This window comes from Pleurodeles waltl, chromosome 4_1 (assembly GCF_031143425.1).
Source record: "Pleurodeles waltl isolate 20211129_DDA chromosome 4_1, aPleWal1.hap1.20221129, whole genome shotgun sequence".
NCBI classification, from domain to species: Eukaryota; Metazoa; Chordata; class Amphibia; order Caudata; family Salamandridae; genus Pleurodeles; species Pleurodeles waltl.
This window is the reverse complement of record NC_090442.1, coordinates 899,681,128-899,753,216: the sequence shown is the minus strand read 5'-3', so window position 1 is coordinate 899,753,216 and position 72,089 is coordinate 899,681,128.

Sequence of the window (72,089 nt, the reverse complement as noted above, 5' to 3'; positions counted from 1 at the left end):
TCTTCAGGGTTTTTTTCAATAAACAGGGCTGACCCTCTGTTTATATCAGGTCAACATACAGGTATAGTTACAACATACAGTGTGGGTAAGCTGTGCCAGCAATGGGTGCAAACAAACACGTTAACAGCGGTTAAGAAACACCTGAACACTCTTTCTGACAGTATAGACTTACAGGATTTTCTGCTAGGTCCTAGAAAACAGCGCGCAAAATGGTTTTTCTATGCTATGTACAATTAAATTTGGAAACTTTCCCAGATTGAGGCTGCTGCGCATTTAAGGCAACTAGATAAGGAAAATTTGGAAAAAACATTAGCTGTTGTCGACAATGGCATGAACACGCTGTCCAACAGGATTTATTCACTATCGAATATAGTGTCGTCTGCTATTGATATCACTCAGACAGACTTGTCCCGGTTATATCATGGGCAAACACAGCTACGTTACATCATGCAGCTGGGTTGGACCTTACAGACACTAAGAAGTGGCCACATTCTATGGAGGTATATTAATGGGAGTGAATTCTTCACTGCCTTTAATTTTTCCAGGGAACAAGAGACAATGGCTAAAAGGGAGGCTAGTTTCACCCTGCTTCAAGTAGAGAAATTAGATAAGTTGCCCTTCACGGTAGCAGAGAGTCCTTCAACTATCTGGCTCTTACACGGCATTATTAATTTACCGATTACGACCTTTAGTTTCTCGAGCTGCCTGAAACATCTTGCAGTGGGACGATATGAGCAGCTAGGAGATGGCTTTAATAAGGAAAAGTGGGAGTTGCCCTTTGACTATAGATTTCTGAACGGTGAAAGAGAGGTCTTTCTTAGCGGAAGTGAATGTGAGACTGCTGTTTGTCATTCTATGATATGCAAACAGGTGTCTCTTCACGGTCTTTGCAATGCGGGGGTGGCGAATTTGGCCTGTTTTCTGAAGGGTACTCCCGTCCCCTTGATTCGTCCAGTGTTTCATGTACTTTCCAATGGAAGTTATGTGGTACTGAACGATCAAAGCTGTTGCGGCATGCGACCTGGAATTGCCTACTCAATCTCGGTCACGAAGGTCGTTACGTGTTGTGGACATGTTTTGTTTCCCCCCACATGAGAGATAAAAGTATCTGACATGTGGCCCCTCACAGATACTATTAATGTGAACTATGACAAGCTGAGTAGGCTAAATGCGCTATTGTTTCAGAAACAGGTCGCCTTGACATCCGCAAAAGAGCCGTATGCTCTCCAGATTGCGAGATCATCAGCCGAGATACAATCCCTTTTAAATACCAATTTCCCCAAACACTTTGGAGAGCTGGTATCCAGAATATTCAATGCTTCAAGCACCACTGGGATTGTTCATTTCTTTAAGGCTGTCGGGTCTGGTTTCGTGTCCATCTTCCAGACTGTCTTCGGAGTCATCCCATCAGCCATCCATTCTCTCTTTTCAAGTGTGTTTGGTGGCTTTCCAATTATTTTGGCTTTAATTGGCAGACTACTACTGCTATTTCTTCTGATTTGCTGTGGTTGTTTCTTTCCAGCAACACAGAGCAATGGAGCCGCTCCCACCAACTCCACTGTGCCGTGAGCGCATGGTTCGGATCTTCGGTGCACCTTTGCTGGTGGAACTGGAGCTTGACTGGTCGTTGTCATTTCGGCCACTTCTCTGGTGTGTACAACCAGTCTTCCGCTGCATATGGTGTCTCTTTTAACATCTGCCTATGGTCTGTCTTGCTGTTGCACCGACATCTCCTGTGGACCACGAACTGCTGATGTCCCCGATGAGGGTTTATACACGGTCATGCCCCTTGAGACTGAGGTTGCTCCGCGAGGCCACCTATGAGGATTATATTTCGGAACACCGAATTAAAAACAACTACTAACCTTAACAACGAGGTCGGAACACCGACCTCGTCCTTACTACTAATGATTTTACCGCGAATGCCTTAACAACGATATTTCGTTGTAAAGGCATTCCTGATAAAATCATTAGCAATAGGCACCATTCACCCTACATCCCTCACCCCACCCCCCCAACCCCACCCCAAAACCTAAAACCCCCTGACCCCCCACCCACTCCCCAAAACCAAAAACGCCCCACCCCCCCAACCCCACCCCAAAACCTAAACCCCCTGACCCCCACACACTCCGCAAAACCAAAAACGCCCCACCCCCCAACCCCACCCTAAAACCTAAAACCCCCTGACCCCCACCCACTCCCCAAAACCAAAAACGCCCCAGCCCCCCAATCCCACCCCAAAACCTAAAATCCCCTGACCCCCCACCCACTCCCCAAAACCAAAAACGCCCCACCCCCCCAACCCCACCCCAAAACCTAAAACCCCCTAACCCCCCACCCACTCCCCAAAACCAAAAACGCCCCACCCCCCCAACCCCACCTCAAAACCTAAAACCCCCTAACCCCCACCCCCTCCCCAAAACCAAAAACGCCCCACCCCCCCAACCCCACCTCAAAACCTAAAACCCCCTGACCCACCACCCCCTCCCCAAAACCAAAAACGCCCCACCCCCCAACCCCACCCCAAAACCTAAACCCACCACTTACCTTCGCCAACTCCCTTCTTTGTACCTTAACCACGCATGTTCGTTGTTCAGAACATACGTAGTTAAGGCACAAAAATACGAAGTTGTGGTTAAAAAAAGCGTTGTTACGCTTTCGTTAACCACGACTTTCATAATAAAAAAGTCGTAAAAAAGGATGTTTACCCCTATGAGCCTTCCGTTGTGAGATCTACCATGGATGAGGACACTGCAACGAGTATCAATGCATCAGGAAATACGGCTCACTTCTGCTCTGTGGATCCGTTTATCCGCCCAGCACTGGACTTAACTTTGGACGATGGTGACTAATTTTTTAGATCTTTGACTGGTGACTTCGATGACATTCTTCAAGATCATGCGTATAACACATAATTTGATGAATTGACTTGCCATTCCTGATTCCAAATTATGCAATTGAATAGACATTTGCTGTTGCACGCTGTACTTGTCATAGTTGACATTAACATCTCTGTATGTATTTTTAAACAGATTTGTTATAACATATTTTTAATACATGTGAATGCTTTTTTGCCTTGTTTTAGCATTTAGCTTTTAGTTCAGGAGCAATTTTTTTGCTTTTGGGTTCCTGTACCTTCATCATACCTGTTACAGCAATGGGGAGGGTGTAGTGAATCCTAGTTCGTTTTAATGGGATAGCAGGAGTTAGCTTAGCCTTTGGCTTGTAGACTCGTGCCCCCGTCACCTGGTGACTTTTAACCTACTTAGCTTGTCTGTCTTAGCCAATTTAATTATTTGTTTCTTCTAAGATGGCTGCCTTGTTTATAGTTAGGCCACTTGTTATGAGTTACATTATCAGTGTCACCGTGCCAAGGCGTCAAGATCAAGCACCAAAGACAAACAAACAGTAGGTGTTCACACTTAGGGATTTTCCCTCTCTATACTTTTGAGGGATTGTTGATATTAATTGCCGTCCCAAGCATGCCTGTTATCTATTGTTTAGGAATACACCTACGTCAGTGGACCTTGTAGATCTGTATAAATACATCACACTTTAGACAGATAATCAGAAGGATTCCGACCAGAGGGCATCGCCACCATTGCTGATACCGATGCTGCAGTCGTCTTGATGCTGACCCAGTCTTCGTGTCCCTGCGGAGTCTGAGATAGAGACCTCATTCCAAGGTAACGAGGGTTGGGGGCTCCTCTCATGGACACAGCATTGGCAGATTAGGTTTAACAAACCCAGCTCTCCTTTAAGTAGGAGGTTAGGCCTTTTTCTTAGGATAGTAGGGAATCTTACATCTCATATATCTTTTCTATGTATTGCAAAATGGTGGGGGTCTTCGTAACAATGACTCTTCTCTTCACAATACTGTTACTTGCTATATTCATTATCCTACTCATTGCAGTTCATGCAACTTATCGCAAATTGCAGTTATGTTAAATAAAAAGCTATTATAACTTTACTGCATCTGTGTCATTGCCTGTGTTTGTGTGAGACATAATATATCTGTGAGAAAAGGCTAAACTCCGTTTACCCACGACACTCCCTGAGATGTCTTATTTTTGAGTCCATGTGTAAACGGCTGCCATAAATCACCTTTTACTATTGTGTTTCTGGTGAGGTGCTGCTAGTGAGCCGGTAAGGTTGAGATAACAGTTGCGACTTGTTGTAGGAAAGACGCAGTCGCCTACAAACAAAAGTACTGTCATCCTTAAACCAGCAGTCTTGCCCAGAGCAAGAGTCCAAACTACGACAAGGTGCTGGGCTGGGTTCTGGATACCCTGGCCCTAAGTGAAGGACGGGGGTAGGGGTAGGGAATAGGTCATGGGTGGCGAAGAAAAGCTTCTTAGGGAGACTGGGGGGGGAAGACGGTGAAGGATTGGGAGTGGAGGAAGAGGGGTGGTTGTAGGAGGTGTCAGTCTGCTGTGTTTGGGTGCAGGTGCATGGACTGCATGCTGTTGTGAGGTGGATGGCTGTTGGGTGTCTGTGTGTTTGCGTTTGTGTACTTTGGGAGGCGGGGTCACAGACACAGTGGGAGAGGACACAGGGGACGTGTGCATTGATGTGGGGGTGGTGACTGCCAGCGAGGCACCCCTTCCCCTTTGGGAGGCCAACCCCAGGTGGCCCTCCACCATCTTCCTTGCCCAGCGGTGCAGGTCCTCCCACCATTTACGGCAGTGGGTGCTCCGCTTGTCAAAGACCCCCAGGGTCCGCATCTCCTAGGCGATGGCATGCCAAATACACTTTTTCTGATGGTCGCTGACCTTCAGAAAAAAACCAGCAGAAAAGATATTAGTCATACCGTCCGGACTGTTATACTCATGGCCCAACATATCCCCCATCCCCTTATGCACATACATTGCCCACAGTACATGCATCACTCTGCCCAGGACCCCTCAGACCCCCCCTACACGAGGCTTACAAACACAGCAATCCATACATTCATGGCCCACGCATCATGCTCACAGTATACTCACCTGTTTGTCTGGAGGACCATAGAGTAAAATGTACTGGGGTAGGTCCCCATCCAACAGTCTCTCCAACTCCTCCGAAGTGAAGGCAGGGGCCCTTTCCCCAGACACTCGAGTAATTTTTGCTTCCAGACACAGGTCACAGCAGCACTTGCAGTGTAGGTCCTCTCCTGTTGAAGGTCAGGTAGCAAGTGAGTGAACAGATAGGAAATGGCAGTCACGTCCGCGATGGTGCATACCGTCACCGCCGGCGTACATCGACATTGGCTCCTGGAACCCATAGAGCCCAATGATAACCAATGCAGTGTTGTGCGGTGGTCATTGACCGCCGACCTCAACGGCGCACAACGCCAGTGGAATTTCCTCATTTCCACTTGTCCCACCTCACAGGCCAAGCAGCCACCATTTCAGGGGGGCACAGGCCATGTCACCTAACTGTGTCACAGCAGACATTGGCACATCAACTGACTTACGACTGCACATACTGTTTCTGTAAAGCAAAAATTGCATATTAATGTTGGAATATGTGTGAATATGACCTTCTGCTCACTGTTTTTCAGCCTAGAGTTCAACCACTGAGGATGAATAGGAGATGGAGAAACTCCCCGGTGTACAGACCTCTGGTGGACCTGGTGACAATGGAGGGCAGGCACATTATCCTGACCTACAGACTTGATAGGGCCACAATCCAAGAACTGTGTGCCCAATTGGAGCCAGAACTGATCTCAGCTATTCCCCACCCCACAGGTATCATCCCTCCAGTGCAGGTCCGTCAGTGCTCCATTTCCTGGCAAGTGGTTCCTTCCAAGCAACAGTGGCCATGACATCAGGGATGTCACAGCCTATGTTCTCAAATCTGCTGACCAGAGTGTTGTCTGCCCTGCTGATCTCATGCGCAGCTACATCGTATTCCCCCAGGTGGAGGATTTGGCCACAGTGAAGGCTGGCTTCTATGCACTAGGACATATCCCCAACATCATTGTTGCCATTGATGGTACACATATTGCATTTGTCCCCTCCCTCCCGGAGAAATGAACAAGTGTTTAGAAATAGAAAAAGCTTTCACTCTCTGAATGTGCAGATGTTGTGTTTGGCGGACCAGTACATCTTCCATGGAATGCCAAATATCCTGGGTCTGTGCATGATGCCTATATCCTGAGGAATAGCAGCATCCCATATGTGATGGCTCAACTCCAGAGGCACCGGGTGTGGCTAATAGGTGAGCCCATGGTCCCAACCCAGTCGATGTAGGTATATGGGTGTGGGTTTGGCCCTAAGGGTGAGTGTGTGGCGAACAGGTATCCCTCAATATTTGCAGGTGACTCTGGTTACCCCAACCTCTCATGGCTACTGACCCCAGTGAGGAATGCCAGGACAAGGGCAGAGGAACGTTACAATGAGGCAAATGTGCGAACAAGGAGGATCATTGAGCAAACCTTTGGCCTCTTGAAGACCAGATTCCGGTGCTTCCATCTGACAGGTGGATCCCTGTTCTACTCACCCAAGAAGGTGTGCCAGATCATCGTTGCATGTTGCACAACCTAGCCTTGAGATGCCAGGTGCCTTTTCTGCTGGAGGATGAGCCTGGGGATGGCTATGTGGCAGCGGTGGGGCCTGTGGACAGTGATGAAGAGGAGGCAGAGGAATAAGATGTGAACAACAGAACTACACTAATTCAACAGTACTTCCAGTGACACACAGGTAAGACAATGTAACTACACTTTCCATTGCAGTTTTGTGTTTGCAGCCTGAATTCCCTATTTCTATGGCCACTTACTGTACTCTCTATTTTCAGATCTCTGTGCTCCGCTCTGGCTCCTGGTGTGTTTACTGCTGCCCACTACAGGTCATACCTATGTACATTTTACAGTGCATTTGAATTGCAATGTTTAAAGTTTGCGAAACTAATACATTTGTCAAACAAATGACAGACTCCGTATTTGATTTTCTTCCAAGGGTGTTTATGTTGGTGCTAATAAGTGGAGAGGGTATTGCAATGGGCTGGGTTGCTGATGAAGGAAAGTCCAGGGGAGAGTCCAGTCTATTTGTATCAGAGGTACATTGTCCAAGGGGGCATAGGAAGGGGAGAAATGGCAGGTCAAGGTTGACAGGGTGACAGAGTGGGACACAAGGGTGACAATCAGGAGAGTCTCATTTCATGGCGGGGGTCTTGGCAATGCTCTCTGGCTTCTACCTGGATCACAGGGATTGTGGTGGTTCTCTTTCTGCAGTGGGAGGGGTGCTGGTGGCTTGTTGTTCCTGCGGGCGCCTCCTGTCCACTAGTGTTGGCGGAGGTGGAGGCTAGTTTCAGGTGCCGTTGGTGTGCCACTGCCTCCCTCATGGTGTTGGCCATGTCTGCCAGCAGCCCTGCAAGGGTGACCAGGGTGGTGTGGATGTCCCTCAGGTCCTCCCTGATCCCCAGGTACTGTCCCTCCTGCAGCCGCTGGGTCTCCTGCAACTTGGCCAGTATCTGGCCCATGGTCTCCGGGGAATGGTGGTATGCTCCCAGGATGTTGATGAGTGCCTCATGGAGAGTTGATTCCCTGGGCCTGTCCTCCCCCTGTTACACAGCAATCCTCCCAGCTTCCCTATTGTCCTGTGCCTCTGTCCCCTGAACCGGGTGCCTACTGCCACTGACCCGAGGTCCCTGATTGTCCTGTGTTTGTGGGGTTGCCTGGGGTCCCTGTAGTGGTGGACACACTGCTGATTGACGTGTCCTGGGGACAGAGGTATGGGCCCTCTGGGTGTGTGCTTTGGTGGTGTTTCCTGAGGGGGAGGCTCTGTGGTGGGTTGGTAATGTGCCTGGGTCATCGACTGTCCAGAGGTCCCTGATGGGCCAGGTTAGTCATCGTGATCCAGGCATGCAGAGCTGCTGTCATCCCTGTGGGCCTCTTCTGGGGGGGGACTGGATGTTGCTGGCACCTCCTCTCCAGTGACGTTGAGTGGGGGTCCTGTGGGGATGTAAATGCAGTGTTATAGCATCTGCATGTGCCATCTTGGGCATGGATATGTTTCCCTCTCTGGTTGTTATTAGCAAGGCAGCTTAGACTTGTGTGAGTTGTCATTGGTTTGGCTAAGTGATTGTCACTAGTGTGCATGCTGTGGTGATGGGGGACCTTGCCGGTCTGTTATGGGGGTCCATGCATTGTTGTTGCATGCAGGGCTTGGTATTGGGATGGGTGGGTTGTGATGGTGGGGTATGTGTGAGGTGGTGGGGTGATGAGGGTGAGGGTAGGGGTTGTTGTTTGTGATGGTATGCAGGTGGGGGGTGAAAGTATTAAAGATTTGACTTACCAGAGTCCAGTCATCCTGCTATTCCTGCCAGGCCCTCAGGATGCATGATCACCAAGACTTGCTCCTCCCATGTTGTTAGTTGTGGGGGAGGAGGTGTGGGTCCACCGCCAGTCCTCTGTACAGCTATCTGTTGTCTTGCAACCAAGGAAAGCACCTTCCCCCATAGGTCGTTCCACCTCTTCCTGAGGTTATCCCTTGTTCTAGGGTGCTGTCCTACGCCGTTGACCCTGTCCACGACTTCCCCAAAGCTCCATCTTCCTTTCGATGGATGTCTGCTGCACCTGTGATCCTAATAGCTGTGGCTCTACCCAGATGATTTCCTTCACCATGACCCTTAGCTCCTCCTCTGAGAACCTGGGGTGTCTTTGTGGTGACATGGGTGTAATGTGAGTGGTATGTGTGAGGGTGTGTGTGTGCTGTGAGGTGCGTGTATGGTGTATGGGTGATGGTGTTTTGTAGCTCAGATTCCGTGGGTGCTCCTGGCTTGTCTCTCTCTCACTTGTCAAAATCTTTGGTTCGTAAAGGGCTGTGGGTAGTGTGGGTGTGTGTTGTATAGTGTTGTCAGTGTATGGTGTGTGTTATGTGTGTGTATTTTGAATTGTGTGGTGTTGTATTGTTAGTGTGCGTGTATTTTGAGTGAGGCGGTGTGTACAGCCAATGGTTTACCGTGGTGAATGACCGCCGCAGTGATTCGTTGGTCATGATACTGTGGCTGTATTCCTGTTGGTGTAACAGTGTAGGTTTTGGTACCGTCATTTTATCACTAACTTTTGGGCTGGCGGACTTGTGTGTGTGTCTGTATAGTGGTGGATTTCTATGTGAGGGTCATAATAAAGGTATCGGTATACCGCTGTGGTCGCGGTATGTTGGCAGCAGTCAGCATGGGGATAAGCGGCACTTAACGCCAATGTTGTAATGAGGGCCTATGTCTTGAAACACATGTTGGTTGCTTCTAATCAAGTGACAACAAATATTGGAGAATGAAAGAAAGAAGTTTAGAACAATGCACTTGTGCTTCAATTCAGTTGGTCTGAACGTTTGGCTTTGACCTGTTCCAGCACAACCGGATAGCGTCAGTGGGCAGATTGTGCTTTTAGGCACTATTTTACACTTTATTCTTTAAAAATTCATAACTCCAGATATACAGTTTCAATTTTTGGCATTTTAGTTATATTTTATTTATTAAATTCTGCCCTTTTTTCTAACCTAGTGTGGGATCTTTTTGTCTGATGTTTTCAGTGTTTTCCTGTTTGAAGAGTTGCACAAAAACTTTACACATTTCCTCTAAGTTGCTCTGTGCCCAGCTCCCAGGAGGTAGAGAAGAGGTTAATTTGGGATTTGCTTGTGTCTTAACTTCCCAAGAATTTGGGTTGCTGCTTGATCAGGGCTCACACCCTAGTCAACCAACACCCCAATTTCTCACAAGAACCTTATGCTATCATTACTTAATGCCTTTTGGGACCTATGACATTGGGAATATTATTCCAAAAGCAGTGCTACTAAAGTGAGCCTCATAGAGAAGCCTTCAATTGAGAGCGTTTGTAAAGAGGGCAATGTTCTACAAATTTGACCTCAAATTTTCCAACAGTAATACATGTACACATAACACACCAGGTGGTTACTGGTTGTGGTACTAGCTCTTCCCATGCTATTTTCAAAGGAACCAGTGACAAATTATGTTGGACTTGGTCCTCTCTGCAGGGTCACACTAAAATGTTTGCCTTCACCCCTCCTGTATTCTGAACCTACTTTCTTTGCTTTTTAGGAGTCTGATTGCTTTACCAATGCTAACCAGTGCTAAAGTACTTGCGTTGTCTCCTTCAAACATGGTAAAATTGGCTTACACCATTTGGCACATCAAATTTAATTGTATGTACCTAATAAAGTGGTACCACATGTACTATGGCCCTGTAAATTAAATACATTTAAGCTTTATAGCTTCTGATAGTGAAAAATCCTTAATTAGTGTTTTCACGTATGTAGGATAGGTTTATTGCATTTAAGAAAAGCTAACATTTGAGTGGGAATAGGTAGAAATGTCATGTTTGGATTCAAATGTATTGTAATTTAAATCCTCTTTAATGATAAAGTTAGATTTCAGATTACAATTTTGAAAATGCCAGTTTTTGAAAGTTGTTATTTTCATACCTTAAACTTCCAGAGGCCTTTCATGAGTTCCACCTGCCTGGGCCTGTTAATTTCTCCTCCATCAGGAGTGCGTACTGGGCCCAGACAGTAAACAATAGACCTGGGTGTAACTGAGAGAGGACTGCCCTGCCAGAATGAGAGTGGAGGAGTTGTTCCCTGCCCAGTTACATTCAAAAGAGCTTCCTCAGCATACTCACAAAGAACTTTCATCACCCCACACACCAGACATTTGTCACCTCAGACATCTTGGGACCTGGGCAGGGAGGAAGGAAATTCAAGAACCATCTGGGGGGGGGGGAACTCCAGAAGTTTCTTCTACTTCAAAGTTGGTACCTGGTAAAAACAGACCTGGGTGTAACTGAGAGAGGACTGCCCTGCCAGAATGAGAGTGGAGGAGCTGTTCCCTGCCCCAGTTACATTCAAAAGAGGTTCCTCAGCATACTCACAAAGAACTTTCATCACCCCACACACCAGACATTTGTCACCTCAGACATCTTGGGACCTGGGCAGGGAGGAATTCAAGAACCATCTGTGGGGGGGGGGGGCGGGGGAGAACTCCAGAAGTTTCTTCTACTTCAAAGTTGGTACCTGGTAAAAACCAACTTTTCAGGTCACTTCTGGACCTGCAAAAGCCTACAAAAGGATGGCCTTATTCTAGAAGATTGCCCTGCTTTTTTAGGCTGCCTTGTTTCTCGGAGGACTGCCCTGCTGCGACCAACCAACTGATCTGCTGCTTGAAGCCTGCTTTGTTCTTCAGAGGACTGCTCTGCTCCTTGAGGCCTACGTTGTTCTTCAGAGGATAGCCCTTACTGCTTGATGCCTGTTTTACTGCTTGAAGGAGAGAGGACCATTCTCTTGAACTCAGAACTACCAAAGTGCCCCAATGGGTTGGTTTGCTTACCTCCTATTCTGAATCCTACAGGGACACAACAAGCTCCAGATGCTTCCCTGCAATTGTCCAGATGACTTTCTGCAATTGGACCTGTCTGAGCCCTGCTGGCCTGTGCTAGAGTAAGTTCCTGACCCCCCAAGATGTACTTTTCAGGCCTTGGACCCTGGGATGGCATCAGTTGAGCTGCCCCTGTGAAATACTGAAACCCTGAACACTGCGTGCCGAACACTAAGAAGGTTTCTTTTTCAGCAGCACTACCCTAGTCCCTGTATCCGGCTGTACTCCATTGCGGTAGGCCTGAAATTATGATTTTGTCTTGGTTTTGCATGACCAAATACCGACAGTTAAGCTTTTTGCTTCATGGCACTATTTTTACTTAAAACTTTAAAATTATATACCTCTGGTTCTACTGGATTTGTGTCATTTTGGTCACATTTTATACATTAAATGTTACTCTATTTTTGGAATTTAGTCTGGGATGTCTCCGGTGTTGTCGTTCAAATGTATTACTGTTTGTGTGCTGAATAAATACTTTACACATAGCCTATAACTGAAGTCTTATTGTGTTGTTATCAAGCTATCAGAGGGTTAAGCATAGCTTAATATAGTGACTTTTGTGGTTCAACATGACAAGAACTAGGGTTGTTTCTTGACAAGGGTTGTCACCCCCTCCTCAAACAAAACCCCCAATTTCTTACAGATCATAACTCCATTTTCCAGATTCTTTAGGAAATTCTGGAACCTTAGTAAAAAAGGCCTAAGCATCTATCTTGCATGCTGATAAGTAGCATTAAATAAAAATAGTATTGTTCATTTTTAGATCTATAACTCGTAAAAGGAGTTTTAGCTAAATGTACCCTAACATCTCAGTATTATCTGAATAACAGCAAGCACAATGATTTTAGTCCGTGGTCAAATGACTTAAGTAAGTGATGAGAGTATAAGTCACAACTCATTGACTCATATTTAAAAGGCAGGCTTCGGCAAGGAAGAAGGGGAGGTGGCCTGAGCAAGTTGGCATATCAGTAACAAGAGAAAAGAGCTTCAGATCCACAGGGGATTACCTGTGGGCAAGTAAGGAACAATTGGTGCATCTTGCACCCTCACCATGTAGCATATTCCACCGGTATGTAGGTAGAAGGCTGGAGCTGGAGCTAGAAAGGGTTTACAGTAATCATTTGAATGCATTCCTGTTATCTTTATTGTTACATAATTGTCTTTCAAAGGGAAAGAAAATAATAACAACAACACTATGGTGTGAGGTTATGACATAGATCTGCGTACCTCATTGCACTGCATTTACCATTCTTTTAGCCTTTGGCATTTGTTCATTATTTAGTGTAACTCATCAACCTAAATTGGCCTTGCTTGGCCCAATCCTATAAAAAAGAGTCAGAGAACAAGAGAATGCTCTACAGGTAAGGCAAAGGGTTCTCTTCATTAATCTTACTCCTTATGGTCAAGAAAGAGTCTAGCACCATGAGAAACAAGGGATTCAAACTAGACTCAGTCCACTGGCTACGTATTTCAGACTGATCGCAAGTCAATTTAGGTGCCATTTCTCCATGAAACAAGGATCTCCCCATTAGTAGCTTCAACTTGGAATTATTTTTCAAAGCTATTCAAACGTTCTCGGTTTAGCCTTGAGCTGATTGAAGCAGGAGATCTCATAGGAATTTGAGAGATAACTCAATTAATTTGTTAGATCAGGAACCTCTAGGAATTTGGCTGATCAATTCTGTGCCGAAATAGATTGGTAGAATCACAATTCTCTGCATAATTTGAGAAAGGGGAGCTCGCCTTTTCTTCCCCTTTGTCTTATAAATTTGACCTGTGAAATGACCTCTCAACAGTTTAGGTGTTGTGTGATAACTCAGAGCAGGCCCCAGGTACTCAATTTCACATAAAACACCTGGACCTGATGATGGTGGAATTGAAAATGAAAAAGACTCATTTTCAGCAGCAAGTCTTACTGTAACGTCATATACCTGCATCATCTATGGTTGACACTGATTCAAGTAAAATTATAAACTCCACTGACTCATTATCAAAATTCAGAATACAAAGTTGGACCTTCCAAACGCAATCATTTTAGAACTAAGACAAGTTTATTGCTTTATGCCACCCATATTAAAGCCAGCTTCAGGTTTCAAACTCTAGCAATCTCTTAGGTACTGTCATATGTGAACAAGATAAAGCTTATTGAAGACCTAGGTCTTCTGTATTTATTTCTTGATAGCAAATGATAGGTAAATGATAGTTAAAAAGAAATTTATTTGTCTTGGTTATATTTCCTCCCAGCTCTGCACACTTTAATATTTAAACAAATAAAAATATCATAACAATGAAAGAAAACTTAACCCAACAGAAAAAATATTTTAGAAGTTACTTCAAATTGCCTTTGCTACAGTGCAACAAATCCCTCTGAACTTGCGGATAGATAATCTTTGGAAGAAAAAACTATTTGGAAATAGAGGGCACCAAAAAAGTAATAAACCACTTTGAGCCTCTCAAGCACCAAAATCCAAGGGCATCAAAAACAAAGTGATGGATGGAATACTTAAATTAATCTCAGCTACTGGTAATCACGCAGGGCTTCATTTCAATCCATTGTGTTTCACCTTGTTTTAGATTAAATTAATTCAAGCATTCCATCCATCACCTTGCTGTTTTTGTATTTGACGCTGTAAGTACACCTTGTATGCCCAGATGTGGGTCCTGGACTCACTTTGCCAATGAAACCAAACTATACTTCACAGAAGAGCCCTAATTTCGGGGAAACCTGTCCTGGGATGCTTGTGCTCCAGTTCAGGGAGGACCTGGCATCGCGATTGGGCAAGGTGGTCTGACTCCTGTCATTGCTAAGACAGGAGTCATTTCAATGGGGGTTGTGCATCATAAAATGGCGCAAGTCCGGTTTGAAGCATGATTTTTGCCTCAAACCTGACTTGCACCATTTTTTGACGCACAACCCCCATTTTCCCCTACGCCTCCGCTGCCTGGTTTGAGTCATTTTTTTTTACTAAGTACAGTCTGCAGCGCCGGCTAACGTCATTCCTTAAATAAGGCGCCCGCATTGGGCGTAGGAATGGCATTAGCCGGCGGTAAAGATTTTGACGCAAACCAGCGCCGGCACTAGTTTGTGTCAAAAAGTATAAATATGGGCCAAAATATTGTGCACGGTTGCGCCAAATGTGCGTAAAACTTTTGAACGCACATTTAGCGCAAACAGAGTATAAATTTGCCCCCAAGACTTCTAGAATTATATTTTGATGTGAGAAACAACATTTCTGTCTGCTGATATTTTTGCTAGCATTATTCTGATATACAGTTAGATGTGTATATGGACAATGTGAAAGACACTAAGGCCCTCACTACAACCCTGGTGGTAAATGCTGCTTACCGCCCTGCAGAAGACCGCCAACATACCGCTGCGGAATTCCGCTACAGCTATTATGCCCCACAGCTCAGAATCCGCCATAATCCAGACACCCACACAAGTCCACCACACCAAAGGTCAGTGATAAACTGGCGATAACAAAACCTCCACCGTCACGCCAACAGCAATACGCCCACACTATCACAACCCACGATTCCACGCAGCGGTCTTCCAACTGCGGTATTCCATTGGCAGTACACACCGCCACGCTCAAAATAGACACACATTTACAAAACACAATCCAATATAAAGCACACACCCACATCACCCACAAACCCTTACTACCAGAATTCTGAAACCATGCCAGAGAGAGACACCACCATAAACAACACCAGCATCCAAAGACACACAACACCATCACTTACACAGCATCCACGCACCTCAAACAACACACACCAACACATCCCCTCACACACCACAATACACACCACCTCACACATCACCCACCCCACATCATGGCACCTCAACGACACCCCAGGTTCTCTGAGGAGGAGCTCAAGGTCATGGTAAAGGAAATCGTCCGGGTAGAGCCACAGCTATTCGGATCACAGGTGCAGCACACCTCCATTGCAAGGAAGATGGAGTTATGGCACTGAATTGTCGACAGGGTCAACGCAGTGGGACAGCATCCAAGAACTAGGGATGACATCAGGAAGAGGCGGAACGACCTACGGGGGAAGGTGTGTTCCGTGGTCTCCAGACACCAGATTGCAGTACAGAGGACTGGCGGTGGACCCCCACCTCCCCCCCCACAACTAACAACATGGGAGGAGCAGGTCTTGGCAATACTGCATCCTGAGGGCCTCACAGGAGAAGCAGGAGGACTGGACTCTCGTAAGTCAAATCTTTACTACTTCATCCCCCCACCCTCCCTGCATGCCATCACATATTCCCACCCTCACCCACACCCCATCACTCCAACACCTCACATATGCCCCACTATCACAAACCACCCATCCCAATACCAAGCCCTGCATGCAACACCAAAGCATGGACATCCAACACCAAAGCATGTCCAGTACAGATACCCACACAGGTCCCAAACCAAATATCACACAAGGACCAAGACAAGAATGCAAGCACTGGAGTAGAGGGTCTCTCACCCATTGCACATGATGGCACACACATATGCAATAATCATGCCTTTACACCCCTGCAGGACCCCAACCCAACGTCACCGGACAGGAGGTACCAGACATATCCAGTCCCCCCACAGAATAGACCCACAGTGTTGACAGCAGCTCTGCACAACTGGATCAAGATGACCAGCCCGGCCCATCAGGGACCTCGGGACAGTCGGTTCCCCTGACACTGTCACAAGCCACCACAGAGCCTCTACCCTCAGGAAACACCAGCACAGCACCCATCCCTCTGTCCCCAGGACACGTTAATCAGCAGTGTGTCCACCACTACAGGGAACCCAGGCAAACCCACAAACCCAAGAAAATCAGGGACCTGGGGGCAGTGGCAGTGGGCACACTGTTCAAGGGACAGAGGCACAGGATAACAGGGAAACTGGAAGGACTGCTGTGCGACAGGGGAAGGACAGGCCCAGGGAACCCACTCTCCACGAGGCCCTCTCCAACATCATGAGAGCTTACCATCATTCCCAGGAGACAATGGCAATGGTACTGGCCAAGTTTCAGGAGACCCAGCGGCTGCAGGATGAACACTATCTGGGGATCAGGGAGGACCTGAAGTCCATAAACAACACCCTGGTCACCATTGCAGGGGTGCTGCAAGGCCGTGTCAACACCAGGAGGGACACTGTGGCACAACAAGGGGCCCCTGACACTAGCCTGGACGATGAACAGCCCTCCACCTCCGCCGGCGCTAGTGGACAGGAGGCACCGCCACAGGAACACAACACCAGCACCTCACCCCCTGCAGATGGAGAACCACCCCGTAAACGGTCCCTGAGATCCAGGAACAAGACAGAGAACATTGCCAAGACCCCCACCAGGAAATAAGACCCCCCTGAATGTCACCCTTCTGTCCCACTTTGTCACCCTGTCCATCCTTCAACTGCCATTGCTCCACTTCCTATGCCCCTTTGGACAATGCACCTGTGTAACAAATAGACTGGACTCTGCTATGGACATTCCTCCACCCCTCTCCTCCCCCCTGCCCATTTTACAACCCCCTCCACTTATTTGCACAGAAATAAACACACTTCTATCACAAAACATTCTGGAGTCAATTTACTTGTGCACATACCAATGTAACACAGCTGAAGGCCAGGAGGAAATATAGCAGAGGGCACAAAGTGGGACCCACATCTGTGAAATGGAAATGCAAAGTGACAAGTCAGGGTCCATTCACTCAGTGAAAATGACACACTTATGCTAGCTCCAATAATAGTATTAGATGTCGGGGCAGTGACATCTTCTTACCTGTGTCTCACTGGAAGTATTGCATGATTATGTTGTTCCTGTTGTCGATATCCTCTTCTTCTGCCTCCTCTTCTTCACTGTCCACAGGCTCCACAGCTGCCACAAGACCAGCAGCTGGCCCATCCTCCTGCAGAAAAGGCACCTGGCGTCGCAAAGCCAGGTTGTGCAGCATACAGCAGGCCACGATGAACTGACACACCTTCTTTGGTGAGTAGTAGAGAGAACCACCTGTCATATGGAGGCACCGAAATCTGGCCTTCAGGAGGCCCAAGGTGCGTTCAATCACCGTCCTAGTTCGCCCATGTGCCTCATTGTAGCGTTCCTCTGCCCTTGTCCTGGGATTCCTCACTGTAGTAGCCATGACAGGTTGGGGTAACCAGAGTCACCTGCAAATATGGAGGGGACAACTGTTAGACACACACTAACCCGTAGGGACAACCCCATACCCAGACACCTATTCACACTGTATAGGGTCCTTGTCCTCACCTATTAGCCACACACTGTGCCTCTGGAGTTGCCCCATCACATAAGGGATGCTGCTATTCCTCAAAATGTAAGCATCATGCACTGAGCCAGGAAATTTGGCATTCACATGGGAGATGTACTGCTAAACACACCATCTGCACATTCATTGAATGGTAGCTCTTCCGGTTTCTGTACACCTGTTCACTCCTGCGGGGGTACCAAGGCCACATGTGTCCCATCAATGGCACCAATGATGTTGGGGATATGTCCCAGGGCATAGAAGTCACCTTTCACTGTGGGCAAATCCTCCACCTGAGGGAACACGATGTATCTGCGCATGTGTTTCAGCAGGGCAGACAACACGTTAGAGAAAATTGGCTGGGACATCCGTGATGCAATGGCCACTGTTGTTTGAAAGGAACCACTTGCCAGGAAATGGAGTACTGACAGGACCTGCACTAGAGGGGGGATTCCTGTGGGATGGTGAATAGCTGACATCAGGTCTGGCTCCAACTGGGCACACAGTTCATGGATTGTTGCACGATCAAGTCTGTAGGTGACTATTATGTGTCTCTCTTCCATTGTCGACAGGTCCACTAGAGGTCTGTACACCGGAGGATGCCGCCATCTCATGACCTGCCCCAACAAACGTGCCCTATGGACGAGAATAGCGAGCAGAGAGTCAGCCAACACTGAGTTATCACAAAATGTCATTTGCACACATTTATTAATCCGCATTGTGCCTGTAACTGTGTGTATTCAAGGCCTACATTGGTGTGACGCAGTTAATATTAAGGCCATGTGGCCCCCTGAAATGGCGGCTGCCTGACCTGTAAGGTGGGACAAGGGGATATGAGGTAACTGCCCTGGCGTTGTACACTGTCGTGGTGGGAGGTCGAAGACCGCAGCGCAATCCAGCATTGGTTAGCATGGGACCCTATGGGTCCGAGGAGCCATTGATGATGTACAACGGTGGTGACGGTACGCACCGCCGCGGACGTGACCGCAGTTTTCTGTCTGTTATCTCACTTGATACCTGACCTTCAACAGGAGAGGATCTACACTGCAAGTGCTGCTGTGACCTGTGTCTGGAATCGATGATGGCTCATGTGTCTGGGGAAAGGGCCCCTGCCTTCACTTCGGAGAAGTTGGAGAAACTAGTTGATGGGGTCCTCCCCCAGTACACACAACTGTACGGTCCTCCAGACAAACAGGTGAGTACACTGTGAGCATGCTGCATGGGCAATGCCTATTTGGAGTGGTGTGGATGGAAGATAAATGGGGGAGGGCTGAGGCCTGCATGTGCGGACGGTGAGTGTATGTGCGGCAGGGCAAGGGTGGGAACATGGGTCAATGAGTATGACGGTCCAGACGGGTAATGATTTTCCTTTCCCCCTGTACTATTCCTCTAGGTCAGCGCCCACCAGAAGGCGGCTAATTGGCGTGCCATCGCCAAGGACGTCTGGACCCTGGGGGTCCATCACAGACAGAGTACCCACTGCAATAAAAGATGGGAGGACCTGCACCGCTGGAGCAAGAAGACGGCAGAGGCCCAGCTGGGGATGGCCTCCCAACGTCAGAGGGGTGCCCGTCGCACCATGACCCCCCTGATGTTCCGGATCCTGGCGGTGGCGTATGCAGAGTTGGATGGGCACTTGAGGGCATCACAGCAGCCACAAGGGGGTGAGTACACTCTCATTCAGCTGACTCTATGAGCATTATGAGGTGTCTGGGTGGGGGAGGTGGGCAGTGGGTTCCCCTAGGCCAGGGCGATCTTGGTAGGCAAGGTCCCTTGTGAGGCAGGCTCTGTGGCACCCCAACCCCACTAGTGGTTAGTGCCATCTACACCTAGTCAGGCTCCTGTGACTTCCAGGTGTGCAGCAATCGGGCTTAGGCCTTGTACCCAATGGGCATGTGATTAATCTAGGGACTATAAGTGCATGGCGTAGTGCAGAGGGCTGCTGTGTCTGTTGTGTCTGCCAACGGCAGTGGTGTTGCATGCACTGAACATGTCTTTCTCCTGTCTTCCCCCCCTTTTTGTGGTCTCCCTGTTCTTGTGTGCAATAGCATCATCAGGCAGAGGAGAATTGGCACCGGAGCAGGAGGGAGCTGCATCTCACTTGGCCCTGGAGGGTGAAACAACGGAGTCTGAAGCCACCAGTGGAACAGAGGGCGAGGGGAGCTCCACGGCGGGGACAGGAGCATCGACCAGCAACAGTGACTCCTCCTCTGATGGGAGCTCCCTTGCGGTGACGGGCACCTCTGTGTGCACCGCATCAACAGGTACAGCCGCCACCACCCTACCAGCACCGCTCTCCCAGCAGCCCCTCAGCGAGGAGGGTGGGCATCTCCTTCGCCCCAGGCACCTCAGGCCTGCCCCAGTCAGCCCTGCTGCCCTCAGTTTGGAGGCTATTGACCTCCTGAGATCCCTCCGTGTTGGGCAGTCTACCATTCTGAATGCCATCCAGGGTGTTGAGAGGCATTTGCAACAAACAAATGCATACCTGGAGGGCATTCATTCTGGCCAGGCAGCCCAACAGAGAGCATTTCAGGCTCTGGCCTTAGCACTTATGGCAGCCATTGTCCCTGTGTCCAGCCGCCCCCCCCTCCAACTTCCTCCACCCAGACCCAATCCCAGCTTACACACACATCAACACACAAGAGTGGCTCAGGCAAACATAAGCACCACACATCTCACAGGCACTCATACAAGCATCATACCCATGCACACATACCAACATCCACTGCCTCCACTGTGTCCCCCTCATCCACGTCTCCCTCCTCCCTCCCAGTCTCATCTCCACTCACAACTGCATGCACTTCATCCTCAGCCACTACCTCCATCACCAGTGTTGAAGTAAGCCTCAGCAAGGCCTACTAGTGCTAGGGGTTCACCTTTCTCTGCACAAAGTCCTCAGACCATGTAGGAAGAAGTTGGCACAGAAACTGGAATAAAAGACAAAAGTTTATTAACCTCATGAGGTGGTACTACAGTTCAGACAGCACCCTTGGGTAATGTCTGGAGTAGCACACTGAACTGAGAGAGCATGGTCCTTTTTTACCCACACAGGGGCTAAAAGGAGATGGTACAATTATGGAAACAAGACTTGTATACATGTAAGGTCATGTGGAAAATGCACAGTCGACAGGTAGGAGGAGCTAACAGTTTCCAAGGACTAACAGCTGCAGACCTTACTGAGCATGTGCGAAAGTAAGAGATGCTAAATATAACTTGTCACTAGGCAGATTTCAAGAGCAGTTAACAGAAAGGTAGGACAGAGCACATGGTGAGCACATGGCAGCATGTAGCAGAGAAAATGGCTGCCATGAATACAAAATGGATTCCGCAAAATGTTCACAATAGTTACTAAATACAAGATGTCTTCTGCTAATGCTTAATCTAATCACTGCTAAATTACAACAGACGACCCTTTCAGCATTAGCTGAAGACATTCGTCTTTCTGGGATAATCTAAATATTCATCCTGTATATTTATGCTCATCATTTCAGCTATTTCCTTATCTAACATATGTTGTGCCTTCATTTCTGTAATATTTCTTTTGGTAGGCATACAAGCAGTAATACACATGGAGCAGAACATTGGACCACACTGAATACAGATACAGCATGTAAAAAATATTGCAATTATTACACACAGGACCTTCCAACAGGTAGTTGGTAATATCCATAGTTACCACAAACAAAATATGTATTATGTGAAGCTGTAAAACTACTATTATTTACGCTCTCAATAGTTAAAATCAAGGTACAATCGCTTATCCCTACTGGAATTCGTCCAATGCTTCGTATACATAAATCTGCTTTAGTTTTTGTAACAGAAATCACAAATTGTTCTTTCTTGTCAGAGTCTCGTATATTAGTGAAGACATATGGGCCCTCATTCCGACCCTGGCGGTTTCAAACCGCCAGGGTGGAGGACCGCGGGAGCACCGCCGACAGGCCGGCGGTGCTCCAATGGGCATTCCGACCGCGGCGGTAAAGCCGCGGTCGGACCGGCAACACTGGCGGTCTCCCGCCAGTGTACCGCCGCCCATAGGAATCCTCCAAGGCGGCGCAGCTAGCTGCGCCGCCGAGGGGATTCCGACCCCCCCTACCGCCATCCAGTTCCCGGCGGTTCTCCCGCCGGGAACCGGATGGCGGTAGGGGGGGTCGGGGGCCCCTGGGGGCCCCTGCAGTGCCCATGCCACTGGCATGGGCACTGCAGGGGCCCCCGTAAGAGGGCCCCTAAATGTATTTCACTGTCTGCTTCGCAGACAGTGAAATACGCGACGGGTGCAACTGCACCCGTCGCACAGCTTCCACTCCGCCGGCTCGATTCCGAGCCGGCTTCATCGTGGAAGCCTCTTTCCCGCTGGGCTGGCGGGCGGCCTGAAGGCGGCCGCCCGCCAGCCCAGCGGGAAAGTCAGAATCACCGCCGCTGTCTTTCGACCGCGAAACGGTATTCTGGCGGCCCCCGACAGGCCGGCGGCAACCGCCGCCGGCCAATGTCGGAATGAGGGCCATGGTATTGAAACATTGTCCGGTTGATACTCTTCCGATTCCCATTTAGTTCCTTTAGCTTGGGGATACCCATCTTTGTCTTGGTAGCATACTTTATTAAGGCGAAAAAGAAGTCCGCCCTCTGTACGTTTTCCAGATGCAAACAAAAGCATGTACCAAGCTTAACAAGAACCATTGTGTGAAAAAGGAAGAGGAATGAAAGGTGTTCCTCCTTTCTTTTGATGCGCAGGTATCATTCCACATACCCAACAGTTAGTAGTATTTGTAGCATTATGAGTATGATGCAACATCTGAATGAAAGTATTATTGAAGTACGATTGACGGTGCTTCTGCTCCTGATAGGGAAGCGTAAAGTAATAGTGATCCTCTGGTACTGGAGTAGTGGCAACAAAAAACTCACGAGCAGGAGACTTCTTTTCAATAAACCAGGTGATTGTTGCTGTAACCACCAAAACAACAACAAACCCCATAATACTAATAATCAATTTGTTATTCATTTTAGCAACAGTGATAATCGACCCTTTCAGAAATGAATTAAAAAACAATCGTTGGAGCTCTTATCCCTGGGCAGCCGCTGATTTCTTCACCACGGGCCAAGATGGGTGTCACTACTCTAATGCACGGCTGATCCACCCCCCTTGCCACATTGGCTCTCCGTTTCACTAACCCAGGGTGGTAGCTCAACCAGTCTTTTCAAAACAATTTTCAGATTCTTTCCTTGGTCTCAAATTATATCGCGACACTCCAGAAGTCGTATGGTCCGGGAAGACCTCTGCAGATTCGTCAGGTGATATAGCACGGCCTTTCTCCGTAGTCAAAATCGCTCGATGATCGGTCAGCACAGTAGGTTCCACCAAGGTAGGTAGCACTCTCTTGCAGTGAGTACTATGGACCCAATTCTTTCGGTTCGTCACTCGAACTGCTGTCCTTGTCGCAAGGAGCACCTGTTCTGGGCCTCGCCACCTTGGTTCTAAGCTGCTTGATCTTTCAAAAGACTTAATCATCACCTGATTACCAGGTCGGAGTTCATGGCCTTCACCTGTAGATCTGTCAGGAAGTGCTTCTCGAACCTGTTGATGAATAGAAACCAAATTGTCGGTTAACTGAGCCAAATAATCATTCATCAGGACACAAGGTACATCATATACAGATTTTGGTTTAGGAACTCCCCAAATATTCATTGGTCTCCCAAATACTACTTCATAGGGGCTAAGGCCAAGTCGGGAGTGTGGCACTGACCTAATAGACAATAATGCCAATGGTAATGCATCCGGCCAAGTTAAGGATGTGGAAGCCTGTATCTTCGCTAATTTCAGCTTCAATGTAGCATTATACCTTTCCACCAACCCTGCTGATTGTGGGTGGAAAACCGCATGGAACTTCTGTTTGATCCCTAATCCTTTCAGGACATTCTTAATAACTTCCCCAACAAAATGAGGTCCGTTATCACTCCATAAAAGCCTGCAAACACCAAACCTATGGAAAAATTATTTCAAAAGCACCTTCGCTGTGGTAATGGCAGTATTATCCTTTGTGGGGTACGCCTCTATCCATTTACTGAAGGCACAAACCACCACCAAGACATACTTTAAATTGTTGCAGCGTTCACGCTGAATATAATCCATTTGTAGAACTTCAAAAGGTGCAGTTGGTGTAGCAAACCCTCCTGCAGGAGTACGTGTCCCTTTTCCAGGATTGTATTGTAAGCAGAAGAAACAAGACTGTACTACTCTCTTAGCTGTACTGGAAATTTCTGGATGCTCCCAAACTTGCGTAAGCAACTTCGTTATTGTTGAAGCTCCAACATGTGCCAGTCCATGTGCCATCTGAACCATAGGTTGTACAAAAGCTATAGGCAATTTCCATTTATCCATCTGCTTATTCCGCTAACAGCCCTCATCATCCAATTCTCCATCTTTAGACCATTGCTCACGTTCTTTCACAGAAGCAGATTTCTGTATATCTAATACGTCTTGTCTATCATTATGCCAACGTTCAGCTTGTGACTTCACTACATACATAGAAGTAGTACTTCGCTGCATCACAGTCTCACGTGCTACACGGTCTGCAAGAGCATTACCTTGCCCTATCTTATCGGTCACTTTCTTATGTGCACTACATTTCACAATAGCTAGTTTATTTGGATATGTCAATGCAGTCAAGAGGTTATGCACTAATTCTCCGTGCATTATCTGCATCCCGTGGGATGTGAGAAAACCTCTCTCCTTCCAAAGCAAACCAAAATCATGAGCCACTCCAAAAGCAAAGCGGCTATCTGTGTAAATGTTCACACTTAAATCAGTACTAAGCTCACATGCTCGTGTCAAAGCTATTAGTTCAGCTGCTTGAGCTGACTTCTGTGGTATACGAGCTGTCTCCACTACCGTGTGTATTGTGGTGATTGCATATGCAGCTGAGGTCATACCATCTGGCAACTTCAAACAAGACCCATCAACCCACAGTTCCCCGTCTACATCTAAAAGGGGCGTATCTTGTAAATCAACACAACCCTTTGTCTGTTCTTCGGTAAGGAATATACAATCATGTGTTTCTTGTGACTGAGGCTGAGTCACCGGATATGGCAACAAAGTAGCTGGTTTTAGTGTCGCACATCTCTTCAGTGTAATGTGAGGAGCCAACAATGTCAACTCATAACCTGTCATACGGGCGCTAGTTAAATGTTGTGTCTTTGTTTGATTTAAAAGAGCATCAACCGCATGGGGTACTAGCACCAACAGCTTATGTGACAAAACTATCCCTTCACTCTGACGTATTGAGACAGCTGTTGCGGCAACTGAATGAAAACACCCAGGCAACACTCGAGCGACAGGATCAAGTACTGCTGAAAAATATGCACAGGGACGCTGCTTATTGCCATGTGTCTGTACTAAAACTGACAATGCACATCCATTTTTCTCGTGTACGTAAAGTGCAAAAGGCTTCATGTAATCTGGAGTACCTAACACTGATGCAGAACAAAGGGCTTGTCGCAGCTGCCGGAAAGCAGTCTCACATTCATCTGTCCATGGGAGGGGCATTGGAGTATCTTTAGTAAAAAGTGCTAGCAAAGGTTTGGCAATGTGTGAAAACCCTAATATCCATTGCCTACAAAAAGAAGTAAGACCAAGGAATGCACGAACATCTTTCTGAGTAGAGGGTACTGGTGTGTCTAAAATTGCTTGAATACGATCTGATGTAAGTGCACGGCCCTCCTTAGACAAAAGGTGACCTAAATAGGTTACTTTTGGTCTACAATATTGCAATTTCTTTCGTGACACTTTATGATGGTGTGAAGCAAGAAAAGAAAGTAAGGACAAAGTGCACTTTTCACATTGCTCCGGGGTATCAGCTGCCAACAAAATATCATCAACATATTGTATGAGAGCCACACCTTCAGGTAAAACAAAAGAATCAAGGTGTCCAAAGTCATAGTACAAGAACTAATTGCTCCCTCAACTTCCTCATCAAAGGCGGCTGGATTTTTCCACGGGTCAGGTAATGCTGTTTTAAGTGCCATTACATCTGCCCTATTCCAAGGAGTATACACCCAATTATAAATAAAATAACCCTTAGCATCAACAGAAGTTTTATCATCACTTGTACCCAATCCTTTAGGAGGAACATACAAAGGCGCGGCCTCCCGCATTGGTTTCGCGTGAACTATCATAATCTTATCTGTTTCAAAAATGGAAGCTTGCGCCCCTTCGGTCTGAGATGCTCGTGCAACTGCGTCCGCAGCCCTTTTCTCTTCTTGCAAACGGACTGCCACAATACGTAATTTCATTAAAAGCCAGATTGCATCAGCCACCTGGGAGAAAACAAAAAGACCATCACGCATTTGCTTATGATCAGCTGCTACATCATCGGGCTCTAACTCATCAGAATATTTCCGATATAGTTCAATAACTTCTGAGCCAAATGCCTCAGTAAAATATAGCTGCTCCTTTTCCGTCCACCCTTTCATGTTGTCTAAAAGTTCAGAAGCAGAAACAACGCTATGAATTGTTTTACGAGCAATAGATCTAAGCTCAGACGCACGGTCAGCAGGCAGCATAGAGCGACTGTCCCGCATCTTCTGTTGATCCGAACTGGAGACTTTAGGTAACTCATGAGGGGCAGAAGGGACGACATACGGAGGTGGAGGGCGATCTAGTAACAATAAATCATCATGTGGTTTATTAAGGATAGGATAGAGAGGTTGCCTAACAGTGTATTGGCCAGTTACCTGTAGCTTACGTTCTTTCTCTTCTAGCTCCTTTAAGTCATTTATTTCTTTCTTTCTCATTTCCAATGCTTTCACATATACATTCTTCCGCTGCTCTTTCTCAAGCAAGGCTTGCTCATGCTTCACTCGTCCACGCGCTTCTTTCTCCCACATTCGTACACAGTCAAACATATCTTGCCTAGACTTTCGCTTACACATACATTGTTCCACATACTCAATCTTTCGCAAATCAAATGACCCATGCATAGGCCAACGTAACTCAGGATCCGCGCGGGTGTATTTATTCCATAATGTGCTGTACATTATAGAAGAAAGACCATGTTTAACATACATATCTCTATTTGGCGTCCCCTCTGGGGGTGCCGGTTGCGATTCTTCCAGTCTCAAATTGGTACCATTACAAAAGCAACACATCCTACGAAGTGCGCTAAAAACAGGCATGCCAAAAATAGTGCAGAATATGCAATATTATAATCAAAGTAGCACAAAAGGTGCAGTTCAAATCAAAATTAAATTGGAGAAAATTCTCCTCATTACCTGCCTATATAAATTGCAATTTATATATCAAATCCAAAGAATACAAATTGACTAGTCACCCAAATCACGAGAGCCACAGTAAGTAGTGCTAAACTACATTACCAAACACAGGCATAAAAACCCACAGCAAGTGCCGTAAAACGGCTCTTACCAATCACAGGGTGTCCAGGTTCCAACTGCCAAGTTCTAAAATCGACCAAATGGTCACTGCATGACGAATGAACAAAAAGGATCTCAGTCGAGGACCGGCGCCACCTGGATGGTCAAGTCAGAAGGAAGGGAAAAACGCTGTGGTTGCCAAGACTCGGGTCTCCTCAGGCATTGATCGTCCGCAGCGAGATCCCAATCCTTCGTCGCGACCAATCCGTTGGGCATCCGAGTCGCCGATGAGTCCCTGTTCAGGCGCCAATTTGTTGAACTAAGCCTCAGCAAGGCCTACTAGTGCAAGGGGTTCACCTTTCTCTGCACAAAGTCCTCAGACCATGTAGGAAGAAGTTGGCACAGAAACTGGAAAAAAAGACAAAAGTTTATTAACCTCATGAGGTGGTACTACAGTTCAGATAGCACCCTTGGGTAATGTCTGAAGTAGCACACTGAACTGAGAGAGCATGGTCCTTTTATACCCACACAGGGGCTAAAAGGAGATGGTACAATTATGGAAACAAGACTTGTATACATGTAAGGTCATGTGGAAAATGCACAGTCGACAGGTAGGAGGAGCTAACAGTTTCCAAGGACTAACAGCTGCAGACCTTACTGAGCATGTGCGAAAGTAAGAGATGCTAAATATAACTTGTCACTAGGCAGATTTCAAGAGCAGTTAACAGAAAGGTAGGACAGAGCACATGGTGAGCACACGGCAGCATGTAGCAGAGAAAATGGCTGCCATGAATACAAAATGGATTCCGCAAAATGTTCACAATAGTTACTAAATACAAGATGTCTTCTGCTAATGCTTAATCTAATCACTGCTAAATTACAACACCAGCACGCCCATCACCACACACTGCTCACATGCACTTCCCACCCCCACTACCATTCACACATCCCTAGTGTCCTCTACCAGTGTGTCTGTGAGCCTTCCTCCCAAAGTACACAAACACAGGCACACACCCATCCAACAGCCATCCACCTCACAACAGCCTCCAGCCCGTGCACTATCACCCAAATTCAGTAGAAGTACACCTCCTACAACCACTACCTCTACCTCCACTTCCAAACCCCTTCCATCTCCCCGTCCCAGTGTGTCTAAAAACCTTTTCCTGGCTAACATTGACTTCTTCACTACACCTCCCCCCGCATCCTGCCCCTAGAACAAGGCTTTCCAGGTCCCAGCCCAGCACCTCAGCCACCACATCCCCAGGCACAGTGGTGCCAGCAACTGCGGGGTCATGGAGTGCACCAGCCATCAGGGCTGCCAGTGTGCCACGGAGCAAGGGCAAGGGCATTCCGCCACCTGCCAAGGTGAAAAAGGTGCCCACTTCCCGGACGGAGAAGCCGAAAACACCTGCCACCAGGGATCAGGGAAAACGAAAGGGGATAGTGGCAAGACAGCTGCGCCACCATCAAAGGTGGGGAAGGGCCAAAAACTGAAGGGCAGGTCAGGAGAGGGCATGGTGGCACCGACTGAGGGACCAGTGTCACACCTTCTGTCAACGTCAACGCCAACCTGTACGGCGGAGAACAACGCCTCCTGCACCACCACAGTCCCCACCGCCAGCACTGCCGCCACAGAACCCGCAGCCAGCACCGCCGCCACAGACCCCGCAGCCAGCACCGCCGCCACAGACCCCGCCGCAAGCACCGCCACCACAGACCCTGCAGCCAGCACCACCGCCACAGACCCCGCCGCAAGCACCACCGCGACTGACACCGTCGCGACTGACACCGCCGCAAGCACCGCCAGCGGCCCCGCAACATCCTCAGACAGTGGCACCACTGCAGACATGGCTACCATCCCCAGTGGTCAGTCATACGAGGCTGGTGGTGAGTTCCAGGACCCTGGGCAGCTTCCATGAAGCATCACTGTCATCACAGGTGTCACCTGCATATGGAATGCGAAGCCGCAGCAGTGTGGGGTATGTCTCTGCCTTCATGGCGTATCATGCTACCTGTACCTCGGCAATCTCATGGTACATACACCCAGGCGAGTGTATTGTTCCGGCCACACTGCACATGGAACACTCTGGGCACCAAGCCCCTCAGGAACCAGTGGAGACTGTTATCCACTACCTCAGTCCTTGGCAGGATGAAGCACTCTGGGCACCATGACCCCTCCAGAACCAGTGGAGACTGTTATCCACTACCTCAGTCCTTGGCAGGATGAAGCACTCTGGGCACCATGCCCCCTCCAGAACCAGTGGAGTATCACATCAACTACCTCAGTCCTTGGCAGGATGAAGCACTCTGGGCACCATGCCCCCTCCAGAACCAGTGGAGTATCACATCCAATACCTCAGTCCTTGGCAGGATGAAGCACTCTGGGCACCAAGCCCCCTCAGTAACCAGTGGAGACTGTTATCCACTACCTCAGTCCTTGGCAGGATGGAGCACTCTGGGCACCATGCCCCTCCAGAACCAGCGGAGACTGTTATCCACTACCTCAGTCCTTGGCAGGATGAAGCACTCTGGGCACCATGCCCCCTCCAGAACCAGTGGAGTATCACATACACTACCTCAGTCCTTGGCAGGATGAAGCACTCTGGGCACCATGCCCCCTCCAGAACCAGTGGAGACTGTTATCCACTAGAGAAACTGTGGCTTTGCACTCCCCAGGATGCAGCAGTGGGCAACCCACCCACTGGAAAAATTTGAGAGACTGTGGTTTTGCACTCCCCAGGATAAAGCAGTGAGCAAACCACCCACTGGAAAGACTTGAGAGACTGTGGCTTTGCACTCCCCAGGATAAAGCAGTGGACAAACCACCCACTTGAAATACTTGAGAGACGGTGGCTTTGCACTCCCCAGGATGCAGCAGTGGGCAACCCACCCACTGGAAAGACTTGAGAGACTGTGGCTTTGCACTCCCCAGGATAAAGCAGTGGGCAAACCACCCACTGAAGAGACTTGAGAGACTGTGCCTTTGCACTCCCCAGGATAAAGCAGTGGGCAAACCACCCACTGGAAAGACTTGAGAGACTGTGGCTTTGCACTCCCCAGGATAAAGCAGTGGGCAAACCCACCCACTGGAAAGAGTTGAGAGACTGTGACTTTGCACTCCCCAGGACCAAACTGTGGGCATGGAGCCCCCTCGTGGAACAGTGGCACTGTGCGTTCATCAGGCTGAGGTGCCCCGCCCCCTCCCTCTCCCCCTGAGGTGCCTGTATATTTTCTATGTGATGCCCCTCCAGTGTTCTCTCTGTTTGGAGTCAGGTATCTAGTGTGGGTCTCGCCCATGCATTTTGGGCCCAGTGGTCCACGGACAATGATTGGTGCACTACCCGGACTTGTGTATTTGGTGTACATAATTGTATATACTGGATTTTGCATTTTGATAATGATATTTCACATGATTACATTCGTTCAAATAATTTCCTTTTGTCCTTGCGTTCTTCCAGGGGGATACGGGGGTGTATATGTAATGTTGCAGCATGTGTTTGTGTGTATGGTGTTGTGGGTGAGGGTGGGGGTGGGGGTGTTGCGTGTTGCGTGTGTGTCACTCTCTTTTCCCTTCCCCCTCCCCTGTGTTGTAGGTGCAGTACTCACCGTAGTCGTCACCGCCGTCGTTGGAGCTCCTGATAGAGGAGCAGGAAGACCATCGCCGGCAGTATCTGCAATTCGGGCTCCATGGCGTCCTGGTTCCTTGTGGGGTGTGGAGAGGTGAGTGTTTTCTCTTCTGTGCACTGTTTCCGCCGTGTTTTTATTCATGTTGGTTCTGCCCCAGAAAAGGTGGCGGATAGGCGTGTTGTGATAGGGGGGGGCGGTACATTGTCTCCCCCCTATCTGTTGGTTGTGTCCACCGCGCTGTTTGTTTGTACCGCCATGGCGGTCGGAGTGTTAAAGTGGCTGTCTATGTTGGCGGTTTCCGCCACAGTCGTAATCCCATTTTTTTCAGGCTGGCCTGTTAGAGGTATTACCCCTGTTATAACACCGACCGCCAGGGTTGTAATGAGGGCCTAAAAGTATTACACATCGGTATAAGAGGTATTACACTCTTCACTGTAAAAGATTAAAAAAAGCATTCCCGATCTAAATTCTAATATAAACACCACTGAAAATTCAGTTACCACTCCTGTCAGGAGGTATATGCCATAAATAAAAGGGCCAAATGAATGAACAGACATGAATATTGTTACGAAAGGGAAAACTTCACTATGTTTAATACAGACAACGTTAGGGTGAAAGGCTTTAAGGTAAATACGCCAACATAGCTGACTGAAATGTAACTAAATTCTTCACTAGAAAACAACGAGGAGTCTGAATCACTAACAGTGTAGATGTAGCGAAGTTCGACACAATCTGTAATACATGGACGATATTTTTTCATAGTTATGTGAGGTGTCCATGGTGATTGGCACAGCTTTTTGTGAATTTCATGGAACTGGATAGACAGTTACCCCAGGCAGCTAGGTTGCCCGCAAATAGATCAAACAGCATCTTCTAATGAGCAATACTCTGCGCCCAAGAATGTCTGAACAAACCGTGCTTTTGACCTCTTTCTCAGGCAATTGGGCCGCTCATTAAGGTATCTCTGTGCTAACAAATACATCAAAAAGGTGAAAACTAATGCAAAGTGTGAAAAATCTCGATCTTTTCCATCACAATGTAATTATTGAAAAACAAAGCCTGACTGGTTTAGTAAAGTCATTCACACTTCATCTGCCCTTGATAGTCAAGAGAATAACGACTACAAATGAAGCAAACATCCAAATAGCAAATAAAAATATATCACATGAGTTACTCTGTGGAGCTTAAAATATGTTTGTTCAGCATATGAACAAAATATCTTATTAGGATTTAGTCGTTGTAGTTAATCGGAAAGAATAGCTGTTCTACTCTTTTCCAAGTACACCTTTTATTCAGAAGATCTATTTAGGATGGCTGCATATTTTAATTATATGTTTCCAGTCATTAAACTTTTCATCATGTTGTTAGAGAAAAGCAATAATAATGTGTTGTCATTAATGAGGAGTTAAAAGCACCGTTATTTAGTATACACATCAAAAAACTCCACAACGTAATATTGTAACCCTTAATGTTCCAGCTCCTCATTTATTTTAAATCTTACCCATAGTTGTTCTCACAGTGAACTATAGAGATTAAGGGGGTTATTACAACTTTGGAGGAGGTGTTAATCCGTCCCAAAAGTGACGGTAAAGTGACGGATATACCACCAGCCGTATTACGAGTCCATTATATCCTATGGAACTCGTAATACTGCTGGTGGTATATCCGTCACTTTACCGTCACTTTTGGGACAGATTAACACCTCCTCCAAAGTTGTAATAACCCCCTAAAACTCTTTTCGTATAGTTTGTTTTTGTATTGTTTTAAATTTGTATATAGAGCATGTTATCTTTCCTTTTCAGTTATGGCATAGCAGTTAAATTACACAAACAATTTTAACATAGGTCTGGTGGTTGATTAAGGTAGTATAATGTAGCATTCAGGAACCTAGGCATCATTCTGGGAAACAAGCTAACCATGATGACGGAGGTCAACTCAGTCTTCTCCTCCTATTTCTTTGTCCTCTGGATGCTTCATAGGATATTCAAATGGCTACCCCAAACCTCCAGATGTACCACCACACAGGCCCTCAACTCCAGCTGACTGGAGTACGGCAACACCCTCTATGCATTGATCACAGATCAACTCCTCTGATGACTACAGCCCATACAGAATGCTGCAGGCAGGCTTGTCCTGGCCCTCCCTCGATGAACCCACACCACCCCCTGCCTCAGGGAACTCAACTAGCTCCCTATACAGAAAAGATGCTGGTTTAAGCTCCTCACCCATGCATGCAAGACTCTACACAACTGCAAGCCCACCTACTTGAGCCACTGCCTGAACTTCAATAGCTCACCAGATACCTCAGCTTTGCTCTGCGTCCCTTTCCCTAACCCTCACCCGCTGCATCCAACATAGCAGATGAGGAGGTTGCGCCTTCTCTTACCGAGCAGTGAAGATTTGGAGCGAGCTACCTCTTCATCAATGACCTCCCCATCTCTTCTAGAGCTCTGAAAGTCCATGAAGACCTTGCTTTTTGGCTAATCAACTGGCCCCAGGGAGTGCCTGAATACCCTCACAGCTGATGAGCAGCCCTCTACAAATCTCTTCATTGATACGAGGATAGGTAGCACCTTGTGTCTGTCAGGATATGATTTGAGCAAGATGAGGTTCATTGGAGAATTTGGTCCATGAATACTCCAGGTAATGAATGTTACATCACATGCTATTTAAGGTCAAACTCCAGCTGATGTCCACACAGTAGGAGTGGATCTATAATGTGTATTAGTCACAAGTGTGTATCTTTCTAGGAAACCTGGCTGTAGATATATCTAATTTAGACCAAGCAATATTGAAACAATAAATACTAAACAATCCCAATCTCCCAGGCCCCTGCTACTGACCACAAAAGAAGCCATTGACCACCCACACTGATCACCTCAAATATCAGCAAATCATCTGCATGCCAAAGTGAAATGGGAAAGTGAAATAAGCAAAGAGAAAAAGGAACAAAGTGATGTGCACTGTGTGATACACAAGCAGGGGCAGTCTAAGATGCCATTAGCTCCGGGGGGGGAGGGAGGGCTATTATAATAGTGTAATTTATTCCATCAAATTTGCACAATTCACCATATCATAGAAGCAAATGATAGGATAACAAATATAAGAAAGATATGGAATGCCATTTAATTGGAGCAGCCCACCACACCAACATCATTCAAGATTACTCAAGACAGTCTTTCCATGGCTTGCAGCAGGCTGGGAGGAGGCCAAAATTGCAGCACCACCATGTGGTCAGTATAGTTTAAGTATAAGTTAAGGGCAGCGTTGTGATTGGCAAAAAATAAAGGCGTGCCCTCAACCAATACTTACAGTTTTGCTGGGTACAGCATAACATAACTGACACCGTTATTACACCACAGTTTCTTATAGTCAGAGAATTTCCTTGAGACCTTCTGGGCAGCAATTGTGAAACCAGGGAAGATGGCAATATCTTACCTTGTTAACACAGTGGCTCCTGTGCACAGGCCGGCAATAAAATGGTATCCCAAGGAGTGAGCAGATGGACGATAATAGGCCCTGAAAGTGCCCCAGTGCGGTCCTTGAGGTAAGGGGGAGATGGGATTGTTCAATCACAAACATGGGATTGTCCTATCAACTCCAGGATCGAATTTTCAATAAACATCTATTGTTTACCGATCTGCGTAGATTCCACCAGGCCAAAAATTCTAACATTGTTGCGGGGTCTGGCCTCCAAATTCTAATTCTTGACCCCAATTGCTGTAAAAGCCTTCTCCATTGTCAACAATGTGGTAGACTGTGCCGCACTGTCATCTTCAAGGTCTGAGATCTGGTGCTCAAAGCCATCAATTGCTTAGCATGTTTAGCCAAACGCACTGATAAGCTTTTGAGATGGGAGTGCACAGCATCCAATTTTCCACCTATGTCTACCTTCTCAGCCTTCAAATCAAGTTGGATTGTTCTGGCTTCATCCACAGCAACTGGTGGTGAGTTATCTGTAGTATTTGTTTCACAATCTAAATCTCCACAGCCTTTCCATTGTTCACATTTAATTTTTAATTGCCTCTGGTCAGGCTGCCTCATGTTTGAGTCACTAGATACCTGTGTGAAATGCATTATGGCACACTGCACAGCAAATAAACACTAATGTGATTCCAGTAGTGACTGCACTGAGGCCTATTTGTAACACCAATTTCACAACAATTATTTTTGGTAAAGAAATTGGAGCACAGGCTCAGGGCCTCTCCAGAAGGCTAGGAAAAAGCCAGTGTCCCAAAAATGCAACTTACTATGTTAACTCACATTGGGAACTTTGCACTACAATATAGTAAAAATGGGTAAACAGATTTGCACCAAATTTGGCAAAAAGTTAGAACTTTAATCAGAAGCATACCTTTTGTGACTGGTGGAAACACATTCAGCATTTTTTGAGAAATGAGGCCCATATTTATACTTTTTGACGCACAACTGCGCCAACGCAGTTGTGCGTCAAAAATTTTACCGCCGGCTAACGCCATTCCAACGCGCTATGCGGGCGCCTTATTTATGGAATGACGTTAGCTGGCGCTGCGGACTGGTGTGCGTAAAAAAAAATGACTCACACCAGGCAGCGCCGGCGTATGGGAAAATGGGGGTTGTGCGTCAAAAAATGGGGCAAGTCAGGTCTGAGGCAAAATTCAGGCCTCAAACCGGATTTGTGCAATTTTTTTTGACGCCAACCTCCATTGACATGACTACTGTCTTAGCAAAGACAGGAGTCATGCCCGCTTGCCCAATGGCCATGCCCAGGGGACTTATGTCCCCTGGGCATGGTCATTGGGCATAGTGGCATGTAGGGGGGCCCAAATCAGGCCCACCTATGCCACACAAAAAAAACGAAAAAAAATACTTACCCCAACTTACCTCAACTTCCCTGGGAAGTGTCCCTCCATCCTTGGGTGTCCTCCTGGGGTGGGCAAGGGTGGCAGGGGGTGTCCCTGGGGGCATGGGAGGGCACCTCTGGGCTCCTTCTGAGCCCACAGGTCCCTTAACGTCTGCCCTGACCCAGGCGTTAAAAAATGGCGCCCATCAGGCTGTGCGCCGTTTTTTAAGGCCTGCCCCCTCCTGTGTGTCATAATGACGTCAGAGTATAAATATGGGGCACAGGCCTTAAAGTCATTTTTTGGAAGGGAACGCCTACCTTGCATATAATTAACACAAGGCTGGTCCCCCCTTCCAAAAAATGACGCACATGGTGGAATTTTGATGCCCGCGGGGTCGGATGTCAAAGTATAAATATGGGGCAGGGTTTGCGCCGATTGTGCGTCAAAAAGTTTGACGCACATTCGGCGCAAACAGAGTATAAATATGCCCCTAAGTGTTTAAAGAGGAGTTCATGTTAGGCATAAAAGTGTTATCTGTCAGAAAAAGTTGGGTTTGTCTGGACGTATAGTCACACAAGAGTCTTGTAGTGTTCCTGTGGCACAGAAAATGTTAAAAAAGGCCATTCTGAGGCAGCTTTTCTCCTTCCAGTTTTTTCGGGACAGCGATAATGGTGTTGGTACAGTGGTATACTGAATGATCTGACTTAACAACTGCTGTTAAAAAATTAAAGAGCCCATAAGGAGGCACGGTGAGCACATGCTTACCCCTCAAGTTTTGTGGGAAATAGGGGTTCAGAAGGGGCTCTCCCTTGAGTCACACTGAAACAACTATATTATTTTGTGTCACTGGAACTGTGTACAAGTACAAGTGTACACTGGTGCCAAAAAAACATTAAAACTAAAATTTGAAAGGACCGGTCGCAGGCCGTAGATCAGCAGAGGGTGGCTGCCTGAAGTGTGCTGTGTGCAGTCCCCACCCATTGCTGCACACAATTGAAGGCTGTGATAGCAGAAGATTGGATTCGCATTGGGGTTGGGTGCTCATGCTATGTTGAGCAAAGGCTTGCTGCAAGTTGGACAACCACTGAAGAAGTCCATATCAAAAGGTTGGCTGCTGTGGGGTTGGGTACTTCTTGAGGGGTTGTATGCAGGGCCTGGTCAAAAGTTCAGTTCCGCAGCCACACTCCACAGCACATGCTGAAGACTGTGTACACCGGGATCTTGGTGGTCCCAAGTGGGTTTGGTGTAGATTGTCAAAGTGGGATTTGAATGGGAGAATTCACATCTTAGAATATGATCAGAAACCACAGACATTTAAAAAAACACCCCAAAGTTTAAAGTGACATTATAGATAGGTATGGTAATAAGACCTTAGTGTACAATAAGATAATAACAAACATTCACTAAAAAAAAAACTAAAAAAAAGAATAAAGGGACTTTATAATTAGGTGTTGGAGTGACATAATAACTATTGCTTAAAAAAGTGAAAACCCCCCGAAATTCGCAAGGTATATCTTGATGAACTAACTATAATCTGTGCCCCTGTAACACACTGCTTATCATCTCACATATTAAATCACCCATCACTGATGACACCTCAAGCAATATAATTCTTGTTGCTGGTATCCACTTTACTCCCTAATCCCTTATATCATTTTTTAAAATAGAAAGTTTAAAAAAGGGCCGATAGGCACATAGAGTATTGAATTACTGTGTGTACATAGGTGGGTGCATGGATTCAAAATAGTGTAAGTTCAGAGGCAAGAGTGATTGTGTATGTTGAAAGTTATATGTTGTACCACTGACAAGCCTGTAACATTTGGGGTGCAAGTAATACTCTTTGTGAAACTAGGTAAAGGTGAGCTCACCTTTATGTAGGTTGAAAAAGATATGCTTCAAAGTATGTTGCAGCTTAAAACCAAAACCTTTTACAAGCAAATCTATGGGAAACCAAAGCTTCTGTTGACAATAGATTATCCATCTTTGCATGGCCGGGCATGTGTCCATGGTATATTGTTGTAATACCGTGCTATGGACACATTCTATGTAACAAGGATGTTTGTGAGGTGTGGACATTTATTTCCAGAAATTTGTTGAAGAATTAGAGGCATTGTAGATTGGTGAATAATGAAGGAAGTTTAGGTGACCCATATAGAGGTGTTTTATTTCACAATGACATTGTAAGCATGGTTCTGAGGTTGTATACCATTATACTCATCACAGAAATGTGTGTAGTGTATTTTAGCAAGCTACGAAGATTTGTCTATAAAAAGTTGTCAAATCTGTGGTAAATGCATACTTCTCAATTCCTTGACTTAAACTTGAGGGTCATGTGAGGTCTTTAAGAGTGTGATCCTGTTAAGGTGAATAGAGTGCAAACTATTTTTTGCTGTGTGCTCAAGCTTAAAAAGGGGATGCCCCAAGTTAAGCCAATGGAGGCATTTTGTTTGCTAGGTTGGGTGAATACCAGTAAAGAGTGTGAAATCCTACAAATGTGGGTAGCTTAACAGATATGCTATATGCTATGTTACCTTTCACCCAAACTAATCCCTCTAGCCATCGTCTGCAATCAACCCAATTCTGGCGGTTAGCCCTTTCTTGTTGCCAACATAGGGAGCCATCAGCAGTTACATACATCTTCTGGCTGCTTGAGGCTTTCTTTTTGTCCCCTTTTTAAAGGTACTTTTCTAAAATTGGAAAATTGCGTTCCCTTTTTTCTCATTTATATTTTAATGAAAAACATTTACCCATAGTTTCCCATTATTTTATTTTTAAATGAAAATTATGTCTGCATATTTTCCCATTTATTTACCTTATATATTTTAAACAGAAAAAATATTTTCCCTTATCTTCTTTTTGTAAAGAACTTCATGTAACTAAAATGGAAAAACACAACTCTTTTAGTTATTCCTAGCCTTTCTTCACTAAGTCGGCATACTCCACAATAGGTTACAATGTCAAATAATTGCCAGTTATGGTACAAATCTGTCCAACAGGTCAAAGGTTAAAAGCAAATCAAATAATACCTTTTCAATGGGAAGTGCTACTGAACCAGAACTTCAAGGTAGTGACCACCACTCTTCAATATATTATATGTAATTTTCATGTGTGTGTGTGTGTTTGCATATGTATATCTGTATATATATATATATATATATATATGTACATTTGTGTATATACGTGTGTATATGTGTTGTTCACATTTGGCTTGAACCCATCACAGCCCACAGCATGGGGCAGTGGGTCAGCCCACTTCAGCCATTGATTCATTGTTGAGTGATGGCATTCTGCAGAAGCACAATGTAGTCATGCACATAGAAAATTGTCTGCTTCAGTAATTGGGTCATGTGGAAAATGGTGCGCTTTTGAAGCTAATGAAGGCTCTTTGAATCCAGGTATGGTCATACTTATTACCAAGGGCCAAATTGTAGATGGGGAACACTTTTCCTGTTTGCGCCATGGCAAACCTTAAAGCAGGTGTGCAGGATGCAAACAGGTAAAGTGCACCCTATTGGGATGAACGCGGTGCCCTCAGGGCAGCTGCAAACTCATGCTGACCCCATGGTAGCACATTCAAGAGAAATACTGAGCAGCTTTTTAAAAGCTGCTCTGTGTTTCTCTGTGCAGGCAGCTAGCTGTCTTCACTTTCAAGAGGGGAGAGAGATGCCTTTGTAGGCAGGTGCAGTGAGTGCCTGAATCCACCTGCAAGGGCATGTCTGAGGTGTCCATCGGATCCCATTTCTTCCCTACAGAGAGCTGCCTGTAGGAGGCGCATTGAAAGTCTGCATCCTAAAGGCATGCTTGCCTTTGCTCCCACTTCTGTAATACGGAATGCAGCGTGGGTGTTGACCCAAAGGGATTCCCTCATTTGCATGGGGCCTCGCCACCATGGAAATGAGGGAAAACCCGTTCTCAATAGCACTGAGGCTACATATGTTCCAGTGCTATCTGTAAAAGCAGCTGTGTACAGATAATAACAAAGTGCCAAAAGTGGGTGCAAATGCCTGTTGTGCCTCTGAGGCACTTCTGTAAAATGGGTCCAGTTATGTTACTTTAGGGTATCCCAAAGCTTTACAGTAAATACTATAGAACTACGAAGATTGACACACATTAGTAATTATGTAGGACAAACGTAGCTGGAAGGCAAATGATTTTTCAACAAGAGAGTAAAGACTAAGGGCTTGATTTAGAGTTTGGTGGACAGGATTCTCCATCACAAAGATGACGGATATCACGTCTGCTGTATCACAAGTGCATTAAAACCAGGGTCACTTTTAGTAGGGCAGAGAGGATATTCGTCACATTTTTAACCCATCCGCCAAACTCTAAATCTGGCCCTAAATAAGGTTATTCAGGATTGTCCCTATGTAATTCCTGAGGTTCACAGGAACTGTGCCTTAGCATATATCCTTACCCCAGCAGACGCTTGGTGAATTTATCAAATTGGTATTGAGGAACCTGAACCTATGCCCTGCACAAAAGACCAAGGGCCTTATTTACAGTTGGAGGAGCAGGACATCTACCAAACAGAGACAGGTGTCCCATCCACCATAATTAGAATGTATTTAGAATTACTGAAATCAATGAGCTCTTAATAGAGCAGTTGGGACATTCCCTACTTTTTGGAAGCTGCAGTCCATCAACAAAAGCCTACGTAACACCCAAGTCATGCCTTTTTTTTAATTGAAAACTAAAGCTGGGCTTGTTTTCCACTCTATACATCTGATTAATCTGACATTGTTTGCTTCATATCTTAAAGATTGATTAGGTCTGTGTTTTGTATTTCCTATTTATTTATTTTATTAGTTGGATATCATGCAAATTAGGCCATACAAACCCCATAACTTATGAAATAATAATGAACAATACCCCAATACTCATAAATAACAGTAAACAATACAATAGTTAAAAATTCATCAAAAATGTTGCTAAAACATTTAATAATCATGAACAGAGCCAACCCTCACAACCCATACACTTGCATGATTAACATAACGTACCAAAACATGGACATGTGCTGATCCAATTGCAGATTCATCTTACAACTTTAGGAGGTTATCCCTGAGCACAATGTCTGTAAATGGCCCCTATGTTCAACCTCCCATAAATGCTGAAGCCTAATTCTCTTGCGGATGTCAGGAGCATCGCTATTACGCGAACACTCCTTTATGAAACCCTTCAGTGCTTGTTTTTGGTGAAACACCAACATCTTCAAGGGAGTATACTCTGCTGGCAAATTAAGAGCTGTTTCAATGACCTGTACATTATTTACTCATTCAACTGATGTTTAGAATGGTGTCTTTGGTTGGCAGTCAGGTCACCCCCCTGTCCAAGCAAGGACCCTCACTCTAGTCAGGTTAAGTCACACACAATCCAAATTATCCTGTTCCTACCCTCTGGTAGCTTGGCACTGAGAAGTCAGGCTTAACTTAGAAGGCAATGTGTAAAGTATTTGTGCAATAAATCATACAATAACAACACGTAGCACCACAAAAATACACCACATAGTGTTTAGAAAAATATATAATATGTATCTGATAAGATGCATGTCAAAACGATTAAAATGCAATAAGTATATGTTGAGATATCATTGTAAAAGTGATATAAAGTATCATAAGTATTTAAAAGCAAACAAAGTCTCTTTCAAGCACAAAGTACCTGGTTAGCGTGCAAAATCTCTGCAAAGAACCACAGAGGGGGAGATGCGTGGAAACAAAGGGGGGTGTGCGTCGATTTCTCGGGCTACACACGGCAATGCGTTATTTAGTTTTCATGCATGGATGGCTGTGCATCGATTTCTGGCACTAGATCGTGGATCCTCTTCAGGTTGTGTGGTTTTTCGAACATTGGGGACAATGCGTGGATTTCCTGCACTGGCAGGACGAAGTCACAGGAGCTGCGTCAATTCGGTGGGCATTGCGTTTAATTTTCTACCGCACAGCAGACGCTGCTTCAATTCCTCTCTGGAAGACGGGCTGCGTCATTCCGGCTCAGCTGTGCGTCGATCCAGTGGCCCGTGCGTAAAATTTCCGGTCGCTACACTGGTGCTGCGTCAATCTTCTCAATGGAATGAGGGCTGCATTGTTCCGGTTTGGCGAGCAGTGAATTTTTCACCGCCGTGCAGGCTGTGCATCATTTTTGGCAGGGTGTGCGTCGATTTTCACAGCACAAGGAGTCCTTCTTGTAAAGATGAAGTCTTTTTGGTCCTGCAACTTCAGGGAACAGGAAGCAAGCTCTATCCAAGCCCTTGGAGAGCACTTCTTCACCACAGCCAGAGAGCAGCAAGGCAGCAGGACAACAGCAAGGCAGCAGTCCTCCACAGAAAGCAGACAGGTGAGTCCTTTGGGCAGCCAGGCAGTTCTTCTTGGCAGTATGCAGGTTCTGGTTCGGGTTTCTTCTCCAGGAAGTGTCTAAAATCTGTGGTTTTGGGTGCTTATACCCATTTTGGCCTTTGAAGTAGGCTTACTTCAAAGGAAAGTCTTACTTGTTTGTGAAATCCTGCCTTGCCCAGGCAAGGCCTCAGACACACACCCGGGGGTTGGAGACTGCATTGTGTGAGGGCAGGCACAAACCTTTCAGGTGCGAGTGACCACTCCTCCCCTCCCTCCTAGCACTGATGGCTCATCAGAATATGTAGGCTACACCCCAGCCCCCTATGTGTCACTGTCTGGAGAGACGTACAAACAGCTCAACTGTCAAACTAACCCAGACAGGGAATCCACAAACAGGCAGAGTCACAAAAATGGTTTAAGCAAGAAAATGCTGACTTTCTAAAAGTGGCATTTTCAAACACACAATCTCAAGACCAACTTTACTAAAAAATGTATATTTAAATTGTGAGTTCAGGGGTCCCAAACTCCACGTCTATCTGTTCCCAAAGGGAATCAAGGCTTTAATCATGTTTAAAGACAGCCCCCAGGTTCACCTATGAGTGAGATAGGCCTTGCAACAGTGAAAACTGAATTTGGCAGTATTTCACTGTCAGGACATATGACACACATTAGTATATGTCCTACCTTAACTATACACTGCACCCTGCCCATGGGGCTACCTAGAGCCTACATTAGGGGTGTCTTATATGTAGGAAAGGGGAAGGGTTAGGCCTGGCAAGTGGGGACACTTGCCAAGTCGAATTTACAGTTTAAAAACTGCCCACACAGACACTGCAGTGGCAGGTCTGAGACATGATTACAGGGCTACTTATGTGGGTGGCACAACCAGTGCTGCAGACCCACTAGTAGCCATTGATTTACAGGCCCTGGGCACCTCTAGTGCACTTTACTAGGGACATACTAATAACTCAAATATGCCAATCATGGATAACCCAATCAATAGTAACACAGAGAGCATATGTACTTTAGCCCTGGTTAGCAGTGGTAAAGTGCTCAGAGTTCTAAAGCCAACAAAAACAGGTCAGGAAAAACAGGAGGAAGGAGGCTAAACATTTGGGGATGTCCCTGCAAAAAGGGCTAGGTCCAACACGATGTATCTCTTGTAAATGTAATTTTATTAAAACCTAACAGTCCCTGCTTCATCTTTTAAGAGCCTGGTCCAATAGCTAAGCACCCGTTTTCTATATTTAAAAAATATATCTGAAGGGCCAAGCTTTAGCCTTAAGGCACTACTGACCGCACCCCTGAGCAAGCCTAACCAACTTTTCTAAAAGTTTGTTTCTATAGTTTGTATACACTTCATCTGTTTTACAAGTAGTGTCTCACAGCCATAGAGCAACAGAGAGACAATTTTAGCATTATAGGCCTCCCTAAGCACTTCCAAAGATGTATGGCCTAGTGCCAAGTCCAGGCTCGGCAATGCCCCTGCAACTGACTTGGTGCTAGCTTCTTGCAAAGAAACTTGAGCCCCTAAGTCAGATTATTTCTAAATATTAGTCCCAAGTGTTTACACTCTATGACCACCTCAACTTGTGGGCCCTCTAACCACCATTTAAAACTCTGGGACCGCCTCTTGCCTTAATCTTAGTTTTAGCCGTGTTTATCCTTAGCTCATTTCTCTTACAAAACAGCAACAAGGCCTCTAATTGCCTCTGCAGTCCAACTGGTGTCAAATCTAATAGCACTGTGTCATCTGCATAAAACAGCGCTGCTGTAGGTTCCATTTATAACTTAGAGGGGAAACATATCACCTGGTTCATGGACCCCACAGCATTTGCAATAGACATTGAAAACAACAGTTGAGCCAAGATACATCTTTGCTTCAACCCATTAGGAGTGCTGAGCTTTTTTGATAAAGCCCCATTACCCCCCAACTCAATTCTGGTCCATGGACCCTCATGTAACTGAGTTATCAATTTCAGAAGACCCTTTGGACAGTTCCATTTTGTCATTGAGTCAAGGGCAGAATACTTGCTTAACACAGCCAGTCTTCTAAAAAACCCAGCAAATGTTGTGCATAGATTTTACTTGAGTATCCAGCAATATGATCATACAATAATTACAGGGCAGGGATCTATCCCCCTTTTTTGATAGAGGTACCTGATACTATCCTTCCAAGTGTTGGGCACTTCATGTCCCTGTATTATTTCATCAAACACAGGTACCAGAGACTGGGCCCACAGATGAGGATTAAGTTTAATATTGTCTGATGGTATACCATCTGGCCCTTGTGCCATTGAACTATTAAAACCGTTATTCACAGCTACAATGTCTCTAGCTCTATATAAATGTGAAATGTAACTGGTCCAGGAATCCTCCTAAAATAAGCTGGCTGGCTGAAGTTTGTTTAACTAATTCCAGAGTATCATTTAAAACCTCAAAAAGCTCTTTCCTATAATCTTTCCTATGCAGTTTGATCTGATTCTCCTTACACAGGCCCCCCAACCCTAAACGCTGCTCAAATATTCCTATTAAGTGTAATCCTTGCCCTTAATTTCTTAGGGATTTGCATAGCCTTACCAGCCCATCTTTTGATTATCCCCAACCCCACCGTGATCCTTACAGAGGCAATACATTTTTCAAAGTTCTGGACACCCTGACAAGAGAATGAGCTGGTATGCTCCTCTAGCAACTTCCTCAAAATATTTATAACATAACATTTTTATTATGACAGACCACATCATTCTGTGGTTATTCTTGCAGTGCAAATGTAAACTAATGGACCAGTGATCCCTTTTCAAGGCCTCCCTTTCAAGTGAGATAATAACGGGCTTATGGTCACTACCTTCTAGGCCCCTACAAACAAATCCATTAATATCCCAAAATACTCTGCTAAGATAATCACATAGTGAAGCAAGGATGAAACCCTCTCATTATCAAAAGTTGATTGCACTGGCTGATCTCCTGGAAACCTATCACTTATAATTGTCAGATTACAACTGTCAAGCAGGATCCCTAGGAGTCTACCTGCCGCCTCCCCTCTATGACTCCCCCAGACCTGGCAGGGGATATTCAATGCAGTTTCTTTAGCACTGTTAGTGCACTCCCTCATCTGCCTCAAGGAGATTTTGACATTTAAATCCCTCACCAAAAGAATGGGCACCGGTGGGAAGCCCTCTTGGATCATTTCGAGTAAGAGGGCCAGCTCCTTGAATTGAGACTCCTTGCTAGAATTCGGGGAAAGATGCCTGATGGTATACCATCTGGCCCTTGTGCCACTGAACTTTTCAAACCCTTATTCACAGCTACAATGTCTCTAGCTCTCTATAAATCTGAAATGTAACTGGTCTCACGTCTGAGACCCCCCAAGTGCCCCCCCTTGGTGGCAAAGAAGATGGTAAACATGACAATGATAAAAGCAAAATGTTTACAGAATTCCAGGAGATAGCAGAAACTCCTGTATGCACTCTGGAGCTACCAAGACTGCAAGACCTCCCGCCAATCACCCAAAGTGCCCCTTCACTGGCCTTGAACTAAAAACAACAAATTCTGCCAACACCAATTCCTCCGTAATGCAGGTTTCTTTCAGGGCTGCCACCACAACTTTAATTTCCTTCATAACTGATTGAAGCACCTCATAGTTCCTTCTCAGCCATGCAATGTTCCAAGACAAATCTTTAACCCCCAGGGTATCAGGAATTACAGAATATGGGGTTTGATGACACCTTTTTTGGGTCATTTCCCCTGGCAATCCAATTCCAACTTGTTTTAATTTTCTCCACCGGCTCCACACAATTGGAAAATGGAAAAAATGTGTCTGTCCTGAGGCACATTCATCACCAATAGCTGCTACTCTCCCAAAACCGGAACCACTATTCTCAACCACAGGCAAAGACACAGGGGCTGGTAAATAAAAGGCAGACTAATTCAGCCAGACCTCACAGCTTGGTGTCGACAATAAATGTTGTGATGGGAGATCCTGCTGGTTTACCTGCATAGCTTATGCATTGAAGCCTGACTTCCTAAGGCCATCCCATGATTTCATGACCTCCTCAGCCACTACCCCAGAATGATAATAAGCCCAAACAGTCGGCCACTCCGCAGATGACCCCCCTTTCTGTGGCTGGAAGACCCAAGCAATGTCTTTAGATGAGATCTTCTTCAACCGAAGGATAGAATAAAGGAGTGCTAATAACCATGATCTGTTTAGGATTCCATCAGCCTCCACATCCGCAAAGATGTCCACAAACTTTAGAGTCCAAATTGTATTATCATAGGGATTGACTTTTGGGTTCATCACCCACCAAACGTCATCCTTAGGACCCACTTGTGGCCTCCCAACCTCCAAATATGGGGTCCCCTCTTCCCAGGGAGTCACGCATCCCCTCTGCCCAGCCTTATCAAATTCAGGAGCCACCTCTTGGGCGGCCCCCACTGGGTGAGGTGGAATTACGGTCCTATCAGAAGAAACCAATATTGCCCCGTTTGCTGGAGCCAAGCCAGGGCACTCACTGGGACAGAGGGAAATTCAGCCTTCCTGGACTTCTCATTGTCCTGCACTAGGGGAGACGTAGGTGAAATGGAAGAATTTAACCTTCCTAGGCCTTTTCTTCGATATTCTCCTCACTTTTATTTTTACCTTATGGGAAGATTTTGCTTGATTTGCGGAGGAGGAATGGGTTTTTTGAGGTTTCTTATTTTCTATGTACTGAGGTTACTCCTTACCAGGGTGCTGGGATTCCTCCTTTCCTGGTTACTGTCCAGAAACTTCGATCAGAATTACTGCCTTACTTTTGTTACATTTATTAAAAATAGAAAAAACTTCCTCTGCTTCCTGGGGAGAACACACAGGCCCTGGGTAATTGCCTACTGCCTCCAAGGTTGGTGAACGGGCCTCAGAAAAAAGAACTTCAAGACCAATGAGAATCAAATATTGATCACATTCATGTCCACACACAATTAGACCCTAGGATCACCCACCTGGGTTCCGCTGTGCTGGAAACAGAACCCATTACATTGGACTTAGACTGATCCCCATTAGAGGAAACAAGCAGGGCCTTTAATGTAACTGAAAATATATCTAATATGTGGTCTAATATGTGGTCGGAGCTGTCAGTATTCATTTCTAGTAGTGACAAGATAGAACTCAAAATGCTTTCAAGGCTCATCACGATGCTGAAAAAAACATACATAGTCTTGTGAAATATTCACTGGTAGGTTCAACATTAAGGCCCATATTTATACTTTTTGACGCTAAACTGCGCTAACGCAGTTTAGCGTCAAAAAATTTAGCGCCGTCTAACGCCATTCTGAAGCGCCATGTGGGCGCCGTATTTATGGAATGGCGTTAGCCGGCGCTAGCAGACCGGCGCTGCCTGGTGTGCGTGGAAAAAAACCACGTAGACCAGGCAGCGCCGGCGTAGGGGGAAAATGGCGTTAGGGCGTCTTAAAATGGGGCAAGTCAGGTTGAGGCAAAAAAATCGCCTCAACCCGATTTGCGCAATTTTTTTCGACGCCCAGACGCCATTTAAATGACTCCTGTCTTAGTAAAGACAGGAGTCATGCCCCCTTGCCCAATGGCCATGCCCAGGGGACTTATGTCCCCTGGGCATGGTCATTGGGCATAGTGGCATGTAGGGGGGCACAAATAAGGCGCCCCTATGCCACCAAAAAAATTAAAAAATATAAAAAATTATACTTACCTGAACTTACCTGAATGTCCCTGGGGTGGGTCCCTCCATCCTTGGGTGTCCTCCTGGGGTGGGCAGGGGTGGCAGGGGGGGTCCCTGGGGGCAGGGGAGGGCACCTGTGGGCTCATTTTGAGCCCACAGGCCCCTTAACGCCTACCCTGACCCAGGCGTTAAATAGTGGCGCAAATGCGGGGTTTTTTGACCCGCCAACTCCCGGGCGTGATTTTTGCCCGGGAGTATAAATACGACGCATTTACGTCGCCGTCATTTTTTTAGACGGGAACGCCTTCCTTGCATCTCATTAACGCAAGGAAGGCGTTCACGCAAAAAAATGACGCTATTTGCCCATACTTTGGCGCTAGACGCGTCTAACGCCAAAGTATAAATATGGCGTTAGTTTTGCGCCGAATTTGCGTCTAAAAAAACGACGCTAATTCGGCGCAAACGGAGTATAAATACGGGCCTAAATCCATAGAGGCAGAAAGATTCTCCTGATCTGAAATGGACAAACTCAATGTACTTGAAAACAGGGCCATAGCTTGTTTTGGTTGCTTTAATATTTCTGACGGTGATTGCTCCCTTCTGTTCGAAGACGGAGATTCCAGTTTAAATGGTGAGATCTTGGGTAGCACATAATCCAGACTTAAAGAGGGTTAGGAACTAGGGGGGATAGCTGTGTCCTCCCAGAAGCTTCCCGACCCTAAACATGTTAAGGACCTCTCTGAATAAACGTTGGCTAAATACACCCAGATGAGCTGCTTGAGACTGCATAGTCAACAGATTTGGTGAGTTGGTAATGGCTAATGAGGTAGACACTGGATATACCCCCTGGGCTGCTTGATCTTCCACAAGAACTGCTTCCACCACAGACACCATTGAGGGATTGACTGAGCAGCGTCTGCCATATCGTCTAACATAGAGGCTGACATTCTTTGAAAAAACTCTGGAATTCTGCCCCCTCCTTTTAGAATACCCACATGGGGGGCTCTGTTCCTCATCTGATTTGCCTTAGTCTTTTGGCACAAACGAGTACCTATCATATGGCCTGACCTACATTTTTTGCTGTCATCTTTGCACCCACTCAAGAAGGCTGCTGTCACCATGAAACTTCTTGAACCCAAGGGATTAGGCTCACAAGTTCCACTGGAACAGCTCAGGTACTCAAGCCCCTATCTGTCACTTTCAGATAGAAGTAACAAGATGATATAATGTTCTTGCACTATGATGTATATGACTCTGCTGCTCCAAATTCTCCAAGACCATGAGCTTAGAGACTACATACATTTTCCAGACCTGAAAGCAACCTAGGCTACTTCCGTCCAGTTTACTGCAGATATGACTTGGCACACTTGTTAGTAAACAAGGCGTCAGTCCCGTTATTTAGACATGGTAAAAATCAAGGCTGAGTAGGGCATGCCGGAGCCATGCAAGCCACACCGTGACCCAGGTGGACTGCTTCTGTGAAGACCGGGGCTCACACTCAGCAGAGGCTGACTACAGCTCCAGAACTCTCCACTGTGTTACTATGTTTTCCCCTACTAGCCACTGGCTTATCTGCACCTTTCACTTCCACTCCAATGGTCTGACAGTCCAAACGGCAGGGGCTACAATGAAGCAGTAAGGACCCCTGCCTCACCCTACTATGTAAAGGCTCTTAAAGGATGCAAGTGCGCTTTCAGCCTTCAGTCCTTGAGTCACCATTACTGCACCCTTAGCATATACTACTGCAGACCCTGGCCTCCAGAGCGCCATCTGACCCCTTGCACTGTCCTGCACTCCTTAGCATAGGTGGGCACGAGCATACTCTCTTATGGGTCCTGATGGTCTTGAGGATCCTGAGAGTCCATGAAGAAAGGATATACCATGTATAGCTCTTGAAGAAACTACTGAAAGCCTTTGGGACTTTTAAAGCCCTTTTTAAAGCCTTAGAGCTGAAGGCCAGGTACACACTTAAATTCTCAGGGGAGGGGGCAGCTCTGCCATTGGAGCGAGTCACACCAGGCAGCTGCAAGCCACTTATGCTTACCTAGCTGGCTCCACACCTCTGGGTCTACTCCTCCCTCCCACCTCTGGCTTCAGTCACCACACACCACACAGCCACCAAGACACTGCTGACTATCCCATTCTCAGGCGGCCTATTTCCTAACGTGGCCTGCATCTAGCAGTTCTCCTCCTCTGGGTGTTCAATCCTTCCCCACTGCCTGTGTGAGCCGTGGGGGCTCGAGATCAGACAGGGTATGGCAAGGGACATTCAGAATCGCCTGCAGTGGTTGAGGGAGCACTCCAAACATCAGTGACCCATCTCGTCCTGCTCAGCTCCGCCTCAAGCAATGTGCAGCATCAGATTGTTGGAGTCAGAGAGTTTTGGGAACACAAAACTATGACTTTAACGATTGTAACATGTGGAATTTATGTTGATGTGCCCTATCACCCCTTTTATCTAATAGCAACATAATGCCCTGCCATGATTCAGTAGTGGTTCTGTATCTGTGTTATTTTAGCATAAATAAATCAAAGAGCATTTCCTAGAGCTCATTGACACTTTTAGCAACTACCACAGGCCACAAGATATCAGTTTTTGATAAACAATAATGGGTAAGTGGAAAGAGAGAGCTGCTTCTAATTAGGAGCATACACAGTACCACCATATGAATACTTTGTGTGAGGCACACAGCTGCTCCTGGAAGAGGGATGTGGGCATCCTCATTACTAAGGTATTGGTTGCCAGAACTAGTTATTGGGTCAATGAAGATCTGAAATGGTTAAAGGGGAACTGTGCTGTATTTTATTTGCCTTCTTGACTGCCACTGTATTTACTGTAAGCGTCCTTCAATGGGCTCTGTGTTGGTTTGGGTCTGCGTGTGTTTGGTATGAATGTGTACCTACTCAATAACTCAGTGAAGGAACATTTTGTAGGAAAGAAGGCCCATATTTATACTTTTTTACTGCGGGTTAACGCCATTCCTATGCGCCAGGCGGGCGCCTTATTTAAGGATTTACATTAGCTGGCGCTGCAGGCTGGTCAGAGTGAAAAAAAATCACTCAAACCAGGCAGCGCCGGCGTAGGGAAAAATGGGGACTCAATCCGGACTTGTGCCATTTTATGACACACAACCCCCATTGAAATGACTCCTGTCTTAGCAAAGACAGGAGTCATGCCCCCTTGCCAAATGGCCATGCCCAGGGGACTTTTGTCCCCTGGGCATGGCCATTGGGCACAGTGGCATGCCTACAAGTTGGGCGAGGGTGGCAAGGGGTGTCCCTGGGGGCAGTGAAGGGCACCTCTGGACTGCTTCCATGGTCAGAGACCATGGAAGTGGGTCTACATGTCCCTTAACGCCTGCCCTCACCCAGGTGTTAAAAAACGGCGCAAATCAGCTGTGTGCCGTTTTTTAAGACCTGCCCCCTCCTGTGCGTCAAAATGATGTGGGAGTATAAATAAGGTGCACAGGCCTTAAAGTCATTTTTTTGGATGGGAATGCCTACCTTGCATATCATTAACGCAAGGCAGTTTCCCGCATCCAGACAATGGTGCACACGGAGGGATTTTGACGTTCGCGGGGTCGGGCGTCATTGTATAAAGGGGTTGCAATGTTTGCGCTGAATGTGCATCAAAAGTTTTGACGCCGAATGAAGCACATTCGGCGCAGACAGAGTATAAATATGCCCCTAACTCTTTTCCTGCCAGGCATTTCCCCCCTAGAATGCAAAGTCCTTTTTGGACTATCTGGGGTAGTCTGCATGTATAACTGTTTTTATGTAAGATATCCATGCCAAATCTGTGTCCTCTTTTCAAATATTCTGCAGATTCTAAATATGCCCAGAGTTTGTGGAATTCCCTACAGGGGACCAAGAAATTATCCAAAATATAGTTATATTGGATTTTTTGGGCAGTAAAAATGTGACAGTATTCTCTCCTAAAAATGGCATCAGCAAAAGGTTTGCTCAGGTAAAGTCAACAGCTTCCTAGCTTTCAGCAACATGCAGAACTGAATTAAAAGAAATTGTTTACCACATTTGTGGTGTTTTTCATAGCAGAGGCCCGTTTTCCGAATGTTTGTGCTTTTAACTTACTTCCAGTTTGTGGTATAAACCAGTGTGATACTACTGGGTGATCACAGAAAGCTATAGATTTAAAAATAATGGATACAATTCTGGATTTAGCAAGGGGTAATTGGTGTAGATCTCTGAAGGTTTTCTCAAACAAATTAACTGTTAAAATTAAAAACAAAACATGGAAATGAGTAGGAAAAACAGTTATTTGTGACAATGTTTTCATTTATAAGTTCTTGCCATGATCAATGATTTACAAAAGCAACATATTGTTATGCCCCCTAGACCCTCGTAGTCTTAGGGATGTACAGGGTTTGTAAGTTATCTAAGAAACTGAGGTACCCAGAGCCAAAAATTGAGGTGCATCTTACAGTGGTTTTTCACTGTGTACCAACTATACCACAATTCAAATGGTAAAATGTAAAGAGTGTGAAAGGAACATGAAAGTAATCAATGCATTACTTAATTGTACACCAGATCTCAGGAATTATATATACCCATATCAGCATGACATTTTCTATTATTCTGTGTTCCCTCAAGTCTTCCAAAACAAATTGGTACCTCACTTGTGTGGGAAGGCTTAGTGACTACAAAAACACATTTTCCTCATATTTCTATTATTAAAGAAACACTTGCATTACATTTCTATGATGGAAAGTTCTGGAATCTGTTGGGAGCCACAAAGTTCCTACAACCCCACATTCCCCCTGGCCTTCTGATAAAAATACTACCTCACTTGTATGAGTAGGCATAGTGCCCGCAACAGTATAGGGCCCAAAGAGGGGAGACATCAACATTTCCTGTCAAAACGCTAACCTGATTTGGCAATAAGGATAGGTGTGGCATTTGGGCTCCTCCACTTGACAAGTGGGGGAACATTGGGTGGTCAGAATTTTGAGGATACCTGCATATTCCAGAAGTGTACATCACACAAATGCAAGGACAATTTGTGATTTTAGGTAACGTTTGAGGTTTTATGGCTCTTTTGGGTAAGAAAATATTGTGAGAGGCACCTGAAGCACTGCACCCTGGATTCCCCTGAGTGTCTAGTTTTCAGAATGCCTGGGTCTGGTGGGTTTCACTGAGTAGACACTGTTCCCAGGCCTACCCTTTTTATTGATGTTGCAAGATTGTGTTTTGGATCCTGTTGTGATGCAGGCACTAGGCTCACCCACACAGTTGAGGAGTTGTTTTGATCAGGAGACTTGTGGAACTGCTGGGAGGTAGGAAATTTGTGGTTACCTGCAGATGTCAGTACTTTGTGTCACAGAAATATGAAGAAAATATATGTTTTAGCCAATGTTTAAGTTCACAAGCGTTTCTGGATCTGAAAACCTTACGGGATCATCATGAGCCACACCACCCTGGAGTCGCCATGTGTCTAGATTACAAAAATATCTGGGGTTGGTATGTTTTCCCAAGATACAATGTATACCTTGGCAGTGAAAAGCAGAATAGACAAATGTTTCTGCACATCCATACACTACTCAAGTACACACACATACTGGTTGGATTTGGCAGTCAAATGCCATTCTCCACACATGTCCAGCCAAACAAAAGTCCACACTCACCATCAGTCAAATGCCAATTCACGCACACAACTAGCCTAATGCTACTCAGACATTACCTAGAAGCTCCACACCATCTTCATTTCTAAAATACTCCCAGAGTGAACAGATTACACATAAAGCACATGCAGAAAAAATAAAACATCCAACTTAAAACAGCACATAGTTTTCAGTGTTTTTTCAAATTTAAAATAACCCACCTACTTATAGAAAATGATAAACCATCTATTGTTGCATGCTCAACACTTGTAACTAAACAAATCAAACTATTGGCAACCTAGTGTCTAATCAGAAACTACAGTTAACAATGCAGACCCTAGTCAGTTGCCCTTTTGCTCTCATGATCGCTCCCAGCTGTGTATGGTACAGATTAAAACACATTCACACACACAGGCCAGGATTAGAAGGACACTCAGGGAAATACATACGGCTCAACTTTCGTACTCCTCTTCAAACACAAACACTATAGCTACAACAAGGAAAGTCTTTTTTAGGTGTGGAGGTATGTACTCAGGAAAGTGGCAATGTTTTAATCTAGATACTCTGCCACTCCGATTCTAGGAACACTTTGTGCTCTACTGCAACAAGTCTTCCTATTACAGAGTGCTGAAACTGTACAAAAGCAATCCTGGAATGTGGAGAACAACCTTTGAAAACAACATACACATTAAAGCTGACAAATGAATCAAATGGACAGACAACTTCTTGTACCAGATGTATGACTTTAAAGCTCCAACCTTTCTACTCTATCTACACTTCCATGTGCTTGCACACTGGTATGAGCACTTCTGCTACCTGACCCTGAACATTCACAGATGGATGACTTTCACTGTGAATAGAAATAGCTTGTGAGCATGTGTATATCTGTCTAAAGATTTCAATGCAAGGAGTTCATTACTAGACAGGGCACTGATCTGTTCTCTTTCAAGTTTCTTACACACAAGCTCTTTGGAGTAACCTTTATGGTAAGAGCAGATTGTGCCACATGACACATTGCTCACTTTGCACAATGTTTTAAATAATTGCACTTATGTGTAGGAAGTGTCCACATTTAAATGTTAACCTTTGCAAAAAAGTACTCCTGAAATTCCCGCACATTTTTTTCAGCAACTTGAAAAGTGGAATGACAACAGGTGGGGGAGGTCAAATGAAGAATCCCTAGCAGTGTACTCCCTGAAATTCTAGGCATGTCCAGTAGCACGTTCACACAACTCATGTAGCTTAGTACCATAATGTTCTCTCTTACTGGGTACATACTGTCTGAAAACCAAACAGCTATTGAACAAGATAAGAGACTTGTAAGCAGATGTATCTTGCCCTTCAACATAGATCTCTGAGAAACAATCAATGAAATGGTCAAGGACAGGCTGAATCTTGAAAAGATGGTAACAATCAGGATGATCTTGTGGCAACGCTGTATCATCAGCCACAAAATGCAGCATCTGCTGCAAAATAAAATACTAATCTTGTTGCATGGTTGCTGGCAAAATAAAATTTCTTGTCAAGGGTCTAGTACAAAAACATAAAGACAATGCTGGTTTCCCTATCAAACCCATCAAAAAAGTGAACCCCCAGGACTGCTTGACCCTAGTAGCTCTAGAGTGGGTCTGTGCTCCCTCAAAAACTCTTCTGCGTGCAAATTGGTCTGCTGACCATTCTGATCCAAAACACATCATCTATAAAGTTATCTGTATTAACTCTACTCCCTGCAGCACCACTAAAGACAGGCAAAAAAGGCTGAACCATGTTAGGGCCAACCCAGGGCAGAACATCCTCAGAGAAACCTTCCATCCCCTGGCTGCAATCTAGCTTGCTTATGCTGCACTACAGGTATATCAATGTCCTCCTCTAAATGAGGCACCTCATCAGCACTAGTTGTGGAATCAGATTATTTCTCCCAGACAGAGAATTAATTGCCAGAGTCTTGCACTTCTTCTGCTGTCTAAATGCAGTGTCAGTCTTAGAGTCATGCACAGAGGCACATTCAAAACGGAAACTAACAACATGCTGGGTGAAGATTAGAAAAAGGTTTCCTTACTAAATACATGCAGCTATACAACCTGCTAATCTACCAATGCCAAACCAGCAAGCATAATACACCACACAACAAATGTTTTATAGTATAATAAAAAGCTAAGATATACCATGAAGTTCACAAATGCACAATAAGAAATAAAACAGTTAACATTATAAAACAGAATTAAAAAGGGACCAGATGGGCAGGTTGGATTTAAAAAAGGCTTATCTCTACCTATTTGTGATTAAACTAGGAGAAAGGAACGTGAGAAAGATACACATTTCGTTGTTCTCTTTTTCTTCAATGTGCAAGCAATGGAATATACTTTCGGATTATTCCTAGAAGTAACAGGAGCAGGAGATATGATTGAGAAGGAGAAGTGTGACGGTTCATAAACAGAGCACATTTTTTCTGTGTGTAGCATTGCTGACCAGATTAGTATGATTGAAAACGGTAGGGTTTATATGGCATCAAGGACAATAGATTGTCTCCTTGCTATATTTTCTTTCTTCTTCCGGAGGGTAGGTGTAAGCACCATAAAGGAAATTAAAAGGGGCACTATTCTATCATTGCTTAATTGTCTTGGGAATCTCAACTAATGCTGAATTTAGCCTTTGTTAACTTCTGTTTTACTTTCAGTGACGATATAGGATTTTTCATAGATTTGGGTCTAATCAGCAAACTACAAAGATCAAATTGCTACACTTTTGCAATCGAGCGTCATTGTCTGAAAAGTGGAATTCCAAATATTGAGTGTAAGATATGCTGCACTTTAAGACTTTATGGGAAAAATATGCCAGTGAATTAGAACCCCAGTGGGAGCTACAAGCATCAGTAATCAGAATCTGCCCAGGAATCAACATATGTCATTCAAATTGAACCATGCCTTTATTTCTATTAATCAGTGAAGGAGCACAAATCAAAAACACTGCCACACTTTAAAAGTGACCCCTGGTACAGCAAGACATTTTGTACCATTACCACATTCTTTAGTTCAAACCTGAAAGTATTTGTCTGTCTAAACAGGAGAGTAATTGAAATCAGATATTGGAGCGGCACACTGATTTGCTGTGTCATTCCTCATTTGACATAAGTTTTATATGACATTACTCATTCTGAACTACTCAGGAATACTTCAGTAATTTGACATCCCAGAATTACTGATGCACCAAATGCCACTATTTCAAATTGCAAAACTACCACATTGTAATTACTATGGTGGTTGTAATTACATCATACACCCCTCATTATACGTTCAAAGAATTCCCTTTTCAGAAAGAAATGCTTTTTCTGAAAAGTTTGTTTCCACCCAGAAATTTCATGGGTTAAAAGTTGCCCAAAATTACCATAGGATTCAACGCCAGGTCTCTAAATTTCTGCTGTGCTTCCTAATTTAACAGGGGAAATCTCAGAGCTCTTTGGTATTCCTGCATTCTTAATTTCTAGATAGATCTGTTACTGGTTAGTTAAGGAATACTGCATCAATAGAAGCAGAGGAGACAGCAGGCACTCACTTTAGAGATCCACATCAAAGATGCTAATTGTTTCCAGACAGAAGTGGCTCCCAACAGCTTGAGGAAAATCTCTATGATGGAAATGTCACAGTTCTTGAAGGCTGCTGCAGCGTTGTTCCACTCTGTCATCAGTCTAAGAAACATGACTTCAAGAGTAACATATTGCCACTTCAAGATGTTTGCATAAAATATGGCACGCAGATACTAATTCATTTGTTGGCACCAAAATAAATTATCTATTCCAAGAATCAGTGGTTGGAGAATCAGTGGAAAATCAAATGAAAAATCCATTCATTTGCTTTATTAGGAGCTGCTAGCTGGTTTATTTGCCAGTAAAAGCTTGTCAGCAGATTGCTCTGGATCCTTGATTGTTTTTTAGCTATACAAAGTGTTGATGGCTCACTACATTATTAATTGTTGCTATGCCACCCCATTTCCCTAAAAGGGGAGTACATCATTGGCCTGAGCAATGAGGACGTAAATTGGAACTTGTTGGAAATTGGTGCACTGGCTGAGGAAGGTGAAACCCTATTCAAGCAGCAACTATAATTGCTGTGTTGAAAATGCATTGTGCACTGGTGGCTCCGAAGAAGCTGTGGTACTGAGATGTGGAGGCCTGCAGAATTGTTGATGGTGCCAGGGGTTTGTGATGCTATGGCGTGTGGGAAGGATGTGTCGCACAGCACTGGATCCAAGGAGGCTGCAGGTTGCCATGTGAAGTCCTTTTTAGGTGAAGCAGCTGTGAGGAAATGCATTGCAGTGTGTTGGTTTTGCTCACAGGACCACAGCTGGGCTAGTGAAGCACCCTCAGGCCTACTTCCAGGATGCAAGGCAAGGGTGGTCCCACAAGGGGTGTAAGCCTCACAGCATACTGAATCCAGCTGCTGTGTTAAGGTGGTAGGAGACTTTTCTGTCCCAAAGGCTTTGATCAGGAGGCCAGCCAACTAGCCCTTGGAGTCACCCTGGTGGTCCTGGTATCAAGATTTAGGCTCAGTCCTTTCACTCAAGCAGCTCGGCAGCCGAGTACCAGCCCTTCTTGCAGATCGGAACAGCAATCTTTCTACATCTTCCACAGGTCCAGAGGTGTACTGTAGAGTTGGATCTGGGAGTCCATCATTTATATCTGGTGCCCACTTTCAAGTAGGAGAAGATTCTGGAGGTTTCCACCCCCTGAGTTGTTTGGAATTTCTTGCTTCCCTTCCCTGGCCCTCGCTTGTCTGGGGTTTGCATTTGTGATGTACAAGTGTGGTAGGTGACAGCTCCTCCCCCTCATTTAGTCAGAGATGGTCCATCCTGCCAACACCGATGCTCCTTTGTCTCACTGTCTGTGAGCAATATGCAAAGACCAACTGCCAGCTACACCGCGTCATGTGACCCAGAAAACAGACTGAAGGGACCAAATAGTTAGGACAAGAAAATTCCAATGTTCTAAAAGAGACATTTTCAGAATTGTGACTTAAAATCTGACTACCATTAAAGAGGGTTTTGAATGACAATTCTTTAGACATCAAATGCCAACTTCTTTCCTGCTCCCAATTGAAAGCTATCACTTATTTAATGTAATAGGTTAACACAATGTTATCCTATGGGAGAGGTAGGCCTTGCAGTAGTGAAAAACAAATTTAGGAGTTTTTCACTACCAGGACAAGTAAAAGTAAAAAATGCATGTCAACCTTTTTAAATACACTCACCCTACCCTTTGGGCTACTTAGAGCCAACTCTAGGTGTGACATATTTATTAAAAAGGAAGGTTTAGGCCTGGAAATTGGTTTGTTTTGTCATGTCAGTTTAAACTACACACACAAACTGTAATGGCAGTCCTGAGACATATTTAAAGTGCTGCTTAAGTGGGTGGCGCAATCAGTGTTGCAGGCCCACTGGTAGCATTTAATTTACAGACCCTGGGTAAATGTAGTACCAATTTACTAGAGTCTTACAAGTAAATTAAATATGCCAATTGTGTGTAAGGGAATGTTACCATGTTTAAAGGAGGGCACACAAACATTTGCACTAGTTAGCAGTGTAAAGTGCAGGGACCTAAGGCCAAAAAAATATGATCAATAAAAATGGATAAGTAAGGCAACACATTTGGGAGAATACACTCTAAGGCTGACAGGTCTAACAGAACTCTACCTTGCTCAGAGTTCCAAGCACCTTCATGCTGTACAATATACATTTTTGCTAAAGTTAATTGAGTTAATTGTCTTTGGGACATCTGATGGGTGAACAATATGCCTCCCACTTCAATGCATACCTCAATTTTTTCGCAGGTGTGCATACCTTAAAGAGAACTTCGACATCAAATCTAGCATTGGATTTCTTTACTTAAGGCAACCCCAATGGGGCATACATGTGGGAGAGGCAGAAGGAGAAGGTAGGGCTTGTGAAAAGGTTAGAGGTCAACCTATCTCATGTAGGTTTGCTTGGAGAGGTGAGTTTTCAGTTTTCCCCTGAATTTTATGATCGGTGCTCCTCTGATGTCAGAGGGGATGTTGTTCCAGACTGTGGCGTCATAACTCCAGAAAGCATGTTTATTTGTTTTATCCTTTTTGCTGTACTTAGGGCTGATTATGTCTGAGAGGATGGCTTGGCTTTCTGCATTGGGAATGGGGTAAATTACTAAAAGTTATGTTGTTTTAAGTGCATTTGCACAGACAGCTGCAGCTCCTTTGCTATTGTGGAGGATCGTCCCCATTACCCCCACCGCCATATGCTGCAAACTTGAAAAATAAAGCAATAATACATTTATTACTGTGTAATTTTTGGGGGCGGAGCCATAGGGATGACAGGCACCAGAAGAAGTGGTAGGTACACTGTCCTCAGTATACATGTGTGCTTGGCCGTACAATCCAGGACGGGCAAACACACATGCACACTGAGCTGTCTCCAACCTGGCACTGTGTTGCCCGGTTGGAGGGAGCAGGCACAGGCTCCCACTCTGCCTTGGAGGGCTAATTGAGAGCACTCACGCCAATCCTGATGCTGCTGTCATGCTGCCAGCAGCATGAGAGCAGCATTAGGACTGGCCGCAGGGCAGGCTGGGAGCCTGTGCCTTAAGGGAGGGACCTAGAAGAGTGGCTAACTGGTGGTGATGCAACAGGTACGTTTTTTTGTGTGTTTTTTTATTTTGTGCCTGCCCCCCAACTTTGCCTCGACCCCAGTGGCCACTATGTGCAGGGCATTCTTCAGAACACCTCGGTCCCAAAATGCTTTCTAAATTTGGGTGCCAATTATGGTTCTGGGATGCTCATCAATCTAAGTTAAACTTTTCTGTTGGTGATGTATGTGGGCGTGCTTCAAATTGTTGGATATCAGTTATGCTGGATACTAACTGTGAAGTTTGAGAGTAATTAACATATTGTCTAGTAATAGATTATATTGGAAAGTCACCAGCTAGGGCATGGTATGTGTCTGTGTGAATTCATTATTTGCATGGATATGTGTGCTGAAGGATATTGCAGTTTTTTCATACTTTTGAGGTGTATGGTTGTTCATTGCTTAATTTCAGATAGTGAGTAGGTTTTGATTCATCTTTGTCAGTTTAGGGCGTAAAAAACATTCTGTGTGTAAGTGAGAGTGAGGAGATTCAATTAAAGCCTTCATGATGGTTTACGTAAAGACTGCTGAAACAATATAGGTATGTTACAATGCAATGAGTGGATGTACCTTTGAGGTGGCAAGCATTTAGATCACTATATTGCTTGAAGACACGTTGGGGACATAATGGTGCAAATGTTGTTGGTTAATATCTCCTGTTGAATTAGAATGAGATATAAGTATGATTTGATATGAATGCTGAAGCAAATAGTTAACTATGTGATTTGGAGAAGTATTCCGTATGTGTATGATGGTGTCAAAAAGTGTGTCTAATTTGTACTATTTGGTGTTATGTATGAGGATAACTTAAACTGGTGCACCACTAACGTGGCAAATGCTTAGCCAACAGGATTGACTGGAGCCATGATGTGCAAGGAGTTGTATCTAATGTATACTCCTTTTATGCGACAGTGTGAGTATATATAATATGGATGTGCTGCCAAAGCAGCAAACACCCAGTCACCTATAAAGCTTGTAGTCATGTTCTATGAATGATTAGTCAATGATTGTGACCAAAAGTAATGTTGGTGTGATACAAGTATTCTGGTTACGAAGATCAACTGGATTTGGGGCATGGGGTCGACCTGTGGGAGAGAAACATATGAAGAGGTATGAGAAACAATATACTCACAGATTACAGATCCCATAGTGGACATTTGTTAGGAGAAGGCCTTGAATTTGAATAAGGAAATCAGAGCATTCCTTTAGGCTCAGGTAGAGGCAACATAACGAACACCGATTTCCAGCACCACCCTGCTGGGTTGGGGTGACTAAGACTGTACCCTGCAGACTGTAGCCGCTTAATTTCTCTCCATCGCTCTCTCCATGTAGGAATCGATGATACTCTTTGAAGGCTACACGTACAAGGACTTATGTGGAAGTCTAGGTGGGCGTGATTGCTAAATGCAGCTGGATGAGGATTACTATGTATGCCTTATCAATACTACATTGCCTTGCTTCAATGGTTTTTGAGATTTGATTTGTCTTTTTCTGTTACTTCTTTGTCTCATTTAGCCTACCAAGGGCCAGATGTACCAAAGGGTTTTACCCATTCTGTGTCAATGGGAACATGCTTTGGTACATACGGCCCTAAGCTCTCTTGCCACTCGTCTTATCAATCATTTATCCTCTTGGTTGAAAGGATGCTCATGTTTTAAAAGCACTGGCAAGAATAGAAAGCGTGATATGGCCGTCTGGCATTTTCGTAGGTATTTCACTATATTAATTAACAGGCCAGGAAACATTTACTTTTTTCATTCAACCCCGCTGCTGAAGTGCATATGAATTGAGGCTGGTGTCTGCTCAATAACTTTTTGGAAAACCCTCATACCATAAACAAGCAATGTTTACATGCAAGAAATATCAACATGTTCACTACTTCACACATGTCAGACGTGTAGATAAACACAAAAAATCATGTTCAGCCCGTTTGCTACAATGTGGAAACACTCATCTAACCCTCAGTTCATCTCCCTCCCAGCGTTCCTCTCATAGCGTCCGTTCCTCATTTCTCACCGTTATCCGCCTGGTAAATCCGGCATTTACCCACTTATCCCCGGCTCCCATAGTCCCATTAATCTGTCATCAATTCATCCTTGAATTTACAAATTCACGCCACAAAATACTATCGGTAAGCAATCGTAAATACCGAGTAACATGCCTTAGTGTAGCTAATACTGACAGGTAAGTATGGGGAAAGAAGTTGGAAAGCCTGCACCCAAATCACTGAACGTATACCCACGCTTCACTTTAGGAACATAAAAAAGGCATACGGTGGTAAGTGGCAGTGGCATATTGAATGTAGGTGGTGTTTCTTTTTCAGGTACTCGTTTGTAACTTGCTGGCGTTCTACCCTCTATTAAACAAATGTGAGATAATGTTTGGCACTGCATTGACTAGTGCTCGATTTTCAATGAAAAAAAATATTTGCTGCTATTGTTTATTTCGTTAAAGGCAAAGGTACAAATTACTAATGGACTAATGTAGAAGGCGATGCATTTTGATAAGCTGCAATGAAGAATGAAAGTAAGGTAACTGAAGGGTGAAACACAAAGAAGTTCTTGCCACCTTTATCAACACGATGGCTTTGTCATTTAGTTAATGACATGCAAAACTATCTGCAATTGAGTCCATTAAAGAAAAAGCTACAAGAAAAACAATTTTGAACAATTTAAAATCATTATGCTGCTATAAATTGCAGTCATCATTCGAGAAGTTATAAAGGGAGCATGAATTATTTACAGTAGTAATATAATTTTTTGAAAAAATCCATTTGAAAACATTTCATGTTTTCTACAAGGTACTTATTCCATGTATGACTAGTTGTATAATATTACCTGGATATTACCTGAAATTAAACTTAATTTTGCAATAAAGGCAGCTAAAGGAATAGCAAATTTAAGGTTTTACTTAATCTAGAAGTGTCATATATAATAAATCATTGCATTTGACTGACATGGAGAGAGGCATCTTTTGGCATGGTTAGCCCCCCACTTTTTGCCTGGAAAATAATGTGGTTTTAAAATTGTAAGTGCTGTGGTCTCGGGCCAGATCACTTTCCCAAAAACTGTGCTGTGTATTGGCCCATCAGCCACCCCTTTAAGTCCCTAGTAAATGTTACCCCTCGTACCCAGGGCATGGGTGATGAAGAGGGCTTCCCAGAGCTGCAGCACCGATTGTGCCACTCTGAGAGGCCCCACATGAGCCTCATGCAGACTGCCATTGCAAGTGCTTGACAAGGTGCGTTTAAAAGTTGCAAACTCAACAGTGCACTCACCTAGTGCCCTGTCCCCTAACACTGCATGTACTATAGGTAAGTTACCCCTCTGGCAGGCCTCACAGCCCTAAGGCAGGGTGCACTATAATGCATGTCAGGGCATATAGTTGCATGAGCAAATATGTGCATACTGAGCCTTTACAAAACCTTAAGGCATAGTAAGTGTATGGGGGGGCCATAGAAAGTACATGTGCAGGACACTGGTCATTATGAGTTTCCCAGATACATTATGGCTATTCTGAACCCTAGGTTGTTTAGTATCAAACAACTCAGAGTGATACATATTCACTTGTACCAGTGTTGGATTTAATATAGGATGCACACAGGGGCACTTTAGAGGTGCCTCTGCAAAACCTACACCACCCTGGCATGGTTGCTGGCTAGTTCAAACCAGCCAGCCACCACCAGACATGATTCTTGATCCCTAGGATGAGAGTCTCTGCTCTCTGTGACCAGAGTACAAAGCCCTTCCTGGGTGGAGGTGTCACACCTCCTCCCCCAGTGTGCTCTTCTCTGGCAGGAAGCTTCAAAATCCATGCCGCTTTTGAAGCTCCACTCCAGCAGCAGATGGCCACCCCATCACATACCCCACTTTTGACAGGAAAACTAACAAAGAATAGGAAGAGTGACTACCCTAAGCCTGCATCACCCCTCAGTTGTGGCAGGTGAGGTGACCAACCAGCAAACAAGATCCAGTGAAGTCCAGTTGACTGACCAGCAGCAGACCAACAAACCGGACAAAGCAGCCGGACCAAATTTCAGATGATAGACCTGGAGAATAAACCCTGCAAGTAAGTTTGGTGGCACTGCAACCTCTAGTGGCTGAACTGTGCAATAGCCACGGTTACTGGACCGGACACCCAAAAGAAAAGTCCCTTCCGGACTCTCCAAGGACCAGGAGCAAGCACCAGTCAAGGAACTTCAGGACATCCAAGAACCACCACCCAAAGGGGCCCACTTCCATGCAAATCACCTTCTAGGTGAACTGCACCTGGGTCAAAAGGCTGCTTGACGCACAACCCTTGGCTGACGTATCTGCTCTGCACCTGGCCTCCTTGCCCCTGCTTCGGAGACCCAGCTGTTCTCTAGGGGTCCCTAACCATTTGTGACCTCCATCCTCCAAGAGGACCCACCGGACTTACCTCTAAGTCCCCCTGTGTAGTGCATATCCAAGTGATCCTCTACCCTGTGGCACACCAGCTTCAAGACCTTCAGTCATTGCTCTTGCTGAAACCAAGAGCCACCCAAACTTCTCCAGTGGGTCCACAGGACATCTTGATGTCGTCGACCTAGAAACAAAAGATGAAATTTGTGAGAGAATTGACTGATTTTATATGCAATTTTAAAGTGTTCTTCCATAGATTCCTATGGTGCAAATTACGTACTCAAACAGAAAATTGAAAAATCATAACTTAAAAAGTACTTACCCAATTTCAATTACCTTGATTTTAAAAAATGTATACAAATCTGAAGTTTTTTGTAAATTGCGCATTAGGTGGTCTATTTGTTACCTCTGAATATCAAGGTGTGGTTGCTTGGACTCTCTGCACTGTACACATCATTTTTGTACACTATATAGAGTGCCAGCCTCCTACATTACACAATAAATAAAAACATTGAAAATTACAGCAGCTTTTAAGACCACCTAGGCCCCTTAAGACCTACGTAATTTGCATAACTCATGCCATTTTCAATTTCAGCACTTGCTTTGTCAGTCAAAATAAAGATATCTTTGTCTTATAAATTGGGTTTTCTTTCATCGAGTGACAGTGCAAGGCACAAGCTCTCACAAAGGCATGTCTGTTTATATATTTAACATAATGCATGTGTACCTTTTTGGTTTACAGTGAAGCAAACTCATAATTTAATAAATGTAACTTTGAAAATGCCACATAAGCTAAACACATATGGGTAGATTTGCGCACATCCCTCAATTTGCATCGTTGACAACTCTTGACCAAACCCTGACTGCACACTGTTTTACCTGGCTTTCAGAGAGCTCAATGGCCCTCCAAAGACCCAATCACATTGAGCACTACATCTCCTGTCTATCTAGAAAGGGATCAATTCCAGCAAGATGAAACAATTACACAGAAGGGTTAAGTGACATTTGACCCCTGCAGCCATTTTGGCTACAACTACCAATGCACTAATTTTCGTAAGGAGGTGTTTATCAACCTTATCAATACGAAAATTCTCCACTTGTCACATCTGTTTCGTGACTATTGTCGCAAGCATTACCTTCTCATCTGTATTGCTCATCCCAGACCTAACCTCTCCAGGGTGATGCCAGATTAGGTGTAGTCACCAATAGACTCAACCACATGGGCGAAAGACTGGACTGACAGACCAACAGAATGGATAGTGCAGAGGAGTGAATCTTAGGATTGGTAGATAGGGCCACGAAAACACTGAAATGCTTGGAAAAAAGGGATCAAGGCAGTTGCAGCTAAAAATGAAGACATCGAGGTGCGCTCATGCCGCAATAATATCCGCATCATGGGCAAAGTGGAATCGACATATACAGGCCCCCTGAGCACCTCCTAGAAGACCCGACCTGTTTGGCCGCTGTAGCTTCATGATGCAACAACTTTTGTGGTGAGTTCAAGTTCGAGTTTATTTTTTAATGCATAGTTAATAAAAACCAATACATCACATCATTCTAACTAAAGCACAATTTATAGAGTCAGGGATGATTACTATAAATTATTAATGTGCATAAGGATAATATAATTTAAGAATTTTTCTATTCCGAGGTGAGTAAAAATTAACCGTACCCTTGTGGGTTAAACTCTAAAATACTATGGCCCTCATTACAACCCTGGCGGTCCAAGACCGCCAGGGCTGTTCTGCAGGAAGCACCACCAACAGGCTGGTGGTGCTTCCCAGGTCATTACGACCGCGGTGGAAGCGCCGCCGTCGCACCACCGTCGCACCGCCGGGGCTGGCGGTTTCCCGCCACAATGGCCCCGGCGGTAGTAATCCGCCAGGGCAGCGCTGCTAGCAGCGCTGCCCAGGGGATTACGAGTCCCCCTACCGCCAGCCATTTCCTGGCAGTTTTAACCGCCCGGAAAAGCCTGGCGGTACGGGGAGTCGCGGGCCCCCTGACAGGGCCCGTGCAGCTTTTCACTGTCTGCTAAGCAGACAGTGAAAAGCGCAACGGGTGCAACTGCACCTGTCGCACGGCCGCAACACCTCCGGCTCCATTTGGAGCCGGCTCCTGTGTTGCGGCCGAGATTCCCGCTGGGCCGGCGGGTGGAAACTAGGTTTCCGCCCGCCGGCCATACGGGATCTCCAAATGACCGCGGCGGGGGAGCGGCTGCATTGGCGGCCGCCCAGCAGTCCGATCTTGGCGGGCGGCTTCAGCCGCCCGCCAAGGTCGTAATGAGGGCCTTTATGGAATAAAAGATAAAATTAATTCCGTAAATTCTGTACGATGACTTATTATATTTATACTAATTATAAACTTATATAATTTTTTTTTTTATATTAAGCGTAAAAACTTGGTAAATTTAACATTCAGAACAACGTCAGAAGGTTAAAACAGGCAATAACCACTTGCCTGCAAGACTGTATGACCCTTTGATTGAATGCTACCTTCAATAGAGATTTGCATTCATTTCGTATGTCATTACAAATACAGATCAAATAAATTATATCTTCTTGACCACGACCACACAACCTGCACTGAGGGATTATTGCAGGGCGCTCCCACGGGACTAGATGGGCACCACCGGGAATGATGCCAAATCGATATTTGATGAAAAGGTCCTTGTTTGACTTTGTCCACCCAGCCTCCAGATATGGCTGATATTTCAGGAGTCTATACTCATTTATTACCATCCAGGAATGCGATCTGGTGGCTAATAATCTCTTGTCCATATTTACTGATCTTTTCCTAACTGTTCGGTTTAAGATTTTTTTTAAGGCAATGTAGGAAAGGTTTAAATCCCATAATTCCACTACTTCCAAGTCTCTTAGGCCCCTATTTATACTTTTTTAGTGCCGCGTTTGCGCCGCTTTTTGACGCAAAAACGGCGCAAACTTACAAAATACAATTGTATTTTGTAAGTTTGCGGCATTTTTGCGTCAAAAAGTGGCGCAAATGCGGCGCTAAAAAAGTATAAATATGGGCCTTAGTGCCTGGTCTAAGTACTGTTGAGATATGTCTTTAGAGTTTGAACTAATCTCTTTCCAAAGTGCTCAGCAGAGCTGATTTTCTTTTGTTAGCTTTCAACGTTTCCAGGCTTTAATGTAAATGGCTTTCCTATCTATACATTGATTCAAATAGCCAAACCCCAGTCTAATTTGAGTTTAGGAGATATGCCCCGGTAGCTGGAAAAAGGACCTACATTTTTCCAGTTATTTTATTTAGAATAATAGCATCTTGACCACACAGGGCTTCACTTCTGTATCCTAAAGTTATAATTAGTTTAGCTGCACTTTTGTGGTGAAACTCGCTCGTAGTTCTCTTGGTCCAAGGCCAGCACCCCCATGCCCTATCATCAACCGCCTGCCTAATTATAGTGATAAGGACAAAGCTCTGTGACTGACTCGTGAGCTAGGCCCACTAAAGTTTCAACGCTCCATCTTCTTCCTATTTCCCATCTTCACCATGACTGTAAAATAAGTGCAGGGCAAATTAACCGCAGTGAAAACTTCTATCCTCAAACAGGGCCTTAAATACACCATGCTATATCCAGCTTGGCTACGAGTTACAGTGAATGTGAAATCTTAAATCTTTAGCACTCCAGCAAAAGCATCATTTTTTTAAACAACATGGTAAGGACAAAGCATCCTCTCTATGGAATACTACAGACCGCTCCCCTGGGCTGACGAATGATCACCAAAAGCAGTGTGAATCCTTCCCACTGCAACAGCCATGGACTGATTTTCATCGTCCTTGTTGACATTCACCCTGTTCTCATACCTTGATGCCGCTACTAATGCTTTCTACTTCCAGGTATCACACATCAAATGGACCCTGCAAACCGGAGCATTGCCCTTCCCCAAGGTGTCACAGATTGTTGGGGTTTATTTTTATTGTTTTTGGGATTCGCTGGATGCCTTGTCATCTAGTGTGGGTGGGGGGAGGACTTTATAAGTTTGTACGATTATGGTATGTTTGTCTAATAATGCCCATTTGATATTTACAGGTTTTACAAATGCACAACCATACACAAATCTGCCTCTCTGATGACAACGCAGGGAAGGAGGGAAAAGGTGGCAGAACTTGCTTTCCTGACATGTAACATTTGTGACCTCAACAATCCTCCTAAAAGCACACATACTTTCTTAGTTAACAATACATGGTATAAAAAGAGCTTTTCTCTAGGAGACTCATCCCCACTCGGCGACGCCTACACATTTGCATCCCGCTGGGGAACCCATCACTATTTCTCATGTTACGGCTCGTATTCATGAGGAGGGTGTACACTAATACATAAAATCATCCCCTATACATCCGCAGCCAACTTTATAGACACAAATGACAGATATGTCATAGTAGCCGGTATATTTGCAAAATGCTCTGTCTTCGTGGTTAATGTCTATTCCCCAACAGTAAATGCTCCCGACTTTTATCTAGAGCTCTTTGTACTGTTGGGACTGGTGGAAACTGACCTGGTCATCATGGGAGGAGACCTCAATATTGTACAAGACCCTCTGTTAGACTTCACAAGCGAGTAGCAAACCACGGGCCCTGCATGTAATGTGAGACATTATAGACACCCATGCATGTTTGGAACTTGCGACCCACCACCATATTATAATACACATTTTATTCTGCACCCCATGGAGTCTTGACTTGACCTGATTATTGGTTTATTTCCATGAATACAACACAGTCGATGGCTGAATTGGCCCACTTAACACACACATTGTCAGATCATTCTCCGGTGCAGATGGTTTTGGAAATACCTTATGGGTGTGGCCTGGACCACAGTTGGCGACTCCCAGGCAATGCATTACACAACAAGGTTTTTAGTTCTGAACTTCATGACTCTATCATTGAATATTTTACACTTAATACAGGTCCAGTCATCACACAGGCCATGCTATCAGAAGACTCTAAAGCATGTATCTGTGGAGTTTGTACCTCCAAGCATGTTGGAATCCTCTGGCACATACACACCCATCTTACCCATATAGAAGCTGAGCTATGGGATTTAGATTGTGAGGACACTCAACCACACTGTAGGCCTCAATTGCACTGTTGCTTGGTCTTGATGAGTGAGTTCCCTGACCTGGCTGACAGAGAAACTGCATACTTGGGAAAGTATGCTAAACCCAGATGACATGGAGAAGGGGAACACCCCAGCCACATCTTGGCCTGACTCTTGCATCTCAACAGATTAAGCAGGTACATCCCTACATTGCAGACAGCTGCAGGTGGGGATATTTCCAACAAAGTGGGTATCATAAATGAACTCTTCCACTATGATGAAGAACTATATTCCTCCCGCACATTGGGGGAGGCTGCTGCCAATACAGATTACCTTACTAAGATCACAACTTTATTGATCACACATGGCCAAAGTCAGTTCTTAAGTGAACCCAATTCATCAAAGGAAATAATATAGGCAATAGGCGCTCTCAATAGATCCAAGGCCCCTGGCATTGATGAGCATACAAATGCTTTCTATAAAGAGTATAAACACTTACTCTCACCTTGTTTGACCTGGCTCTTTTACAGGGTCATTCCCCAGACTTTTTGTCTTTTGCCTCCTTATTTTTCTGACCTTTGTTGGCTGACGTTATAACTCTAAGCACTTTTTTACTGCTAACCGGTGCTAAAGTGCATGTGCTCTCCCTTGTAAAATTGTTATGATGGGCTTATAACTAATTGGCTTATTTAATTTACCTATAAGTCCCTTGTAAAGTAGTATTCCTATACCCAGGGCCTGTAAATTAAATGCTACTAGTGGGCCTGCAGCGCTGCTTGTGCCACTCACTGAAGTAGCCTGTCAAACCTATCTCAGGCCAGCTAGCGCAGGGCCTGTGTGCGCAGTTTTCTGCCACAGGGACCTGGCATCTAAATTTACTTGCCAGGCCCAGAACGCCCCTTTTACTACATGTAAGTCACCCCTAAGGTACACTCTAGCTAGCCCTATGGGCAGGGTGCCATGTATGTAGAAGGCAGGACATGTGCCAGGTTGCGTGGCCTGTCCTGGTAGTGACAAACAGCCTAACTTGGTGTCGCGCTGCTGTGAGTGCTGCCTTCTCATAGGATTGCATTAGAAATGCCCTGCCTTATGTGTAAGGGGTATTGTCTGATTTATGAGGGGAAGCGTAGACATGTTTGGTATGGTTGTGATAGTGATGAGAAATGCTGTTTACTTGTGTAGGTGTATTTTTTATTACTATCACATAAATGCCACTTCTAGAAAGAGCGCATTTATCTGTGCTTATAACTTTGGTGTTTTGCAGCTTGCCTCCAATCCAGATCTGGGCAGATTGACAGTTGGGTATTTGTACATACTTTTCAGACAGCCTGAACACAGGGAGGGTGGAGGTGTCACAGGAGTGCTTCTTCATATTGTATAACCTTCCTGGGCTGAAAGAATGGAGAGGTGGGGCACACCTGCATTTGTAAAGGCTATGCCCTGGCCTCGCACAATAGGGTCGTTTACCCCCCACTGATGTTTGGAGCTTGTGCTGTAAGAGAGAAAGGGCATTCCCAGAACCAGTTGCACCTGGTTGAAACCCCCTCTTCCTCCATTGCAAAACACACTGTAAACCTAGTATAAGTACAGGGGAATTTTCCCCACAATTTAGACATCATTTTGGACATTCTGTGAGCTCCAGGAACCCTACCTGGAGCTGGACAGGACGCTGTTGAGAGGACTCACCAGGACCACCTTGGACTGCTGCTGCTGTGCTGACGTGTGAGCTGCTTGGTCACTAGGAGAAACTGCCACTGCTGGCATCCCCTTGTGTGCTGACCTGTAGCTGGGTTCGCCAGCCCTGGACCCCTTATTTTGGTTGTCTCCAGAGGCAGGGTGCTGTGGCCCCTGACTTCTGTAAAAATTATTTGTGTCCCAAGAAGTGCTGCTGTACAGCAAAGCGCTATTTGGAGCACTCTTTGTGCCCAAGAAGATCACCGTCGCAGCCCGGGAGTCCCGGGGTTCCCCTTGTGCTTTCTGAAGCGCTCTGCATCACTGCCTGGATTCACCGCCGCAACCCGGGCGTCTTCTGCACATCAAGAGCGAGGATCGCGCACTTCCTAGTGCCCCCGGAGCAAGAGAAAACCGAAAGCAGAGCAAGTGTGCTCCTATTGGCGCCCCGGGGCATGGTCCCCCCAGGGCACAAGAAAACCGAAAGCAGAGCAAACGTGCTCCTGTTGGCGCCCCCGGGGCACGGTCCGCTCCTTGGAGCCCCCCGAGACACCAGCCGCCTTCTACTCTCAGGGAATCACTGCTGCAGCCCTGGAACCTTTTTATTCACTCGCACACCACATCGGGTGCGGGCGAATGGCTTCTCGGGCCCCAGAAGGGGTCCGATCTCCAAAGCAGATCAGCAGGAGTCGGGAGAAGATGAGGGGAACCCCCCCTTCCCCCGGTCGCTGCCGTAGGAGCAGAACTCTCCTTTCTTTGCTAACCGGGCACATTTTCTTACTGGAAACGGGGAAGGGAGACCTCGACGGAGGCCCCCTTCATCTCACCCCATAACTATCAGTTGGACCTTGCCTGGCCCCCATCCCATGGATAAGGTGTGTGGGGGCCCCCACTAAAATTGCAGGACCCATCGCGTGGAGCAGGTGCCGAACACCCCTGTCCCCACAGGAGCACCGCGTGGCCCCCATTGTGCGTATAGGAGCGCCGGGTGCCCCCAATGCTATGCTTCTAGGCACTTTGAGTGTCACTTCTTCAGAAAACAGGTACCTTTTAGAAAGTATTGACTCAGTTAGCCTAGTATGAACCTTGGTGGGGGGGGATATGTTTTTGCCTGCTTTCCTGATATCACATATATGTGCTGATGTTCCTTTTATGGGCCTGACATGCTGATATGTATTTTGTATGACTTGTGATACGTTCCCTAATGTTCCTTTTATGGGTATTTCTGAGGAATTCATGACAAGTGCATAGAATTATTTCTATAA